Below are 72,089 nucleotides of genomic sequence, written 5' to 3'. Positions count from 1 at the left end.
TGAGACACTAATGTATTATTGGTGGAGTTGTGAATTGATCCAACCATTCTGGAGAGCAATTTGGAACTATGCCCAAAGGGCTATAAAATTGTGCATACTCTTTGATCCATCAATAGCACTACTAGGTCTGTATCCCAAAAAGATTTTAAAAAGGGGGTGGGGGGAAGAACCTATTTGTACAAAAGTATTTATAGTGGTGGCTAAGAATTGGAAACTAAAGCAATGTCCATCAGTTGGGGAATGACTGAAGAAGTTGTGATATATGATTACAACGGAATATTATTTTGCTGTAAGAAATGATGAGCAGGGTGATTTCAGAAACACCTAGAAAAACTTAAATAAACTGATGCAGAGTGAAGTGAGCAGAACCAGCAGAACATTGTACTCAATAACAGCAATATTGTATGATGGACAACTGTGATTGACTTAGCTGTTCTCAGCAATACAGTGATCCAAGATTATCCCAACGGACTCATGATGAAAAAGGTTATTTGCCTCCAGAGAAAAACTGATGGCATCTGAATACAGACCAAAGCATGCTATTTTCTTCTTTCTTCCTTTCTTTCTATTTTTTGTTGAAGTTTTCTCACACAAAATTATTAATACGGAAATATTTTGCATGGTTTCACATCTGTAACTTACATCTGCTTGCTTGCCATATAGGGGATGGGGGGAGAGATAGAATTTGGAACTCAAAACTTTTTAAAAAACAAATTTTAAACACCATTTTACAGGTAGATAGAGAAAATAAACTATTATTTAAAATGATTATTGCTGAGTGTGAACAAAAGAACTTGTAGCCACCCAACTGTTGTTTTTATGCTTAAAGTGCTTGACTAATCACAGCAAGAACTGAAAATCATTCTTCGGGGATTAAGGACTGAGTATTTTGACATCCAATTACTGGTCACTCATCTTGTTTTATATGTAAAATACTCTTTGGCCTTTATCATCATTTTCGCTTGGCACTTCTTATGCCCTTATACTACATTATAAAATTTATGCTAACCTTTGCTCTTCTTAATTGCATGACTTTAATAAAGACTTTCTAAGTTCTAGGGATATGTGAGTCATTTGGGGAATACCCTTACAGATGGCAGGGCAAGTTTCCCAAAATGCTGGATTTTTAAGAATAGTAATTACCTCCCCGTACCCTGAAAATAGTGTAAATAGGCTAGCTTATCCCATATGCCACTGACTAAATAATCTGTCAACCTCTATGCTAGTTCAGCCCTATGTACGTTATTTTCTTCACTGATGGAATAAGCAAGGGGAACTGCAGGTGGTGAAAAACAATACATTTCTGACCATAGCTACAATGTGCACATGAATGAAAACTGTCAGGCCCAACAAATATTAGAAAATATGTTTTTTATAATGATTTATTTGACCAGTGCTTGAACTTTCATTTGTAGACTTTCACTGGGTTTGCACTCTTTGACAAGTATGGCTTCAAATAATATGTGTTGATAATGTAGTATATGCTCTAATTTCAACATTGTAAGAAAAATTGGTCAAATATATTTAATTATGATTTCCTTTATATGGGTGTTCTTTCTATTGGTGCATATGGAAAACTCTATATTCTTTTCCATATATCTTCATATTATCTCCAGAGAACATCTATTGAATAAAAATATAAAATATTATAAAGTCACTATGTTTTTGAATTTTTTAAAAAAAATTACAACTCTTTCCCAGTGAAATTGAATGACTTGAAAATAGCTTGCAGCATTACTTCTCCAATAAAGATTTTTAAATTTTTATTGGGGATTAAAGGATTAAAATAAGAGAATAAGCTTTTCACAATAGAATTCTTGCCTCTAGCAAGCAGGCAGGCAGGAACCTGAAGTGGGGCAGAGATAGATAAGTATACCTTTTTAGCACTTATAAAATCACAACATATAGTTGACTAATGCCATATTTGTAGAATGGACTTCAAAGATATTAAGACACCAGTTTATTTTAAGTAATATGGCATGATGCAAAGAAACATTTATTTGGGATTTCTGTTCTGCCACTTATTACTTGCATGATATTGAAAAAGTCACTTATCTCTCTGATTCTCAACTTCCTCATTTGTAGAATGATGTTAGGTTGAAAAAAAATACAACACAGCAACAATATCTAAGGTACTTATTTCCAGCTTTCTCTGTGACCGTATTTATTAATCTCTGTGATCATGTCATATTAATCAATAGCCTGAAGAAGATTCAGGACATCAAACCTAAATTATTTCAGGAATTGTCCATTTTCTTATCACAATCCCCTACTATTACCTTTTTATTGCAAAATTAATAATAAAATAGCCTTCTTTAACAGTCATCATTTTTCTAATTGGTGTATGTGTATAATGTAAAGTGATAGATAATTTTGCAGTGGCTATGACAGACACTAACATCGAAGAACTCAATGTTGATGTAATAAGTTTTTGTATCATTGAATATCCCTCCTTCTTCCCCAAATTCTGTTTAAAGTGCCTGTATGTCTTCATGTTGCATCATGCTATTCTCCCTCACTTATTTGTCTTTAAAATATCCTTTGTACTAAAAAAAGCTTTTATTCAGCAACTATTCACATTTTTCTCTCCCTCGCCCTTTCAGAGTTGGTCTGAGTTCAGCTCCACCCTCTTCACTTTCTGGGTTAGAGAGTTCTTTTATTAGGGTCATTGACTCACATCTCTCTAATGTATTCTTTTTCAGTATGGGAAAGTTTCCAAATCATTCTGGCTCCCATATCCAAAGTGCAAGAGCTGTTGGATCACAGTTGTTCTCCTATCAGTGTCTGGCACATTCAATCATTCATTTTGGCAGCTGTTGTCACTCCTATTTTTTCCCACTTGCTTTCAGGAATTTTCCCCCCATAAATGGCCATGGTAAACTTTAGAGTTTTTGCTTCCATTCAATAGTAAGGCTTTTAAAAATATGTATATTTGTAACACTGAAGGTCCAAAACCTCAAAAATAGCTTAAATATATCTTCTTTGATTTGGGCTCTAGTTTATTACACTTTAAATCAGGACAAATTGGGGAATTCACCATACTAGTTCCATTGTAAGAGCTACAAGATAATTTCTTATTGGATTTAACTTTATTTCAACTTTTTTTTGAGATAAGGGAAAAGAAAGTAACTTTCCTAAGTCAATGGAAACCATAAGATTGCATATTTCCTTCTTCTTTCACTTTATTTTTCTTAAAGGAAATCTAAAATGACAGATTGGAATGCAATAGTATAAGCAAAGTAAAGAAATTCATATTCAATAAAAATTTAAAGGAATGATATGATAGCTTACTTTATATTCAAGTCAAGAATATATAATTCAAGAAGTTTAATCACCACTCGCTGTGGTGTTTGAAATACTCTCTTACCTTGAAGCAGTAAGGTAGACTGCTTAACTTCCAGGCATGTGATTATATAGTTTTTGCAGGGAATGTTGATGTATTTAGAATTTGTTTATAAAGATTAATAGTTTAGACACCTCTAAAAGATGCTTTGAGTAAGAATTTATCTAAAAGTGTCAGACCTGAAGTCAGAGAACTATAGTTCGAATTCTGACCCTGTCACTTACTATCTGTATCATAATGAGAAAATAATTTAATCTCGCTAGATCAGTGTTCACTTTCATTTTTTCTTCAAATGAGGAGGCTGAACTGGGTAATCTCTGACATTACCATATAGTTAAATGATTAAGACTTGAGCTGGCAGAAGCTCTTTACCCTTTTCTGAAGTAGCATTTCAAAATTTTAGTATTTTGATACCTTGACATCCCTCCAAATAAAGCGTGTGTGTGTGTGTGTGTAAGGAGGGAGGTTGCATGCATATTGGGATGCTGAGAGTGTATTTCAGACACTCAGATGATAGATGAACACCATAAAAAAATCACTGTCAGGGTGATAATAGTGACTTGTCACTTTTGTCTTCAAGAAGCTATCAGTAAAGGCTTTCACTTAGCTCAGAAAAAAAATGTGTACTTGGTTCCACTTTTACACAATGATGCCCTCAATGATACACATTCCACAACTCACTGGTAAGGTGTAGCTATATTTGGCCTCTTGTTGGATGTTTATTCAAATTTCCCATGAGGCAAATCTCCAGAGCTTTTTGTGCCACATGTATCAGAAGCAAAGCATGAAGTATTCATGAAGTACAATCTTTTTTCTATTTTCTCTTGTATATTCTTTCTGAGATTCTATTTCTGCTTCCAAGGATATTATATTTGGGATTCTTGATCCTTGAGTTGGTAATGAGATGTGATGGTAACTTGTTTCCTGATTTGAGGTCTTCAATTAAAGGCTTTCTGGTCATTTTATTGCCGTGCCTTTGGGATGCACGACTTTTTCAAAATTTCCTCTACAGAAGAGCCCCTTCAGGCGTACTTTATGAATATAGCCAAACAAAACACTCTTTAGATGTACTTCAACTAACGATATGCAAAAATTTATTTTACAAAAATTATGCAAATTGGGGAGAATTCTCCCAGGTAAGGATTTTGACTCCACAGTATAAATCCACCCTGTGGATTTATAGATCACATTAATAGCACTTTGTATTTGTGTTGAAGTTCTAACTTTCTCAATGTTATTGTATTTCTGTCCTCCTATTTTGCTATCCTAACATTTCTAACAGCTATATAAAATAGGTATTTTTATTTCCTAATTAGTTATGTTTAAAAGCATCCCCAAAGATATAAGTGACTAGTTAAACACAACACATCAAAATTAATAGAAAAAGAAGTACAATCCTTAGGTCCTAGAAAAATGTTTATTGCTCTATAGCAGTGTGATACCTCCTTATGACCTCTACATAGCTGCAAGTAATAAAATGAGTTAGGGAATTTAATGCAAATTAGAACAATCAGGTATTGTACCTACTTGATTATACTTCTGGACCTTGACTTAAGCATAAGCATCCTCTCAAAGTATATTTTTCCTCTTATTTCTTCCAGCCCAATCCTGTCTTCCATACAGCTTGACAAAGTGATTAAGCTAATACTGATATCACCTTCTTTTGCTTTAGAAAAACTTTCTGAAATACCCTTCTTATCGATAACCTTTCATCTATTATAGCAAAAGAGTTTAATGAGAAATTCATGATGTCGAGATTGGATGGAGGTGGGAAAGAAATAGCTTTTGCCATCCAAAAATAGAAGAAGATAGGGTAACCATGAGATAAACAACAAATGACCTGCTTCACTCCCCTCCAGCATTTAGGGAATACTGAATTTCTCAGTTTATTTGGGAAGGGCCTACTGTGTGTATATTCCTGGTAACAGAGATGCCAGAAAGATTGACATGAAATTTTTGTCCTAAAAAGTTATGTGTAATTTCTGAATATTCCTAAATTCTACATCTTTTTCTTCTCTCCCTCACCAAGTCAACACCAGGGTCCTGCATAGTGGAGCTAATTTCTTGAAGTAGTCTCTAAAACTAGGTATGTTCTAATAATAAGCAGTAGTCCAGAAAAGAAGGAGAAAGCAAGGCACTGCTTCATGAGATCAATGATATCTGAGAACCTTTAACTAGACTGATCTATATCTTAATACCTAATTCACTGGCTAATCTTCAAAGCATTGAAGTTCAATATTCTGATATTCAAGAAGTGAGCATTTTTTTTGAAGTGGTCTTATATAGACACTAATGAAATTATTAAAAAGTAATAATGACCATAAAACCTCAATAACACCAATCTCTTAATACCAGAATTTGAAAAAAAACATAAAAAATATCCATTTTAGTTCTATATCCAGATATGAGGTTTATTGCAGTTGGGGGTTTCTATTTGGCAGAAAGAAAAAGAAAAACAGTGGACATGCATTAAAAAAAAAAGACACCTAAATCTTTTTTCCGTATTTTGTACAAACTATTCATTTAATTATAAATTCTGATATTTTTGCTCACCAACCCTGATGGATAGAATATACTGGAAATTATTTCTTTGAAAATATATATACTAGTGACTTTAGCAATGAAGGGTAACAATGATGTGTTATTATTTATCAAATAATACATAAGCCAATGTATCCATAATCTCATCAATGTGGCTCATCTCTCCATCAGAGCAGGTTACAACCCATCCATCCTTACTCATCTTGTGCTTATGCTTCCAAAAGTCCTCCATGGAATGGATTCCTTCCTCTGGGTCTTTTAATATTTCCTGGTTATTGATATTGTCATAAAGATGCAAGTTATAGAAAACAAGAGTACCTGAAGAGCTTAAACTGATTTTCACACAGAAGGAAACAGAGAAGCACATGGTTGGTTTGAACAGGCTGTAATACTTAGCAAATATGTAACTTGAAGAACTAGGGTAAAGAATAGCATCAAACATATTACAAATGTTTGAAAAAAGATCTGGGCTGGTTACATTGCAAGACTGAGAGAAATAGCAGTTGGACAGCCCAAGTTTTCCACTGTTATGCTCATATGTTAAGACAGAGTGACAAGGCCCAGAGAATATTGACTATTATTCCTCTTCACTCATTTTTCAGTCTAGTTAAATTGGCCTTCTTGCTGTTGATTATTTCCATCATTCCAACCTCTGTCTCTGTGGTTTTGCACAGGTTATTACCTTTGACCAGAATATAGTCACTTCTTACTTACCCCTCTTAGAATCCATAGTTTCCTTTAAAGCAATGATAATGATGACAATAACAAGCATTTACATAATGTTTACTACTTGCTAAGCACTGTGCTAAGCACTTTAAAATTATTATCTCATTTGATCCTCACAACAATCCTAGAAGGTAGATGCAATTATAATTTTATAAATGAGGAACTGAGGCAAACAGGGGTTAAGTGACTTGTCCAGAGTCACGCAGCTAGGAAGGGTCTGAGACCAGATTTGAATTCTGGTTTTCCTGACTCTAGACCCAGTACTCTATACACTGTGTCACCTAGCTGTCTTCAAATGCCACCTCTTCTATGAGACCTTTCCTGGTTCTCCTAGCTGCTACACCATTGCACCCTTTAGCAAATTATGTTGTGTTTATATATTTATTTGGTATATACATGTGTCTATGAATGTATGTGTGCATGTATATACATGTATATGTATGTATGTATGTATGTACAAAGAAAACACTTAGGCACTAGGAAAACTTAGATTTAAGACATCCTTCTGAGATATACTGATTGTGTGAATGAACCTGAGCAAGTCCAATAAACTCAAGGTACCCCAGGCAGAGCTCTAAGACCACAAATTTTCCAGTAAGTGCCATTCTGCACTGGCGGATACTATTTCCTTACCAATAATTCTTCATACCAGTGAAATAATAGGTCTGGTAAAGAAGAAGAAATGTATATATATACAGACATATCTCTTCTTCTTGCACATCACTTTTCTGAGTATTTTACGAATTGAAGTTTTGTGGCAACTGCAATTTGAACAAGTCAGTCAGCACCAATTTTCTAATAGCATGTGCTCGCATCACGTCCCTGTGTCACGTTTTGGTAATTATCACAATGTTTCAAACATTTTCATTATTATTGTATCTGTCACCATGATCTGTGATCAATTATCTTTGATAACTATTAATATATTAATGTACATACTGTTAATAATATATTAATATGAAACAATATTGTAATTGTTTTTGGGCACCAAAACCATGCCCACATAGGATGGCAAACTTAATTAATACATGTTGAGTATATTCTAGCTACTTCACTGACTAGGTATTTCCCCATTGCTTTACCTCTCCTATGAGACAAGATTTTTTAAAAACTTATTAATATTTTACTACGTACCAAACACCGGGGAGGCAAATACAAAATCAGAGACAGTGCCTGCTCCCAAGGAGCTTATATTCTTTTAAAAAATATTTGATATTTGATCTTTCCCAATTACATGTAAAAAAATAACATTTTTAACAGTATTTTCCCCAATTTCATGTCAAGGTATTTTTAGCATTCATTTTTACAAAATTTTGAATTACAAATTTTTCTCCTTCCCTCTCTCGCGTCCCGTCTTCTGTAAATGGTAGGCAATTTGATATAGGTGATATATGTGCTATCATGTAAAACATTTCCGTATTAATGGCAGTGGTGAAAGAAGAAACAGATCAAAAAGAGAAAAAAAGCAAAAAAAAAATTAAGTGGAAAAAATATGCTTCGATCTGCATTCAGATTCCATCAGTTCTTTATCTGAATATGGACAGCATTTTCTTTCATGAATCCTTTGTACTTCTTCTGGATCATTGTGTTGCTGAGAAGAGCTGAAACATTTAAACAGCTGAAATTTGCTGTAAAGATCATCACATGATGTTGCTGATACTGTGTGTAATGATTTCCTATTTCTTCTCATTTCACTTTGCATCAGTTCATACAAATATTTCCAGGCTTTTTTTCCCTGAAATCTGCCTGCTCATCATTTCTTCTTGCACAACAACATTCCACTACATTCACATACCACAGCTTGGTCAGCCTTTTCCCCAACTGATGGGAATCTCCTCAGTTTCTAATTTTTTGGCACCACAAAAGGGCTGCTATGAATATTTTTTGTTCAGGTAGGTCCTTTTCCATTTTATGATCTCTTTAGGATACTGGCCTAGTAGTAGTATTTCTGGATCAAAGGGTATGCCCTTTGGCCTTTGGCATAGTTCCAAATTGCTCTTCAGAATAGTTGGATCAGTTCACAACTCTACAAAGAGTGCATTACTGTTCCAATTTTTCCACATCCTCTCCAACATTTGTCATTTTCCTTCTTTGTTATATCACCCAATCTGATAGGTGTGAGGTGGTACCTCAGACTTCTTTTAATTTGCATATCTCTAATCAGAAGTAATTTGGAGCACTTCTTCAAATAGCAATAGATAGCTTTGACTTCTTCATCTGAAAACTGCCTATTCCTATCCTTTGATCACTTATCAATTGGAGAATGGCTGATACTCATAATTTTGATTCAGATCTCTCTATATTTTTTTTTAAAAAATGAGGCCTTTGTCAGACACTTGCTGTAAAGTTTGTTTCCCAGCTTTTTGTTTTCCTTCTAATTTTGGTTGCATTGGTTTTGTTTGTATAAAAGCTTTTTATTTTAATATAATCAAAATTATCTACTTTACATTTCATAATGCTCTGAATGTCTTCTTTAGTTATGAATTCTTCCATTCCCCATAGGACTGACAAATAGACGATTCCTTGTTTTACTAATTTACTTATGGTGTCACACTTTATGTCTAAATCATGCATCCATTTTGACTTTATCTTGCCATATGGTGTGAGATGTTGGTCTATACCTAGTTTGTGTTCTATTATTTTCTAATTTTCTCAGTGGTTTTTGTCAAATTGTGAGTTCTTATCCCAAAGGCTGAGGTGTTTGAGTTATCAAACCCACGTTACTATGGTCATTGAGTGCTGTGTCTTGTGTACCTAATATATTCCACTGATTCATCACTCTGTTTCTCAGCCAGTACCAGATAGCTTTGATGATGACTATTTTATTAATGTAGTTTGAAATCTGGTATTGTTAGGCCACCTTCTTTTGAATTTTTTCATTAATTACTTTGATATTCATAAGCTTTTGTTCTTCCAAATGAATTTTGCTGTTATTTTTTTCTAGCTTTATCAAATAATTTTTGGTGGCTTGATTGGTATGGCACTGAATAAGTAAATTCCTTCAGGCAGAATTGTCATTTTTATTCCCATTTATAGGCTTGGCCAACCCATGAATAATTGATATTTTCCCAGTTGTTTAGATCTGACTTTATCTGTGTGTGAAAAGTATTTTGTGATTGTGTTCATATACTTCCTGGATTTGTTTTGGCAGGTAAACTCTCAAGTATTTTATTTTGTTTACAATTATTTTAAATGGATTTTCTCTTTCTATCTCTTGCTTTAGTGTTTTCTTGGTCGTATAAAGAAATACTGATTATGTGGGCTTATCTAATATTCTGCAATTTTGCTAACATTGTTAAACATTTTAAGTAGCTTTTTAGTTGACTCTCTAGGATTTTCTAACATATCATCTGCAAAGAGTGATAATTTTGTTTCCTCATTACCTATTCTAATTCTTTTAATTTCTTTTTCTTCTCTTATTGCCATATTGCTTATTGCTATAACATTTCTAGTACAATTAAAAATTATTATAATTTAATTTAATTTTAATTATCAATAGAGGCGATAACATGCATCCTTGCTTCACCCCTGATCTCATTAGGAAGGCTTCTAGCTTGTCACCATTACACATGCTTGCCAATGATTTTAGAGAAATACTGCTTATCATTTTAAGGAACATTCCCATTTTTCCTATGCTTTCTGGGATTTTTTAAGAGGAATAGGTCCTTTCTTTTGTCAAAAGCTTTTTCTGCATCTATTGAGATAATCATATTATTTCTGTTGGTTTCATTATTGATATGGTCAATTATGTTGATAATTTTCTTAATGTTTAATCAACCCTGCATTCTTGGTATAAATCCCACCTGGTCATAGTGAATAATCCTTGTTTTCAACACCTTGCTAATGTTTTATTTAAATTTTTTGCATCAATATTCATTAGAGAAATTGGTCTATAATTTTCTTTCTCTGTTTTAGCTCTTCCTGGTTTAGATATCAACACCATATTTCTGTCATAAAAGGAGTTTGGTAGGACTCCTTTTTCACCTATTTTCCCAAGTAGTTTATATAGTATTGCAATTAATTGTTTTGAGTGTTTGGTACTGCACTTATGCTGTCCTGAGGCCCAGGGGGTACCCTCATGTCTGGTGCTGCACTGAGGGGGTGGGGTAGGGGTGCAGGGTGGTTGGCACTTCTAGAGGCTATAAAGATCTGGCAGCTTACCTGGTTCTGAGCTGGGGTGTTAGTGGTGGTGTTTGGTGTATGCTGAGGCCAGTGGCATGTTTCTGTTTTTCCTCAGGGATACACTGAAGCAAGTGATGATCTGGTCACTGCAGGCTGCCTGTTTGCTCCAGGCTGTGCTGAAGTCATTTGTTCTCACAGCTGTAGACTGCCTGTTCCCCTGCCTATGATGAGGCATATGCAGTGTCCTGGTGTTGGCATTTCCCTGTTCTACCACACTGAGACTTAAGATGTAATGCTAGTTTGTTGAGGTGAGGCTTACTGCTAGCTTGCTGGGATGCATCCTGTCATGTACTGCATTCCCTTTTTACCTGAGTGAGACAGACATTTACTGTAATTCTTCAAAGTTTCTTGGCCTCAAAGATTATTTCACCTCATCTTTTTGCTGGTTCTGTTGTTCCAGGATTTGTTTTGGGGTGCTATTTTATGGTTGTGTAGAGCTGAATATGGGAGAGTTATGAAGATGTACTGCTTACTCCACCATCTTGATTCCCAGAAGTCCCCTGAGACACAATATTAATTTTTACGTAAACTTAATTGATAAAGCAGTGGTAGGGTTTGAGAGGATTGACTCCAATTTGGAAGAAAGTTCTACTGTGGGTAAAATGTTAATAAATAGTGTTGCATGCTACAAAGAAATCTTTCATGAATATTAAAATTAATCCATGTGGCAAAATCATTGTTTTCTTATTTTAAGAAACTACTAGTCACCCCAACATTTGATAATCACCACTCTGATAAGTCAGAAGGCATCAACATCAAGGCAAAACCCTCCACCAGCAAAGAGATTACAAATCTCTGAAGGCTCAGATTATGGTTAAAAGGATTTTTTTTAAAATTATGGTATATACATTGCTTTTTTAAAAATGTAATATTATGCAAACTTAATAGACTACAGTATAATGAAAACGTAACTTTTATGTACTGCACTGGGAAACAAAAAAAAGTGTGACTCATTTTCTTGCAAAATTTGCTTTATTGTGATGGTCTTGAACTGAACCCACAAAATCTCTGAGCTATGTCTGTACATGAGTACACACTATTTCCATCAATTGAATATGAACCCCTTGAGATCACAGACAAAGAAATACTTTTTTTCTTTGCATTGTCAGTGCCCAGCACATAGCAGGCATTGGATAAATATGCTGCTTGGTTGATAGATTATAGTTACGGCTTCAAGGAACCAGCTGCTGCCATTGAGTTTTTCAAAACTGCTGATCAACTCACTATTTCTTTAAAACTTATTTAGATCAATGGTGTCAAATTCAAATAGAAATGGCATATGCTACATATTGACTTACAATACCATAAATTAATTTTATCTATATTCACATTCTATTTTATTTATTTTTTAAACATTTTGCAATTACATTCAAATTTGGTTCAAATCTACTTAGCAGTTTTCCATCATATACAGCCTACAGGTCCCAAGCTTGGCACTTCTGATCTATATCAATGTGTACAAACTATGTGTGATACTGAAATGAGCTACTGAATTGACATTTTATCACATTACCCAAAAAGTCCTATTGGGATATGAAAAAAAAATGTCATCCCCATAATGTTGAAATCTTGGTCAAAATCCTCCTGTGGTTTCCAGCTCAGATATCACTCAGACTTTCTTACTGACCTTTGAGGTTTTCCCCACAGATTTATCATAGGAATTAAGATCAAGTTAAAGTTTTGTTCCAAGGACAACACGTCTTGAGGGATCTCTAGGGAGTGGCCATGTGGTACTGTTGTCACTCTCTTTCTTTCTTGCTCAAATCACTATTGGCTTCAGTGTTCTGTTCGTTATACCACACCCCAGCACATCTGTCAAGGTGGGTATTTTTGCACTTTTTGAATATAATAAGCTCATTTCCCTATCTGATACAAACTTAGCCTGTAGTAATCATGTCAAAAGCAAGATAAAGAATTTATCTTTTTTTTTTTTTTTTTTTGCTGCTAACCATAGTTAGCACTAGTTTCAAACTACATGTGCTGGGTCATATTACCCACGAAGTATTCTTGATGAAAGGTTTTGCTATATCATGCTTTGGGGGCTTAACTCTTAGTTGTAGTAACTACTTGAACTTGGGTAATTAATTTAACCCCTCTGAGCTTCAGTTTCATCATCTCTAAAACAGGAACAGTTCTCTACTTTCCTCACAGTGTGGTTGTGATAATGAATGGTAATAGATGTGAAAGAGGCTTTTAAATGAGTTAAATCTCATGTACTGATACTATCAATAATGAATTGAGAGACAGCCAAAGTAGTTAAAGATACGCTCATAGTCAGGAATAGCTAGTTTTAAGTCCTGTTTCTGACATATACTGACTGCTTCACCATGGCCATATCATGTTACCTCTTGTTGCCATAGGCAACCCTCTAAAATTATAAGCTGTAGAATATGTGCTTGTCTGTGTTGTCAGAGGGAGATATACTCTAGGAGTTCCATATACCAGTGGATCACAGGACAAAGGGTTTCAGCTAGGGCATGCAGGGGATAAAGTACAAATCTGTAGTTAGGAAGACCTGAGTTCAAAGCCAGTCTCAGACACTTAATAGTTTTGTAAACTTGAGGTAGTTGCTTCACTTCTAACTTAGTTTCCTGATCTGTAAAATGGAGATAATAATAGCACATATCTCTCAAAGTTATTGTGAGAATCAAATGAAATAATATTTATAACACACTTAGTGTAGTTCCTTGCACATGGTAAGCATTATATGAATTCTAGTTGTTAATAATAATAATAATGTTTAGAAAAGGGTAACATAGAGACTATTTTATATAACCCTCTCATGTTAAAGCCGAGGAAATTTAAGTGACTTTCCCAAAGTCAAAGAAGTCAGGGTTCAGGGATAGAATGGAGATGATACAATCTATCACCTACCAGTGGTTCAAAAGGGCTTTTGACTCCTTGGATAGGTAATATATATGATATCCTAAATTTACTTCTTTGAATAGAATGTGTTTAATTATTAATTTGCTTTTCAAATAACACTCCAACCAAAAAAATAAAACAATAACTTCAAATTTATTATTTCTAATTCATATTCATACATATGTTTGGTCAGCCAATCCAGTATAGGATGTATGAAACGGTACTCAAAAAAGTACCATCTAACCTTATGCCATGGAGATCTGTAACTTAGTTTCTAACTAGCTTCATGATCTTAAGTACATCCCAAGATCATTGGGCCATTGTCTGTGAAATATAGATAATGAGATCGAAAATTGTCTGTATCTGTGAATTCATTGCTGTTAGGAACTATCCTTGTGGAAACTTTCTCCAGCAATGTAGACTGACAATTAAAGAGATTTGCCTTTGGTATGAGAAGTTTACTGACTTGCCTACAGTCAGTTGGCTGAGGGCATATCTGAGGCATGACTTGAACAAAGATGATCCTGATTCCAAGGTTGGTTTACTATATAAATGTCAATTCTTATCATTACAGCTGTTCTCTGGCCATCAGTTTATGGAGTTAGTCAAGTTGACCAAATGAGTCTTCACCCTTGCCTTTATAGAGAATCAAATATTATTAAAATCTTAGAACCAGAAGGGGCTTGAGAGAGTAGGTGAAGAAACTGCACCCAGAGGAGTGATTAGTTAGTTAATAGTCATAGCCAGTTTACAATAGAATGTAGACCAGAAACCAATTCTCCTGCCTCCTAGTTCACCATTCTTCATTATACCATGTCCCTAGATAAACATTTCCAATACTGTCACAATAGATTAGTTGTAACACAATCATAAAGGATTTTATAAACATTTTCAAAATAAATAATGGGCAGGTGGAGCCAAGATGGCAGAGTGAAAGCAGTCACTTGCTTGATTTCTCCCCCAAACCATTCCAAATACCTGTAAAAAATGGTTCTAAACAAATTCTAGAGGAGCAGAACACACAAAAAGACAGAGTGAAACAGATTTATAGCCCTAGGCAACCTGGAAGGTTGATTGGAAAGGTCTATTGTGCCAGGCTGGGAGAAGAACACAGTTCAGTGTGGGTGCGCAGGCAAAAACCAGGCCTCAGTGAACCTAGAGCGGCCCTCAGAGAACTGAATCATGGGTAGCTGTGGTGGTTTCCAGACTTGTCGACCCACAAAAGCCAAAGACAACTGAGAAGGTCAGTAAGAAAAGTCTGTGACTGCAGTGAGAGAGAAGCTCAGTCCCACTCCTACTCCTGGCCCAGCCCTAGGGTGGCGGCTACTTCCATAGCTTAGCACATAGACAGAGGGGAAATTGAGTGGCTGATCAGAGGGAGACTGCAGAGATCTTTTTGCCGGTTCTGAGGCAGGATTCTCTTGCTTTTCCTGTACTTAAATCTGGGTCACAGTTCTGGGTGGCAATCCTAGGGCAAAGAGGGGCACTGGCTTGGTGGAGCTTGTAGTGGCAGTAAAGAGGTAATTCTCTTTACAGCCCCAAGGCAGAAAAGAGTGCTTGTGGTCACTCATAGACTAGACACCAGGCCAGGAAAGGACTAAACACCTCACCTTTGATTGTACTATATTGGAAGAATTGAAAATCTACAGGGTCCGAGATGTATCTCTAAAAACAGCTGCACAAAACCCTGAAGCTTGGGACAGTACATTCTCCACATTGCAAGCATGCTTCTACCTTAACAAAGAGTTTAAAACTCAAGCAATTGGCTGGGAACATGAGAAAACTGTGCAAAAAAAGTCAGACTGTAGAATCTTTCTTTGGGGACAAAGAAGATCAAAACACAACCAGAAGAAAACAACAAAGTCAAAGCTCCTATATCCAAAGCCTCCAAGAAAAATATGAATTGGTTCTAGGCCATGGAAGAACTCAAAAAGAAGTTTGAGGAGCAAATAAGAGAAGTAGAGGAAAAACTAGGAAGAGAAATGAGAGTGATACAAGAAAATCATGAAAAACAAGTCAACAGTTTCTTAAAGGAGACCTAAAAAAATACTGAAGAAAATAACACCTTAAAAATAGCCTAAAAGGGGGCAGCTAGGTGGTGCAGTGGATAGAGTACCACCCCTGGATTCAGGAGCACCTGAGTTCAAATCCGGCCTCAGACACATAACACTCAACCCCATTGCCTAGCAAATGATGAAAATTAAATTAAATTAAATTAAAAAAATAGCCTAAAAGGGACAGATGGGTAATGCAGGGGATAGAGTACCAGACCTTAAGTTAGGAGGACCTGAGTTCAAATCCAGCCTCAGACCAAAACTTGACACTTACTAGCCATGTGACCCTAGGCAAGTTATTTACCCCTGATTGCCTAGAAATAGAAATAAAAAATGGCCTAATCCAATTGACAAAAGAGGTCCAAAAAGCCAATGAGGAGAAGAATGCTTTAAAAAGCAGAAATGTCCAAATGGAAAAGGAATTCCAAAAGCTCACTGAAGAAAATACTTACCTTAAAAATTAGAATGGAGCAATTGGAAGCTAGTGACTTTATGAGAAATCAAGACATTGTAAAACAAAACCAAAAGAATGAAAAAATGGAAGACAATGTGAAATATCTCATTAGAAATAAACAACTGACCGGGAAAATAGATCCAGGAGAGAGAATTTAAAAATTACTGGAATATCTGAAAGCCATGATTAAAAAAAAGAGCCTAGACATCACCTTTCAAGAAATTATAAAGGAAAACTGCCCTGATATTTTAGAACCAGAAGATAAAATAGAAATGGAAAGAATCCACCAATCACCTCCTGAAAGAGATTCCCAAAGGAAAACTCCTGGGAATATTGTAGCCAAATTCCAGAGTTCCCAGGTCAAGGAGAAAATATTGCAAGCAGCCAGAAAGAAACAATTCAAGTATTGTGGAAACATAATCAGGATGACACAGGATTTAGCAACTTCTACATTAAGAGACTGGAGGGCTTAGAATATGGTATTCTGGGTGGCAAAAAGATAGGATTATATTCAAGAATCACCTATCCAGCAAAACTGAGTATAACCCTTCAGAAGAAAAAAAATGGATATTTAGTGAAATAGAGGACTTTCAAGCATTCTTGATGAAAAGACCAGAGCTGAACAGAAAATTTGACTTTCAAATACAAGACTCAAGAGAAGCATAAAGAGGTAAATAGGAAAGAGAAATCATAAGGGACTTATTAAGGTTGAACTGTTTATATTACTAGATGGAAAGATGATATTTGTAACTTATGAGACCTTTGTCAGTATTAGTTGGAGGGGAAAATATGTGTATGTATGGATAGATAGATAGATAGATAGATAGATAGATAGATAGAAGGCACAGGGGGAGTTGAAGATGAGTGGGTGATATCTGGAAAATGAAGTTAAGGGGTAAGAGAGGATTATACTGGCATAAGGAGAAAAGGAGAGGTAGAATGGGGTAAATTATCTCACATAAAACAGACAAGAACAGGCTTTTACAGTGGTATGGAAGTGGGGAAAGCTGAGAAGGAATGAGTGAATCTTATTCTCACTGGGTTTAGCTTAAGGAAGGAATAACATACACACTCAATTGGAAATCTATGTTACCCTGTAGGAAAATAGGGAGGAAGGGGATAAGAGGGCAGGGGGATGATAGAAGGGAGGGCAGATTGAGGGAAGGTGTAATTAGAACCAAACACTTCTGAGGAAGGACAGAGTCAAAAGGGAGAATAGAATAAACAGAGGGTGGGATAGGATGAGGGGAAATATAGTTAGTTTTCCACAATATGACTACTATGGAAGTGTTTTGCACGATTACACATGTATAACCTGTATCAAATTGCTTGCATTCTCAATGGGGGTGGGTGGGGAGGGAGGAAGGGAGAAAATTTGAAACCCAAAGTTTTACATGCAATTGGGAAATAAGATGCAATGGGGTATAAAAATCTATCCTGCCCTACAGGAAAATAGAAGGGGAAGTGGTTAAGAGAAGTGGGGAGAGATAGAAGGGACAGCAGATTAGAGGAAAGAGCAGTCTTGGAGTGGGGGGAGGGATGAGATGGGGAGAAAATTTGGAACTCAAAATCTTGTGGAAGTGAATGTTGATAACTGAAAACAAATAAATCAATAGAGAAAAACATAATGGGTGGATGTTATTGCCCTGTGACTAGACAGAAGTCATGCTAAGGTTTTAGAACAAAAGCTACAGTTATGGTTATGCCTTCTTCTAACCTTTTTGTAGACTGCATACTACTGCTTCTATGGTATGGTCAGAAACTGGATATAATAATGCAACTGATCTGCCTAGGTTTTCCATGTAAAGTAATCCAATCAGCATCACATGGTCACTCCTTAATATTTATCATCATCATCATCATCATCGTCATCATCATCATCATCATCATCATCATTTCATTGATTATCTCACTACCATATTGAGGGCTCACTTCAGAAATATTTAGTTTACCTTAGTGTCAAAATCATATCAGAAATAATTGGGTTTGGAGAGGCTGCAAAATTCTATCCCCTTTAATAACCCTGGTACAAATTCCATGCCCAACCATTGACAAGAGAAAGTTATTTCAGAAGTGTCTTCTTACACTGGCTTAAGGACATAAGGCGTAATGCTGTTGCAGCTGTTCTATAGCACTGGCACAGATGTCAAATTTGTTACTGTCTTTACTCTCCTCTTCCTACCATTTTTCTTATAGGAAGAAGCTAGAAGTGAGGTTTAAGAGATGATGGCTCCTATGGCCGAATTAAGGGAAACATCATGATGGCTTCAGCCCTCCAGGAAAGTAACAGTGAAAGGAAGCAGGCTATGCAAAGGAGATTCATAAAGATAATATACAATCTATTAACATTTTTTAATTGTTATAAAAAATAGGGCAGGCTCAAAAAACAATCTCTCTGATGGCTCTTGCCTCCCATTTTTCTGAAAGAGTATAAATCAAATCTCCATTCATCTCCACTATTCCCCAACACATCAATGAGTCAGTCATTCAATAAGCATTGATAAAGCAACTACTAAGCAAGAGGAACCATGCTAAGCATTGCAGACTCTGCTCTCAAGGAGCTAACAGTCTAATGGGGTGGGGGGGGTAACATGCAAATTGATACACGGAATAAATTGAAAATAATCACATAAGGAATGCATTAGAATTAGTGGGGATTGGGAAAGGCTTCCTCTAGAAGACAGAATTTGAGCTGATACTTGAAAGCCAAAGAAGCCAGGAAACTGAGAAAGGAGAGTACTCCAGGAATTGGAGATAGCCAGTGAAAATGTCTTGAATTGGAAGTTGGAGTTTCTTGTTTGAGGAACAGAAAGAAGGCCAATAACACTGGATCTCAGAGTATGTAAATATAAGGATGCTATCCTTTTAAATTCATAGCAGGGTGTTAAAGAGTCATTTATGAAAGCAGTCTCAATTGTATTACTTTCCTCTCAATTTTAGCACAGAATTTATTAATCATCTTGTCTGTCTTCATCTCTGCCCACCTCACACCTGAGTTCAAATCTGGACTTGGATATATTCTGTGCCATGTCAGTTGTGGTTCTTGCTACCATTCTCTTTTCCTCTTTATCTATGCATGCCCTCTCAAGCCATCAAGAAACAACAGTTCAGCATTTCATTACCTGTCAACTAAGTGTTTTACATTGTACATATTTTCAGATTTTTTTCAATTGATCAGATATTCTGATTTTTTCTTTTCTATGTCTCTTTTTAAGATCGATACAGCAAAGGCCCTCATACCAATGAAATCAGAAGGTCAGTTCCTATCCCTACATATAATGTCACCCAATCTGATTAAAGGAATGGAAAAGTTTGGCACTTTGAAGTTTTAGAGACTGAGACTTCCATCTGTATTTGTAGCTGTTAGGTACTTTGTCTGCCAATACAGATTTTCAACTTTTCTGTAACTTGCAGTCCTAGAGGGTTGCCCAGAGGACCAAGAGTACTAGTGACTTGCTGAGAATGACACAGAAAATATGTGGTGAGTGCAGCTCCTCTCCATCCACTACTGTCAAGCTGCCTCGAGATGTTTAGATAAATATAGTAATTATAGAGCTACTATGATCTTAAAGGTACTCGTCCCCTACAGGAAATTTGTGCAAGTATCAGACCAAAATCAATGAAGGTGGCTTTTCCTCTGAATCCCCATGAATTCAAAAGGGCAGATTTTTTGGGGGGGTGAAAATAGATTGTAAGCAAATTGAGAAGAATGGCTCTTTCGCCTCTTTTCATATTCCACCCCCCATCACAGTATTTGGCACCTAGAAGGTACTTAACAAATATTTATTGATTGAAAGTAGATGACCTTGAGGATATCTTATCCTTGGCCATGGTAGCACTACCAGCTATAGGACTCATGCCTAGCAGGGGTGTGTTGATAAATGTTTAACAATGAGATCTCAAAAATGTATGCATGACAGGTTTGAGTTTAATTTTGCATTATTAAAATTTTCTCCTTCACTTCCTCTTATCTATATAATTAAAAAAATAATCAAACCCTTATTTCTAGTGTTTGATGATTTCTAATTAATCAATAGACTCTGATCTAGGCAGCTGCCAGAATTGACTGGAATCAAATGGTTCAATTTTCAGAGAGGAGGCCTAAGGATTTCCTACCACACACATCAGAAACTTAGTCAATGAACATTTAGTAAGCACCTATACTGAAAGCTGGTCGTAGGCATCAAAGGGTCCCTGCCATGAGAGTTAACAGTCTGATGGAGGACAATAATAAATAAAAAGAAGCTGAAAGTGGGGAGGAGTATCCAAAGGTGGGAAAGATACATAATCTGAGTAAGTGTATGCTATAGAGTTGCATTCATCTTGCAGGATGTTGAGTCTCTGGAGATCATGAAATCCAGAATAACAGCCAGTAAGAAATGACCAGTTGAATGTCCTGGGGGCCCTCCTTAAAGCATGGAGGATCTGTGAGTAGCTCACCAATGTGCACCCTTCACATTCTGGAACTAGAGGGGAGAGAGGACTCACAGGGGCAGGAGGTCCTGAGGAGGTGGGAGTTTCAGAGCTGATTTTATCCTGAAGAGCTATGAGTTTCTAGAAAGGCTGATGCTCTGATAACAAGCATACAAGCAGCATGCTCAGAGAAGAAGCAGTGGAAGAGAGTGGGTAGTGCCTACTTAAGGGAAACAGCCAGTCCATTCTTACTGTGCCCTCTAGAGGTGAAATTCTTGGCTCTGTGGAAGGATATTGGAGCTGAAAAGCTTACCAAGAATGTAGGTTTGGATTTCGCTCATTGAATCGTGTGCTTGCTACTTATGTGACCCTGAGCAAATTGCTTGAGCCTCAGTTCTCTCACTTATAAAATGGGGATTATATAGTTACTTCACAGAGTGGTGAGGTACAAATGACAAGGTCGTGTATGTCAATTTACAAACTTGATGGAACTATGTAGTTATGAACAGATTTTTTTAAATAAATTGAAACAATAATAGCAACAACCTTACCCTAGTCATTTTTAAAATCAATGTGTTGTTTTTAAATGACAACAGAAAACAAAGACAATGAAACTTTAATCCATGAGATGATGAAAGTTCTGAAATTATTCGGTCCTCAGAATGTTGTTTTAACCAATGTTTGTTGTGGTGGTATACATTTGATAAATTTGTGTTATAATAGATATGAAATTGAGATTAATTTAAAATCATTAAAAAAATAAAGGAGCTCAAAGGGAATAGAAAAAATGAAATAGACTCTGACCCCTATTAGCTTACATTTTATTGAGGTTAAAAGAATAGATAATCTTTTTTGAGAAAGAGGTTTTCACATACTCATAAAAGGCAATAAAAAGTATAAAACATACACACACAAATATAAACATATGACATAATTGTACATGTATACACAAATATGAGTGTTATATATCCATATAACAAGTGGTTCATAGAATTCCAGAATATTAGCTTGGAAAGAGAATCCAAAACATTCAGTTATGGATTATTTGGATTAGCTCAGGATGTAGTTTTTAATACTATCTCCCAAATGCCTAGAACTGCCCTTTCAATTTAGCAACCTATCTTCTGGTGATCATTAAGAAGGTAGCAAGTTTTATGTGGAGTGGATACTGAGCTTAAGTTAAACAACTATTCCTTAGAAAATTGTTTAAAAAGATCTGTCAATGTTAAAGCAAGGGAAAAGTCTTGATTTGGAGTTTTTAGAATAGTAATGCTACATTGAGAATTACTTTATCAGTTAAAAACACATTAATAAATTAGCTATTGATTTTTTATTCAACAAAATTGTTTTCAAGTTGAAAAATAAGAAATAATCTCTGTTCTCTTTCCATCATAACATAGACATGTGGAGTTCAAACCAATTTTGATTATCCAGCTTTGATTAAAGCAACATTCTGAGGACTGACTCAACTATTTTAAACTATTTAAAACTTTCTTCTTAAGTGGTATAGATTTATTTACTTTCGTTTTCCCCTTTTCTTTTAGAAAAGATAATTTACTACAAATCAGCCCAGAGTGAGTTAATAAAAAAAACCTTGGAAATTATACTAAATAAAGTAAATGATGACAAAACGTGTATAACACCACCAGCACCAGTAAAGTGTTCATCTCCTCTAAATGAGTAACTTTCCAGTTAAAGGAGAAAACATTTCTTAGGGTTTCTCTTAGTTGCCAGATAATTATACTTATGGCTTATTTGAGCACAGTTGCTTCCAAGTTTATGAGACACAAAAGGGAAATGTCTCAGGAATCTTGTGATATGCAACTTACTCAGCAGGGAAAACTAAAATCTCCTGCAGGAGTCAGCAGGGCCTTTCTTGTCATCATGCCTTCAGGCAAATGGAGAGGAAGGACTCAATACTGGCATTAATCACTGTGTGACTACTCCATGGCAAGAATTTTGGCACCAATGAAACACAAAGCAATAACAGACGGTTGCCATAATAAACCCTCAGATCTTGACAGGATTGATTATGTAGGCTGAAGCTGCCAACAGGAGAACTTGTCACTTACCAAGGGGAACAGCCGCATGTCAATCACTGTCCCCTGTCTGGAGGTTTTAAATCCAACAGCTTCAATGCAGGCAGGAGCTCAATAGCATTGAATTTCAAAGTGACAACAACTAGACCTTTAGCACAAGCTGAGAGGAAAGAAGGGAAAGTATAATAATTCCCCATATCCTTCCTTTACTTCAAAATAAAAATAATATTTTATAAAACATTGTAAATCAATTTTAGAGTAGCATAATAACATATTGAGTTGTTTTTTTTAATTTGATTCTCTGACATATGAGTTTGAAGTCCAACAGTTATAAATCTTGAATTCAAATTTCTTCAAGTATACAGTTAAGAGAGAGAACTTTTCCTCTCACTACATACATTCTGTATATTCTAAACTCCTGACCCATATGGCTAGAGTTTTTGTGTTGGTAGCATTCCACACAGAGTCATAAGATTATATGATCATAGGATGGCCCTTATTTTGGCCAAAGTATTTGAACTGTTCCTTTTATTTTTTTTTCCTTTAAAAATAATAGAAATAAGGTTTTTTAAAAATATTGCCTGCCCCATGTGTGAACAGTTTGGTTGACAAAGGGTAGAGAAAGAGAACTTTTACGTAAATAAGAAATAAATAAACTTAGAAGGATGAAAATCTTGCTTCTTTCTTTGGTAAATAATGTGGTGGTTGAAAATGGGAGGAAAATAATTGGTTTAATTGAAAATCCTAAAAATCTATGGACATCTTGGTCGCACAATAAATATAGTACCAGGCCTAGAGTCAGGAAGACTCTTCTTTTTGGGTTCAAATCAGAACTCAGAGACTTACTAGCTGTGTAACCCTGCGCAAGTCACTTAACCCTGTTTGCCTCAGTTTCCTCATCTGTAAAATGAGCTAGAGAAGGAAATAATAAATCACTGTAGTTTCTTGGCCAAGAAAACTCCAAATGGGGTCATGAAGAGGGACATGACTGAAAAAATGAACAACAAATCTATGCAAAGAAACAGTTTTCAGACAAGCTATGAGCAAATTGAATGACAAAAGGTACAGACTATCATATGTGACATAAATAATAAAAAAGCTTGAAAATGATAAATGTTGGAGAATATGTGGGAAAATTAGAACATTGATGCATTGTTGGTGGAGTTGTGAACTGATCCAACAATTTTGGAGAACATTTTGGAACCATGCCCAAAGGGCTATAAAAATGTGCATACCCTTTGATCCAGCAACACCACTGCTAGGACTGTGTATCCCAAAGAGATCATACAAATGGGAAAAAGACCCACATGTAGAAAAATATTTATAGCAGCTCTTTTTGTGGTGGCAAAGAATTAGAAATTGACGGGATGCCCATCAATTGGGGAATGGCTGAACAAGTTGTGGTATTTGTATGTAATGGAATACTATTGTGCTATAAGAAATGATGAGCAGGCAGACTTTGGATAGGCCTGGAGGAACTTGTGTAGATTGATGCTGGATGAGATGAGCAGAACCAGGAGAACGTTGTACACAGTAACAGCCATGTTGTGTGATGACTAACTTTGACAGACTTAGCTCTTCTCAGCAACGTAAGGATCTAAGACATCTCCAAAGGTTTCATGCTGGAAAATGCTATCCACATCCAGAGAAAGAACTATGGAGCCTGATTGCAAATTGAAATATATTATTTGCTCTTTTATTTTCTTCTGTTTTGCTCTGCTCCTTCTTTCTTATGGTTCCTCCTATTGGTTCTAATTTCTCTTTACTACATGACTAAAGTGAAAATATGTTTAATAGGAATCTATATTGAGAGCATAAATCAGATTAGATGCTATCTTGGGAAGGGAGACGGGGAGGGAGGGGGAGAAAATTTAAAACTCAAAAGCTTATGGAAGCGAATGTTGAAAACAAAAAATAAATTAATAAAAACAAGTTAGAAAAAGAACATTTATGTGCTGATAACATGAAATGCAAGGATGATGAGACAGGCAGCAAAGACACAGTATTGAAAAAGATCATTTTAAATACTGGGGAATCACTGAGGTTACAAAAGGATTGGTATCCTTTAGCTTTTTTGCATGTAACTATTTAAAGTTTAAGATGTTAATATTCACAAAATGAAATGACTGTTGAGAGAATATAGAATGAGTGCTCACTGATAAGTGAGTTATTCCATAACAGGAGGTTCTGATTTGAATCATTCAAAGTGCATGAATAACCTGACTAGGGTGGAGCAGGAGAGTGAAGAATAAACAGAGGGAAGAGAAAAACAGTGTAGAGCTCTGTAAGAAATCAGATGCTGTAGCTAGTTGACAAGAAGGTTTCAGCTGCAAGATACCTGATTGGAAGAAAATAGGCTGAAGCTCATTGGAAGAGAGTTTACATTTCAGCTATTGAGCTTCAGAACATTCTAGAGTTTGAGAGTATTGAAGCCTCTTAGATGTGTCTCTCTGGGGAAAAACAGATTTTAAAGGTGCTTTGCTGTATAAGAAAAGATGGAGATCTAAGCAGATAATATCTAACTGTGATGGTTAAAAGCTGTCTGTGCTTGTCTGCTTTGTCCAGGGAAGGTCACTTAAAGAATTTTGCTATGGGCTGTGCTCTGTTTTCTACAAGCTGATTGAGTGGTCAATAACCTAAGAACTCACTAGGTTTGTCTGCTTTGCCTAGAGAGAGCCAGACTAATCGAATTTGCTGGCTTAAGGGGAACTTTTAGTTAAGTCAATAGCTCAACACAAGGGACCCCTTTAAGAACGATTTTGACTTAAATGAGAGTGTAACTACTTCCTCAGGTTGAGAATAGAAGCTTATCTGTTCAGCAGGAGTGTGCTGAGGATAAGAGCAGTTAGCACAGAAGCAGATTTTTGTGCTCTAAAAGTACTAATGATGTCAAGTCCTACAATCTACAGTAGTGAGATACTATGAGCACATGTATTTTTCTCACTAATTTATTTCCTTGTCAAGTTTCTATAAGTGTATGTGCTCTTCCCTTAAATGCATTGGTTCCAAAGTCTGACGAAGGTTTATGTGTGTACTTCAATATGTCAATAAGGGAACAAGCCTCCCCTTGGGTATAATAGATGACAGGCTCTTTACCACTTGGATACAGGTGTCAGGTCCCAAAGCACAGTTCCTAGTCCTGGTCAGCAGCCCATGAGCTAAGGGGAGGTACTAGTGACCCAGGCTCAGCTTATTGCCCATCAAACTAGTCCAGTTAGATTCTGATGGGAAGGGACAACTCAGACATTGTAGAAGCAATTAGTGTTACATTGTATTTACAATTACCAGAAACCAATGTTGAAGGTAAGATCTAGAGGCTAGGGATCCAAGCAGCAAACTCTACAGGAAGGAATAACAAATGGAAGAGAAAAAAGATATGGGGGTCCCAATCAAGGAATTAGGCAACATCTGCAGGAATGAAGATCAGGCCCCCAGGCATCAGTCAAGGGTGGGAGATAATCATGCTGTGAAGGGACAGGTAATGACTGCTCAATAAACTAGTAATTTGAGTGGAATTTTTGTAAGGTTCTTCAGGGAATCCTCCCCCCCCCATATATCTGCATGGTGTTGAAATTTGTTTCCAAGTGCTGAGTAAATGAAGATCTGTCCATTGTTCTGATCTTGGCCATGTCAATGATAATGCTAAATAAAACAAAACAAAATTTAAAAAAAAAGCAGGACAGGAGATAGTCATCTATCAGGATGCATAATCAAACAAAACAAGGCTGGGGAGAGAATGGTCAGCAAGTCATCTAGTAAGTTTCCATAGCAAATTAAAATTGTGTCACAACTTAAAATATGGACCCCATGACATAAGAAATATTAAAAGACTACACAGTAATGTATGTTTCTATTACATTCAATATATTTATCATTTCTGGATTTGTCTTACATGCTTGAGTATGGTATAATTTTTTTATTGCTTTTGACTTATTGTTTAAAAATTATTATGTTTAAGTGCTGATTGTGATTTTATTTGGGGCAACTGCTTTGTAAAAATAGAATAACACTTTCCAGGGTTCAAAATATGTAGTGGTGAGTAGAGAGATGTAGTTTACTACAACAGGATCACCCCCAGCACTGATAGAATTTGAGTATAGATGCTTGATGGTTGTCTTCTGTGAACCTAAACATGTTAATGTGAAGGCAAGAAGTGAAGGCTAAGCCAGACTAGGGTATGAGTCTGGGCTTACTTACTATCACATGCAGGTGTTTATCTTAAAGAGAATAATGTTTTAATTGCAAAATTAATACTCATCAATAAGCACAAACCTTCCCATATACAAAGAAGAACATAAATGATTTTATATTAAATCCTGTTTTCTCTACAATTTATTTATTGAGTGCCTGAAAAATAAAGCACTCTGTGATAATAGCCTTGGAAACTACCAATTGTGAATAAAATCCAGTCCTTGACCTCACAGAAATTATAATCTAGTAGGAAAGACAAAACATGCTTGACAATGGTGACTTTAACAAAATGTAGAATCATATGAATCCCAGATGAAAAACAATAAACTGCTATAGAAGGCCAGAGGAAGAGTGGTCACTCTCCAATGAGCTCATCTGGAAGAGGGAAGGCTTCATGAAGGAGCAAATATTTCAACTGAATCTAGAATGAATGCTGACAGCTAGATGTGGGTTGATTGAAAGAGGCAAATGCGTGAAGGTGAAAAATGAACAGGCACTTGAAAGGATAGAAAACATTCCCTTTTAACTAAAACATAGAATACCTTTAAGGCAATGGTTAAGGTAGGGGTGGGAGGCTGGAGAGGAGGTATTTAGTTAGCATGCTGGATAAAGAGCCAGATTCAGAGGAAAAAAGGTTTGGTTCCAATTCTGCCTAAGATTCTTACTAAATGTATACTGATAGGACAGTCACTTAACTTCTCTCCTCCTATTTCCTCCTATATAAAATGGGGGTAACCATAGTACCTATTGTACATGATTTATTTGAAAATCTAAATGCTAAAGAAGTATCTGTATGTTAGATATTATAATTATTGTTATTTTAAGATAGGAAAATTAGGTTAAGATGGAATTTTGGAGAATGGTTTCTCCTTGCTTCATGTCTCTTCCCATTCCAATGCATTCTCCACTAGCTTCCAAAATCATTTCCCTGAAGTGTATGTTTGACTATGTCATGATACCACCCACATCAACAAACCACAATGGCTCCTCACTGCCTTGAGTATCAAATATTGATTCCTCTGTTTGGCTATTAGGTTTCTCCATAATCCAGACCCAAACTATTGTTGCAGTCTTACTACATATTGCTCCCTTACACACACAGATCCAGCAAAATTGTCCTTCATATTGTGCTTCTTATACAACATCTTTTCCCATATCTCTGTGCTTTTTCAATGGTTGCCTTTCATTTCTGAAATGAAATTCATCCTCTTCTGGTATCATATTAGGAAATTGCTATATTGACTGATAAAAATCCTTAGTTTTCTTGAAGATGCAGCTCAGGCATAATCTACATGAAACCATCCTTTTCTCCTCCTATCCCAGTTGCTAAGGCCTTCTTCACCAAATTACTGTGTAACTTTTTGTGTACACTCATATAAATTCATATTGTCCTCCTCAACTATATTATAAGGATATTGAATGCAAAGATTGTTTCATTTTTATCCTTGTATCTTCATTGACTAGCACAAAAAGTACTTTATAAATACTTGATAAATATCGATTGATGTAATGGGCAATATGGAACCACTGGAGATTATTGAAAGTTCACATGTACTAATATGTTTTAGGGAGAGTATGCCATGATAAGTCCTGTGCTTTGTGTTGGTTAGATTGTGTTGGTTAGACTTGAAGTAAGAGGAGTAAACAGGAGGATGTTGTAACAATCTGGAGCATTAAGAGAAAACCAAAAACAGAAAGTTAAGGATGGCTGATGTTTCTAGTCTGGGCTACTGAGAGCAGTGGTATCCTTACTAGTAACAAAAAAGTCAGGATGAAAAACTGTTTAGGAAGTGAAGATGGCCAATTTGGTGTGCCAATGGGACACAGAGTGATTTCTAGTAGTTTGCAGTGTATATTTGGAATTTAGGTGAAAGTGTCTAGGTAATTTGTAATATATGGTTGGAGTTTGCAAGTGAGTTCTGGATTTGAGAGTTATCTGGATGGCAGTAAAGTTGAAGGAATAGAATAAGATTAGGTGGCAAAAGGAGAGACAATAGAACAATAAAAACAGTCAAGGTAGCATGGCACGGTCGGTAGAATAATTGATTTGGAATCACAAAGACCTAGGTTCAAAAACTGCCTCTCATACCTCATAGCTTATTACCATGGACAAATCATTTAAACTCCCTGAGCATAAAATATTCCATCTATAAAATGAGGGGATTTGCTAAATAGTCTTTAAAGTCCATTCCAGTTCTAAGTATATGATATTATGATTCTAAAAGCTGAACTGTAGGGCAAACCTTAGCAGGTGAATGGAAGAAGAAAAAGGAGAAAAGAAAAGGAAAAATCAAAGAAGTTTGAGGACGGCCAGAAAACCAATGTCATAAAAGCCAAGATACCTGCCTTATGATTTTCTGGAGGCTTTTACATCCATTATCTCAGTTAATTGTCATTCTGATCCAAGGAAAGATACAGGGTATGTATTATTGCCCCTTTACACATATGAGAAACCTGATGCTCTGATGGCCACATAACTAGTAAATAGTAGGACTTGGGCTCACAATTATGCCATCTAAGTAAAGTATCCTTTCCATGGCATTACTTTCGTTAACATAACACACATGCATGAAATTCTCCATGAATTTAATTCAATATAGAAAACAGATGTGTACTCATACACATAGAACAGAGAATTCAGAATTTCTGAAGTCTTATTCAATATCTAAGTCAGAGAATGATACTTTCATAAAGAAATGACGTGAAATACCCATGTAGAAAATGTATTGACACAACCTTAATGTGAGCTTAGTTATACAAAAATGGAACAAAAACAGTACATATTTTCTGAATGATATGTATCACAACATGTATGTTAAATTTTTCCTATAGGGGGCAGCTAGATGGCTCAGTGGATAGAGCACAAGCCTTGGACTCAGGAAGACCTGAGTTCAAATCTGGCCTCAGACATTTGACACTTAGTAGCTGTATGACCCTGGGCAAGTCATTTCACCCTGTTGCTTCACCAAAAAGTAATAAAATAATAATATCTGTTAGAATGACACTATTAAAGTAATAATAAAAATCTGACTGACAGAGGACATTTCACTGCAGCAAAAATTAAATTAAATTAAATTAAATACAAACATAATATTACTGTTAGAATAACATGGACATTTATCCTAACTGAAATATAAGATAATATGTTTTATCATTATGACTTTTATGAAGAATTGTCTGGCATTTAGGTGGCGTGCAAGAATGCTTATTTGAAGGTTATCATACGCTTTTTATGCTCGTATTTTTATTATATGGTTACACTTGGTTACCTAAATTAATATTAGACAAATTTAGAGATTAAAAGAATCTTGCTATATATGTATAATATAAATGTTCACCAATAAAATCTGTCTTGAATATGTTTATTTTCCTATTAATCATGTACATATAAATAAGAGGGTTAAGAAGACCTTATGTAAATTCAAAACTGAATATGTATGGATATATACTCTCTAATTCAATGCATTTTTTAAAAATAATATTTCTAGATTCCCAAGTTGGTCCATTTATTTGTTTTGGCACACTTTCAAAACATGGTTGGAGGAAGAAGAGGACAGCTTAAAAAAGGAAACAAACCAGCAGGCCATCACAGCCCTGCCCCCAGTAAGTCAGTTTAACAGTAGAACTTTCAGAATACACTATGAAAAAATGCGCTCAACAAACATGATATAGATACACCATCTGCTGTAGTGATAAGCAAGGTAATGTTTCTCAATATGATGACTGACATTTGGCTCTGACAGTTTGCTGTGACACTTATCAGTAGTGAGCTTTACTGCTTAGCTTTTGGGGAAAAAAACCTACAGAAAGAAAAATCTACCACATATATTTCCTTTCCTACTGTGAGTTACTCAAGCTAAAATGTTGAATATCTTGGGCATTCACAAGATAGTTAAATGTAAGGGAATTTGAAGCCCAACTTCCTCATTAGCACTTCAAAAGAGCCCGAAATACATTAACCAGACAAACCTTGGGATTGTCATTCAATCTTTTTCAGTCATGTCCAACTCTTTGGGACCCCCTTTGGGGTTTTCTTGGCAGAGAAACTGCAGTGGTTTGTCATTTCCTTCTCCAGCTCATTTTACAGATGAGTAAACTGAGTCAAACATGGTTAAGTGATTTGCTTAGGGTCACACAGCTAGTAAGTGTTTCAGGCCAGAGTTAAACTCAGGAAACTGAGTCTTTCTGACTCCAGGCCAGTATTTGACCCATTCTGCCACCTAGCCACTTACCAAATAAACAAACAGAATAGGAAAAAGGAAGAAATCTTATAAGTTTGGGAGGCAGAAACAACAGATAATTAACAAGCAAAGAGAATTTTTAAAAATACAATGAAATAAAAACTATAAGGCAAGATAAAAATTGGAGAAAAGCAAATTAAAAGAATCTTGAAATATCATCTTATAGCCATTAAGCTAACAAGTATACTGAAAGAATAGAGAAACAACATGCATGATAATCCCATGAAAGTGAATATTTGAATTAGGTCATCCCTTCTGGAAAAAAATTACTATTATGCAAGAAACATTAATAAATCATTTATACTGTTTGATTCTGATATTTCAATATTATCACAAAATTCCTCAGAGAAATATTACTACAGCATAAGTTAGGATAATTATGAAGAATTCAAAGAAACATTAGAAGTCCTGTACTAAGTGATGCAGAGTAGAGCCAAAATAAAAACACTCACAATGATTCCAATAATATAAATAAATCCAACATGGGGAGGTAACAACACTCTGATTATTGTAAGTAATGTCATTATAATGTTCACAAGTTATGTCAATAAGCATTTATTAAACACCATTTGCCAGACACTGTGCTAAGTGCTTACAATACAAAGAAAGGCAAAAACAATGTGTGCCCGCCAACTTAAGAAGCTCACTTTTTAGCAGAGAAAATGATATGCAAACAATTATACACAAACAAGATACATTCAGAATAAAGTGGAGGCAATCTCAGAGAGTAAAGTCAATATTAAAAGGGACATACCTCCTTTCTATTTATAATAGATGAACTGACAGGGTGGGAAGTATGTTCCATAAGGTGGTTTAGGTGTTTATTGGGAAATAATTTCTGTATCAAAAAAATTATCATTGAATTATTAATAATAACAAATGATAAGTTGGCATGGCTAAAAATTCTTTATAGAATTTCATCATGGAATTTTTAAAAAATCATAATGTTGTTAAAAATGAAAGTGCATGATAAGGATAATCTTTACCTTGACAAGGATTAATAAAAAATACTGCAAGATAAAGAAGAGAATGTCATTCCAGGGAATATTTATCCATTTATTTCAGCAAATATGTAGCAATTGTAAAATGAAATTAAAGAATAGCTTAGTATAGTAGAGTCAGCTTCAAAGCCACAACACCTGGCTTCAAGTCCCACATCTGACATGTACTGGTTGTGTGACCCTAGGAAAGTCACTTAATGTCTTCACTGAGATTAACCTCTGAGTTATAAGTTGTAGAGAAGGTGCTGAGCTGCATTTGAAGAGGGAGTATCCTCACCTAGGTTATTTCCTAATCACTAGTCTAGTCTTTTTCTCACCAAAAATTATACAGATATAGGAAGAAATAGTATTTGCATTTCCAGGGAGATGTAACAAGCAATGTTTGATATTTCATTTTTTGTAAGTCCAAGAAAGAGAAAATGAAGTTATAAGATTTGTTAAAAGGTACCTATAAGTTATATTATTGTGAATATGTACTGGTACATGTTTGTTTTCCTTGAATGCGTGATATGCTAGGATTTACAAATTTAAAGTGGTATATGAAGTACTTGTAAAAAGTTTATAAGATTACTATGAAAAGGTTAATAAAAAACAATATAACATTTTTAGAACAGATGCCCTCTATGCTCCCTTTTATAGAATCATGCCAAATATATCTTGAGGTTTTTTTTTTTATTTTGACATCAATTTCTAGCAAGTTTACATTTAACAATAGTTGTTTTTTACCTTGAAATCTTGTTCTGTTTGTTAAGTCTCAGCACTATTTTCATCAAAAATAAAATGCCTTCAGCATCCTTGCCTTTTGTACTTGGGAAGCCCTGTATCTGTGATAAATATTTTCCATTCTCAGCCTCTTAGTGTGAAATGTGCAAATATGTGAAGCAAGTTATGCATGGATATCAGTTGCTAATAAATGCTTTGAAATGGAGATAAAATTTGTAACAGACATTCAAAAGAGAAAAATAATGTAGACAATAAAGCCATGAAATAGACACATTTACCCAAACAAATGTGCTTTTTGGACTTAATGTTTTGAAGGTTGTGTTAGAAGTACAGATTTGTGATCCAGACATTTTCATTATCCAATACATAGCTAATATCAAGTGGATGAATGACTATAATCAGTGTTATTAATCAATCTCTACCTATGCATATTTCTTTCAAATTGATCTCATTTAAGAGACAGATTCAATTTGGAGGAGGTTTATGTTCAAACCAATTGTAGTCACCTGACTTATTGTATAAATGTATATACTCCTTGGGTAGTGGGTAGGAATTTTCAAAACATTCTATCAGTATTCAAACATAAATGAATTCATTGTAACATCATTCATGTCACAGTGTCATGATGTAACACAGGAATGTCATCCTGATAGTCCATGTGAACTAAAAAATTAACAACATATCTTGGCTTTTAAACAGGCCATATTGTGAATGATAAATGTGGCCTATATTTGGATATATCTGGGTCACTTCTAACACAATCTTCTCTATAATTAAATTAAATTAAATTTAATTTAATTAAACTTTAATATATCTCAAATGAACATGTTGATTCTTAGAATACAAATTTCAGAGTAGTAAGAATCTTAAAGATCATCTAGTCCAATCCCTACATTCTAGATATGAAAAAACTAAGACACACAGAAAGGTAAAATTGCTTGTCCATACAATAATGACAGATGCAGGTCTAGAATCCAAGTTTCCTTTCTCTTATCCCATTATTCTTTCAACTCCACCAATTTCTAATCTCCTTGGCATAGAAGTGAACCACGAAAATCATACCTTTCCCCATTACTCTTCGTTCAAGATGTATGAACACAATTGAAATTGGCAAATGAAAAATGTCCAAGAAATGTCCCAGATTTCCAACTTCTCCAAAAGTCAGCTTCACTGATATCTCATGTATAATATGTACTTTATAGTCTATAAAGTGCTTTCCTCATAACATCTTGGAGGCACATTTATCACTATACTTATTTTACAAATGAGGAAACAGAAGGTCAGAAAAGTTAAAATTATTTTTCTCATGCTTATATAGCTAACAAATAGATACTCAAAGCAGATGTTGCCTGCTCTTCAGAAAGGGTAGTGATCAGAAAAAAAATAAGGCTGAATGTGACAATAGCTTTTCAAACATAAGTAGATATATTCATGGATGTTGCAATTTTTTCATTGAAATTAGAATATAGGAAAATTGAGATAAAATAGGAAAAATATAAAGATGAACTTCCCAAAAGTGAGAGATGTTCAGACTAGCTATTAGTCATTATTGAAGATTTGGGTCTTTCTTTTGCAAGATGTTTTTAAATATGTTGTTGGTTCTCATTTATCTTTAGTTTAAGTGCAACAAATTTTAAAGGAGAGGATTGGTTCTAGATTGCTTCACAGAAATCTTTCCAGTTTGTTAGTAATAGTAATAATGATAGTAATGATAATGAAATATTATGGTTACGTAGCAATGATTGAAAGCCCTATACTTAGAGACATGTATAGTAAATAGGTATAAGAATTGTCATCAATGTACCTTATCTCAGTTGCATATCTATAAATCTAAATCTAAAACAATATCTCTATCTATAGGTGCAGCTAAGTGGTATAGTGGAGAGCATTGGTCCCAGAATTAGGCAGATCTGAGCTTAAATTCAGCCTCAGACACTAGCTGTATCATACTGGGCAAGTCATTTAACCTCTGTCTCCTGTTTCCTCAACTGTAAAATGGGGATAATACCTCCCAGGGTTATTGTGAAGATCCAGTGAGATAATAACTGTATTTAGCACAGTAGTAGGCACATAGGTGCTAAATAAATGTTTGTTTTCTCCTCTCTCTGTTACTATATCTATATTTTTAAGAAGTCATGGAGTGAGGGAGTTGGGCTTAGAAACAAACATATAGATGATCTATGCTTCTTGACATCATGGATTCAGATATATATCACTTCAGGTCATGCTTTCACACTCTATTTTCATACTCCACTCTTTCCTTAAAGCTACGTATCTTTGAGTTTTCATTGAAGTTTATTACAGTTTAAGTGAATGGAGCACGCACTTTGGAAACGTCTGCCATCAACTGCTTGTGTAGTATTTAGAAATGTAGTTGTGTCTCAGCGTGATAATTACTTAGCTCTAAAGACATGCCTAGGCTGCAGTGTTGAAAGTATCTCTGAGAGGATAAAACGTCCTTTTTTGCAGTTTACATTTTATTAACAGGCACTTATAGACACTTTTGTTTTGTAGTGTTTTCCTGGAACTCATTTAAATAAATTGGCATCACACCTGGAAGAAAAAAAAAAGTAAATGTCTGCAATTCAGCTTAAAATAGCAAGCAAAATAACATTCTCATGATTATATCAATTACATTTAATAAGTCATCATTAATACTTCCTCTTTCATTTACCACAATATCTCAGACCCTTTTGAAATGTACTTCTTTTTGCAGGTATGTGCATATAAATTTTAGCAAACTGGCTTAATTCATTCTTGAGAGGTAAATATACATGCAAAATAAAACAAATTTATTTCATCAAAGTAATTTTGTTTACCATTGAGCACTTTATGTTATACACACCCTCATTTAAATTAAAAGAAAAACTATTTTTAAAAAAAACTTGGAAAATAATTTACAATTACACAGGTCAAATTTAAAATAATAAAAAGGAATTAAAACTGAATTTGCCGTTGAATATTTTGGTATGCTAGAATCATAGCATTTTATATTTGCAGCAAGAAGGGACATTAGAAGCCAACCTCCTCATCTTATTGATGATGAACCTAAGGTCAAGGAAACTTAAAGGATTTCCCCAAGGTTACAGAGCTAATAAAAATTATAGATAGAATTTGAATTCAGATCCTTTCACTCTAAATCTAGCAATCTACACATCTGGCTATCTTAAAGTAAGAAAAGCCAGGGCCAACTCTTTCTCTGTCTTTCTGTCTTTCTCTCTGTCCTTCTTTGTTTCTCCCCTCACATAGATAGATAGATGTTGATAAATAGATCAATGAATAGATAGATGGATTGATATATCAATATCTATATCTAGATATCTATATCTATATAGAATTTATATATCTTTAGAGCTGTAGATCCATATATGCGTGTATCTATACATACATATGAATGAAGAAAAATTGGGCAATTATAATTGATTCCAAGTCCTAAACTTGAAATAGGGTACTAAGAGAATAAATTATTTGCTCATTCTCATAAAGACAGAGTTTGTATTAAGTAAGAAAATGACCCACATCTTCCTGGCCCTAGTGATAGTTGCCTATGCAGTAAACCACCTGCTTCTCTAAGTTATTATCAAAGTTAAAAATAGCATTGATATTTTAAATGCAAATTTAGTTAATACAATGGACAAAAATTTTTAAAGGGGACTTATCTTAAAATTAGATCTTTTGAAATTATCATTTTTGTGTAAAAGGAAGTTAGAATATAAACAAGTTTTTCTACAATAGGTACTGTATTTTGTCAAAGTCTTTTTCTGCATCTATTGAGATCATATGATTTCTGTTGTTGTTATTGATTATGCTGATCATTTTCCTCATATTAAACCAGCCTTGCATTCCTGGTATAAATCTCTCCTGGTCATAGTGTATTATCCTTGTAATATATTGCTGTAATCTTTTAGCTAGTGTGTTATTTAAAATTTTTTGCATCAATATTCATTAGGAAAATTGGTCTATACTTTCCTTTTTCTGTTTTGGCTCTTCCTGGTTTAAGTATAAGCATTAAATTTATGTCACAAAAGGAATTGGTAGGACTTCTTCTTTATCTGTTTTTCCAAATAGTTTATATAGTGTTGGGATTAACTGTTTGTTCACTTGTTTGTTTGTTTTTGTTTTTTAAATGTTTGGAACAATTCACTTGTGAATTCATCTGGTTCTGAGGATTTTTTCTTAGGAAGTTCACTGATGGCTTCTTCAAATTTCTTTTTTCTAAGGTTCAGTTATTAAGTGTTTTATTTCTTTTGTTGATCTAGGTAATTTATATTTTTGCAGATATTTATCCATTTCATTTAGATTGTCAAATTTATTGGCATACAACTGGGCAAAATAGCTCTTAGTAATTGTCCTAATTTCCTCTTCATTGGTGGTGAATTCACCCTTTTTGTTTTTTATACTAGGAATTTGGGTTTATTCTTTTTTTAAATTGGATTAAAAGTTATTTTGTTTTTTCCCATAAAATCAGCTTCTAATTTTACTTACTAGTTCAATGGTTTTCTTACTTTCAATGTTATTAATCTCCCCTTTCATTTTCAGGCTTTCCCATTTGGTGTTTAATTGAGGATCCTGAATTTGTTCTTTATTTTACTTTTTTTTTAGTTGCCTGCCCAATTCATTGATCTGCTTTTTCTTTATTTTATTGATGTAAACAATTAGAGATAAACATTTTCCCCCTAAATATGTCTTGGCTGCATCCCATAAATTTTGGCATGTTGCTTCCTTATTGTCATTTTTTAAATGAAATTATTAATTGTGACTAAGATTTGTTTTTTGATCCACTTTTTTTAGGATTATTTAATTTCCAATTAATTTTTAATCTCTTTCCATTGTTCATTACTGAAGGTAATTTTTATTGCATTATGCTCAGAAAAAGATGCATTTATGATTTCTGCTTTTCTGCATTTAATTGTGGGGTTTTTAATGTCCTAATATGTGGTCAGTTTCTGTATACGTGCCACATACTGCTGTGAGAAAGTTATATTCCTTTCTATTCCCATTCAATTTTCTCCAGAAATCTAACATATCTAACTTTTCCAAAATGTTATTCACCTCTATAACTTCTTTCTTGTTTATTTTTGGTTACATTTATCTAGTTCTTAGAAGTGAAAGTTGAGGTCCCTCACTAGTATAGTTTTATTATCTCTTTCCTCCTGTAGCTCATTCAACTTCTCCTTCAAAAATTTAGATTTTACATCATTTGGTACATGTATGTTTAGTATCGATATGAATTCATCTATAGTACCTTTAAGCAAGATATGGTTTCCTTCCTTATCTCTTCAGTTAGATTTATTTTTGCTTTTACTTTGTCTGAGATCATGATTGCTATTTCTGCTTTCTTTGCTTCAGCTGATGTACAATAGATTCTGCTTCAGCCCCTTACCTTTACCCTGTATGTATCTCTGTGCTTCAAGTATGTTCCCTGTGAACAACATATTGTAGGATTCTGATTTTTAATCCATTCTGCTATGCTCTTCCGTTTAATGGTTGAGTTCATCCCATTTACATTTATGGTTATGATAACTAAATGTGTATTTCCCTCTATGCCATTTCCCCTTGTTCATCTCTCTCTCTCTCTCTCTCTCTCTCTCTCTCTCTCTCTCTCTCTCTCTCTCTCTCTCTCTCTCTCTCTCTCCCTCTCTCTCCCTCTCTCTCTCCCTCTCTCTCTCTCTCTCTCTCTCTCTCTCCTTCCCCCCCTCACCCCCAACCATTTCCCTGACCTAAGTGTTTTACTTCTGATCACCACCTTCTCAATCTACTCTCCTTTTTATCAGTCCTTCCTCCTCCTTCTACTATCCCTGTCCCTTTTTACTTCCTTATAGGGGACGATAGATTTCTATATCCAAGTGAGTGTGTCTGTTATTCCCTCTTTGAGCCAATTTTGTTAAGAGTAAAGTTTAAGCTTTGACTGCCACCCCCACCATCTTCCCCACCATTATAGTAGATCTTTCATACCTCTTTTATATGGGATTATATACCCCATTCAATTTCCCCTCTCCTCCCAGTGAAACTTTCTTTCTTACCCTTTATTTTGTTTTCTCTTTGTTTTTGGGGGGTGTCATCCCATCAAAGTCACCTTCTATTGATACCCTCTGTCTATATATGCTCCTTCTAATTGCTCTTACAGTAATAAAATTCTTAAGAGTTGCAAATATTATCTTGCCATACAGAAATATAAACAGTTTAACCTTATAGAATTTCTTATGTTTTCTCTTTCTTGTTTCTTATTTAATGTTTTTTTATGTTTCCCTTAAGTCTTGTAATTTGGAGGTCATTTTTTTTTCAGCTCCGGTCTTTTGATTAGGGATGATTGGAAGTCCTCCATTTCAGTAAATGTACATATTTCCCTGAAGGATTATAGTTAATTTTGCTGGGTAGGTGATTCTTGGTTATAATCCTAACTCCTTTTCCTTCCAGTATATCATATTCTAAACCCTTTGGCTCTTTAAATTGAAAGCTGCTAAATCCTATGTAATCTTGACTGTAGCTCCACAACATTTGAATTGTTTTTTGGCTTCTTGCAGCACCTTCTCCTTTATCTATGAGCTCTGGAATTTGGCCATGATGTTCCTGGGAGTTTTCATTTTGGGATCTCTTTCAGATAATGATCAATGGATTCTTTCAATTTCTATTTTTGTCCTCTGGTTCTAATATATCAGTTCAGTTTTCCTGGATAATTTCTTGAAAGATGTTGTCTAGGCTTTTTTTTTTTAATCATGTCTTTCAGGTAGTCCAATAATTCTCATACTATCTCTCCTGGATCTATTTTCTGGTTGTTTTTCCAATGAAGAATTCACTTTTTTGATTTTGTTTTATTGTATCTTCATGTCTCATAGAGTCATTAGTTTCCACTTGCTCAATTCTAATTTTAAAGTAATTATTTTCTTCAGTGAGTTTTGGTACTCCCTTTCCATTTGGCCAATTCTATCTTTTAGTCAGTTATTTTCCTCAGTAAATTTTTGTATATCTTTCCCCATGCTATTGCCTCTTTTGTCATTGTTCATTTGTATTACTCATTTCTTTTCTCCCAATTTTTCTTCTTCTTCTCTAATTTGCTTTTTAAAATCCTTTTTAAGCTCTTCCAAGAATTATTTTTGGGCCTGAGGCCAAGTGATATTTTTCATTGAGGCTTCACATGTAGCAATTTTGACACTATTGTCCTTTTCTAAGTTTGTGCCTTGATCCTCCCTGTCACCATTACAATTTTCTGTAGTTCTTTTTTTTTTTTAATTCATTTTTTTCTTCCTTTTTTGTTACGGTGTTTTTATGTATGAGTTTGGCTCTGGTCCTTCATTGTCCTGAGCATTTTGTGCTGAAGCTCAGTGTCTTACTGCTGGCTTTCACTGGGCTTCAGGGCTTAGCTATTTGCTTTTACTAGAGGGAAAGTTACCCTTCTGGCTTGAACGGGAAGCAGGGTGCTCCCTGTTGGCCTCCCCTGGGTGTGAAGTTTAACTGCTGGCCTGCCCCAAGCATAGGGCCCTGCTGCTTGGTTGCTATGGAAATAAGGTACCTCTGCTGGCAGGCCCGGGGCGAGGTCTCTCTGTTGGCCAGCCCTGGGGTGGGGCTTCACTCTTGGTCAGCAGACCTCTCTGGAGAAGGGGTGGCTAGGGAAGGTCTTGCTGTGCTGAACAGATTACTCATTGCATAGGGGCCTGCTAGTTTGCAGGAAGGCAGGGACTCATTGGTGGATTGTTCTAGGCTTGGAGCCTTACTGCAGGTCCCATGTTATGAGGCTGGCTGGCTGCTGCTGCTGCTTTTGGACCTTGTTCCCCTCCATTCCCAGTGAAACAGACCTTTCCTGAAGTGCTGGTAAGCTGCTTTCTTGCTCCTAGATCTGTTCTGAGGCAGTTTTCTAGTTGTTTGGAAGGGAATTTTGGAGGGGTTCGGAGGGTTCCTTCCTCACTCCATCTTGGCACCAGAATTCCTCCTTTTTAAAATTTGTAAATGGCTATTTTATATTATTATAATTTTCAGAGACCTTTTTGATCTTCCTTCCTACTTTTTTCTTACTTTCCCATACCACTTTACAAGTGATCCTGTTCATGCTACAAAATTACACCTGGTCATGACTTAGGATTGGTAGCTATCAGGAGAAATGAGATAATGCAATTTCAATAAATCCACCTTCTAGCTTAATCTGCACATAAAATAGCAACATTTTCTAACAGAAGCAAGCTTTCATACTAATGTGGCTCACTGTGAGAAAACAGATTAAATGAATTCGGGTCACCACTGGTGGCACAGACACTCCTGTTTTTAAAACCAACTAAATGAATTCAGCTGACAATATTGGAATGACCATAATTTTTCACGAGAAAATCTAGAGATGATTTTAATAATGTTAGGTATTTATACATGAAAAAGGGTGCTGTGTAATTAAAGCAGCAATTCACCTTAATTGCAAGAAGAGGATAATTACTTGAAAATGAGCCACACAATTTAATTGGGAAAAAATAAAACCATACAGTTCTAAACAAGAAAAAAGTATTTTTGTTTTTAATTTTTTGGGCACTCCATTATATTTCATTAGAACTTCACTTCTATACTGTGATGCTCTTATCTGAAGGAGTCCAAATCTTACCAATTATTTTTGATAAATGCCCCCACAAGGTTAAGTCCTCCTAATGTAATGGAAATCAGTGCTATGATGTCTACTAACTTGGCATGAAGATATTGTAATATAAGTACTAATGAATTATGGTGGCACATTGTATTTACAGGAGAGGAATTTAAATTGCAATTATTTGCTTCCTAATAACTTTTAGAGCCTATTGAATTTAAATCACCCAGCTTGCTGTCAAAAGAAAAAAAAATACATTGAGCAAACACAAGTATCAAAAATCTGGGCAAAGTAGCGAGGAAGGAAATAACAGGAAAGCTCATGGACCTTTCCACTTATAATAATGGAAAATTGGTGGAAATTTTAAAGTATAATTGAATTCATAGTAATTATTATGGTCTGTGGATGCTATGAATGACATGAATGGTGTCCTAATCTGTTAAAATCAGTAGTCTCAAATTAAAGTTAGATTTGATCAATTAAGCTGATAATCCATTCATAGCTATATCCGTCACCTCTGAGGAAAGGATGTCACAACTACAAAGAAGAGAAATACCAGCGTTTTCAAGGGGACACAACTTATCGAAAATAAAAAGTTCTATGGGTGAGTCTCCTTCTCCTGTTTCCGCCTCCCCCACCCCACGCCCTGCAGCATGTGTATCTGTGTGTGTGTGTGTGTGTGTGTGTGTGTGTGTGTGTGTGTGTGTGTGTGTGTTGAAGGTTTGGCTAGTATTCAAAAGATTTCCATACCTCTGACCTCCAGATCCAAATGCTTTAAGTAAAAACCATCTCAGTAAGCCAGGAATGGTGTTATACTGTAGACGGAATAGCTATAAAATACAGCATGCAGTAAACCAATAGTAAACAGGTTTTTCAATTCCATCAATCCCCACCCCCAACTCCATTCCCAAAGTAAGACTGTTCCCTTCATTTTCATAACCAAATGCTGTAGGGATGTATCCCAAAGGACCACTTGGAATTTAGTGCATCTATCTTCAAAGTTGGGAGATGGCATATCTGCAGCAGTGTGTGCTGTAAAAGTACCTTTAATAGCCAATAAAAGTGGCAAGAGTCATTGCTTGCTACCTGATAGCTGGTAGCTTTTCAAATTACAGAATTCATTCGTCATGCTCCACTTAACATATCTATAACATTGCAACAAGAGATGCCATCGTCAAGCAGCTATTTTAACGAGTAAAAGAGCAAATGATAAAGTAAGAGGTAATAGAATGGAAAAATGAAAGAATTATGCCAAGACTTTCATGGTGAGTGGCGGGGGGAGAGAGGACAGGGTTAGATGAGCACAGAGGAAAGGCACAACAATCAACAAAGACTTTTTTTTCTTACCAGGCTTTGATTAGAAAAATAATTGTAAAGGAAAAGAAGATATAAACAACTAATATGATACATTTAAAATTATAACTTAGTATATGTTGCATACTTAAAATCTTTACCGGTCATGGAAGAGAGTTTCATCAGTTTTGTCAATTTGGGTTTGAGTAGAAGACGATGTGGATTGATTAGAATCTTTCATTAGACTTGTATAAATGTCAAGAAATGTTAAAACAACAACCACTTGAAGTAAATCAGACTTATTGAAATTAAATCATATCTACGTCTAATGCCATTGATTCGTTAATTCATTCAAAAGTAATTTATTGAGAACAAGTACATGTCTTCAATCCGTTTGTGACTATAGTGATGAATACATGGTTTTCATAGCATGATGTCTGCCCTTAAAAGTGTAAATGTAGTTATTTGGCCCCAGATAAAAGATTTTTGACATGTAACTATGGGACTGCTAAAAGAAAATTGGAGAGTCAGGAGATCAGGGTTCTACCCCTAGCCCTAACTTTACAAGTCACGAGCTGCATGACAATTGCAAGTTTCTTAACCTTTATGGCTTTCCTCTTCTGTAAAATTAGAAAGTTGGATTAGAAGATTTTAAGCCCATTTTCAAGTCATTCTCTGATTTATCACTCTTTAACATTTCACCCAGCATCCCCTGAGAGGTGGCATAGCACAAAGGACAGGGTGCTTTGAATTCAGGAAGACATGGGTTCAATCCTGCCTCGGATAACTGCCAGCTATGTGAACCAGGGCAAATCACTTACTCTTCTCTCAATCTTAGTTTCTTCATCTGTAAAAATGGGGTGGGGTTGCATTTGAAGGCCTCAAAGTTCCCTTCTAGCTATAAATCTAGAATTTGATGATCCCTTGACCATCTTAAAGTTCAGTGGGATTCTTTGAAAGGTTGAGGCAATGACAAATGATACCTGAAAGTGGTATAAAAGTGACACATAAGCAGATTAGATAAAGTTTAACTAGACTACAAAATATGGTGTGGGGGGTGGAGGGGGGTGAATTAAGAGGAGTGAGTAGGGGCAGCTAGGCAGCGCAGTGGATAGAACACTGGCCCTGAAGTCAGGAGGACCTGAGTTCAAATCCGGCCTTGAGACTTGCTAGCTGTGTGACCCTGGGCAAGTTACCTAACCCCAATTGCCTTTAAAAAAAAGGAGTGAGTAGACTACAAGCTAAATACAAGTTAATAGTATGGCATGATAGCCATGACAGCATACCATGATTCTCAAAGGATTTGTGTTTTGTTTTTGTTTTTAACATTATATAGAAATCTTTCCACCTCTATCAGCCATAGCCTCTCTATTAGTGAAAATAATAACAGCTAGACAACATACAGTTCTATAAATCTTGCAGTTATTTAGATCAATAAATAAATTAATAAACATTTATTAAACACCTACAATATGCCAGGGACTGTACTTGCTAGCTACTGTACTGTAAGATGAACCAGTGTCACTAGACTGAAGAGTGTGTGTCAGGAAGTAAGGTGTCAGAAGACTGGAAAGGTGTGAAGGAGCTAGTTTACATAGGGCTTTGAATGCCAAACAGAGGATTTTTCATTTGTTCCCAGAAACAACAGGAAGCCACTGGAGATAATTGACTAAGGCTGTCTGTGAGGCCTGCATTTTAGCAAAATCACTTTGGTGGCTGAATAGAGTGGGGAGAGCCCTGAAGCAGGCAGACCACCCCTAGCAGGCTATTTCAGTAATCCGGGAATGAAGTGGTAAGAGCCTATGTTAGAATGATGGCAGTATCAGAAGAAAGGAGAGGGTGGAAATGAGAGATGTTGCAAAGCTAAAATCAAACAGACATGGCAACAGTTTAAATATGGGAGGGTGAGAGATAGTGAGGAATCCAGGATAACTCCTAGATTGTAAAAGGTGGAGCAGGGGGGTTTAAGTGAAACAGAGATAAACCTGATGGGTTCACCAGGTGAAATAGTAGAGATGGAGGACAAAGCCAAGGATAGAACTTCGAGAGACACTTGTGTTTAGAAGGCTTGACCTGGAGGAGGATCCAGCAAAAGAGATAGAGAAAGAAAGGTAGGAGGAAAACCAGGAAAGCATGGTGTCCTGAAAAACTAGAATGAGAAAAATGAGAGAGAGAGAGAGTATCAAGGAGAGGAGAGTGATCAATAGTGTCAAAGGATGCGGAAAGGTCATATATTATCTCATTTGATCCTCAAATCAACCCTGTGAGGTAGGTGCTATTATTATATCCATCATACAGAGGAGGAAACAGAGTTTAAGCAACTTGTCCATTGTCAAGTCACACTGCTACTACGTGTCAGGGTTAAGAATTGAAACCTGTTCTCCCTGACTCCAAGCCCAGTACTTTTTATACTACATTAGAATGATACTTAAAGCAATGTAGGATATAGTATATGAAGCTGTATAAGTCTATTCTAGTTCATGCTTAAAGCCTTTTTATTTTTAATTTATCCCAAAGGCCAGAACTAAAGGAACAACAGATGGAGGCTAGAGAGGTACACTTAGGCTTAAGGAAAACACAATAACTATCTTGATTCCCACCACCTGAAGGCCAGTTGCATTATATTTAACCTCACCCCTGAATTTTCTGATCCCCTTAATGGGGTCTTGGGGTGGTTAGGCTCTCTGCCATTGGCTCTGGTCCCCATCAATAGCATTCCCTCAAATGCGGGAGGTCATTTGCACCCCAATTCCATTTAGCTACTCAGCCTTCGGATTTGGACTTTTCAGTTCAAAGGCATAACAGCAAATAGTCTCTCCCCTCCCCCCTAGAAAAAGAAACTCCCACACTACTTCATACTGTGGAGAAGGGGTTTAGTTTCTCAATTTAGTTCAAATCCTACATAGCACAACGCCAAGTTCCAAGTCCAAACCTTTCTTGGACTCAAGTCTCAGGCACCGTGACCTCTCAGATCTTGCCTGTCATCACTGGTTACAATGTTCCACCTTGAATCCTGATGCCATGGGTTTTCGTCGTGTCTCAAACTCCTAGGTCTAGTGGAGATTACTGACTTCACATAGAACTGAGGGACAAAAGGAACAGATCAAAAACAGAAACACCTCAAACCCATTTCTCAGGGTCATGGTTTCCAAAAGGTGAGAAGTAAAGGGAAGGAATCCTTTCTCCCCTTTCAGTTCTGGTCATGGTATATTGCTAAGAGTTAATCTTTACTCTCACTGTATGCTGACTGGGAAAAGAGAGCAGGAAAAAGAGCAAGATTATCCCAGTCTGAGAGTTCTGAAGTCACAGCTTGCTCCGGCTAAAAGCTTAAAGGAAACTGTTCTCATCTATGTAGTAGGGGAATGCAGAACGTCTCTTAGAAGGAGAATGCCTAGATCAGTGCTAAACAAAAGTTGAATGGATTGCCTTTGGAGTTAGAGAGCTCTCCTTTACTAGGATGCCATCAAGCAAGACTGACCGTCAAGGATTTTATATAGGGGATTTCCATTCATGTTGAGTAAATTCCATTCATGGCTAAAACGGCTTCTGAGATCTTGTGAAGTAATATACATATTTCTGTTTCTTTAATAATAATTTACAAAGTGATTAAATGTATTTTTAAATACTGTGTAGGTTTAAATATACTAAAGTTTATTATTTGTTTATTTTATTTAATCTATTTTTCTCTCCTACCCTCCATTATCTACTCTTTTTCTAATCCATCATTTAAGGACATATTCTATGGATAGACCATTACACCTATTCCCAGAGATATCCTTATCCATATACAGAACAAATAATTGCCATACATGGTATGATTTCATAGGCTTTGGAAAGGATGTTCTGCTGCTGATCCCTAAGGTACCCCTCTATGCCCTTAATTCCATTAACAGGAGATAAAGGCTTTCATTCCACAATTAGAAGTGAGGCTTAAAATTCAAATGCTCCTGGGAAAGATAATGTTTATTTCAGTTTCAGTAAGGTGGCAATGATTGATAGCAGATCCTTTCCTGACGGTTGGTTTTGATAGAAGAATAGGAGAGAGTTTATGAAAGAAGTCATAGCTATTTGAAAAGTAGAGAGAATAGGTGCAATCATTGAAGAGTTGGGACAGAAGTATTTGATATATTTTGCATGTTTGCCTATACCTAATCCTGCCCATTCCAACGCCATTGAGTCAATTGGACTACAAACTTGTGCTTTAACTTGTAATATAAGCTCTAAGTCAACAATCTTCTCTTTTCATGATGCATTCACATGATTATCACTAATACCTGCTACTAATGCTGAGTTTTTAAAAGTTTGTTGCCTTTTTCAAGAAATTATCACTGTCACCTCTTTATGTAAACATTTTCCTCCCATGTTATTGTAATTATCACTTAAACATTTAATATGTGAAAACTGAAGTCATTACTTGGAAAATATGAATATTAGTTTTTTTTCCAGTTTAATAAGCTAGCTTCTGTAACTACCATTATTTTTCTTTAAAATTTCTGTTCTATCTTGGAACTTTTTAATATCTATAGAGGAAGCTCCACCTACTGATTACAGATGTGCTGAACTTGCTATTTTTTCAATTATTCTTCTTGTGAAAAAAAATGACATTTTTGTTTCTTCTTCCTTAAGTCTTTTGTATCTGTCTTAAGAAATCTATGTGGTTTCAATTTAATGAATCAAAGAAAAGAAAGAATTGTTGAGATTATTTTCATCAATGATAGTCTAATTTGGCCATACTCAGAATATAATTTTTTTTGTTCCTTTAACTTACTGTCATGCACTGAAAAATTTTGCTTTATAACAAAAATATCTTTTGTCTTTTGGCATATTTCAGGCTAGTCCTGTAAGACAGATAAAATAAATACATAATGTACACAGAATTTCATGTAGCTGGGGTACCTTTTATAACCAAAAACATACATTGACCCCAATATCCAACAACCAAAAGAAAAAGATCTCGTAGTCATTCTTACTTATATTGTTGAAACAGTCAAAGTTAATCTGTCTGCAATACAATACACAATGAAACATCTCACTTGGTTTAAAGGAAATAAAATACACTGCCTCATCTTTTCTTAATTTAGAATTTTAATGGATTTCCAAATATTATCTTTTCTTAGCCCTAAATTAGGAAAGTAGAATTCATACAGATCAATTGCCTCATCACAAAATTTTAAAAGTATAATCTTATTTTTACATTAAAAAAAGAATAAAGAATTACATTGTCATCTTGTTTTGCTTTCCTTCAGGATGATGAACTTGAGACACAATGATGTGGCATAGAAAGAGAAAGAGCCAGCATTAAAGCCAATGCTAAGTCAGGCCATCATAGGCCAGGAATGTTAGTAAATGTTTAACAACTGACTCTTCAAAAGCAGGTTAATCTGTATTGTCAGAATTTTCTCTAACACTTTCTTAAGTCTATACCAGGGGTGAGGAACCTACAGTCTCAAGGCCACATGTGGCCCTCTAGGTCCTCAAGTGCTGCCCTTTGACTGAATCCAGACTTCATTAAAAAGATTTGCTCTGTCAAGTTTAGATTCAGTCAAAGGGCAGCCTTGAGGCCCCAAGCTCCCCACCCCTGATCTAGACTATCAACATAGCAATAGGTCAACTCCTGATTTGTAGATTGCTGAAATTTTAATAATTCATTCCCTAGTCAATATGTGCTAACTCCAGCGTACTCAAGGTTATAAGACACAAGGCCATTCTTCAAGGTATTTAGTATATCTTTCTACTAAAAAATAACAAGTGAATCTATTAAAAACTAAATCAATATATAGACATAGATATATTCATGTGTCCATACATCTTAATATATGTATACATATATTTACATAGACACATATATATTCAAATACATATATTCTTGTTCTTCCTGTTTAGAAGCACTTTCTATATATTGCCAAAACTTGTTTCAAAGGGAGAAAGGAGAAAGAAAAACATAAATATTATGCTTCCAGGAGCCAAGATGGGGGAATAAAAAGCTCTCCCCGCCCCCCCCCACCCCATATCAACCTCTGAAAGCCCAGAAAATATTGCCACAGGAAAAACCCTGGAACAGCTGAACCAGAAGAAATGCTGGTGCAGCAGTCCAGTAGCCCAGGTAGCTTGAGGGATTAACGGGAAAGGCCCCTCTTGCCCTGGGGGAAAGGGAGCAGTACAGAATAGGAGGCATCCCAGCAAGATAGTGAAAAGCCCCATCTCAGCATACCAGGAAGAGATCCTGAAACCCAGGTGGTGGAGCAGGCAAACACCAACACCTGGACCCCTGAGTGCCTCATTGAGGGCGGAACTGGTGGAAACCAGCTCAGAAAACCACCAGGTACCTCAGCATTCTACAGCAGTCTCCCAGTGCCTCGGCAAAACTCTGTGAAGGGCTCCAAGGGGCCCCAGCAGGATACTTTGATGTAATGATAAAAAAAAAATTTAATCAAGTGGGTTAAATGGATCCAAGTAAGTGGATTAATCTGATCTGAGAAAATATACTGAGAGAAAAGGAAAGGAGGAAGCAAACAAGTGTAAATTACATTAATTACAGGAAAAGACACAAAAACCTATTACAGCAGAGGGAAAGACGGGAGGGAATGAGCATTGTTTGACCCTTACTCTCATCAGATTTGGCTCAAGAAGGGAGTAACATAATCATTTAGGTATAGAACTCCTATGGTCTGATGCAGAGAAGTGAACAGAAGCAAGAGAACATTGTACAAAATAACAGCCATGTTGTGCGATGGCTAATATTGATAAACTTAACCCTTCTCATCAATACAAGGATCTGAGACATCTCCAAAGGCCTTGTGATGGAAAATTCTATCCACAAAGAAGAAAGAACTATGGAGTTTGAATGCAAATCAAAGCATACTATTTGCTATTTTTTATCTTCTGTTGTATTTTATTTCCTCTTTCTGGTAGTTCCTCCTATTGGTTCTAATTCTGACTTTCAACATCATTAATATGAAAATATGCTTAATAGGAATGTATATGTATAGGCTATATCAGATTGCTTGCTATCTTGGGGAGGGAGGTGGGGAGGGAAAGAGAGAAAAAAACTTATGAAAGTGATTGGATTGTTGAGAATTCAAAATAAATTAATTTTAAAAAACTTGTATCAATGAAAAAAATTACAGAAAATGCAGTTTTAGGGCAGTAAATAGGCAGCTTATTTTTTTAAGGCAATTGGGGTTATGTGACTTGCCCAGGGTCACACAGCTAGTAAGTGTTATATGTCTGAGGTCTTATTTGAACTCAGGTCCTCCTGACTTCAGGGCTGGTACTCTATCCACTGTGCCACCTAGCTGCCCCCACAAATAGGCAACTTATTCAATATTAGTATCATTATTTTAATAACAACAGCACCAACAGAATAAATAGCTCAAATTCAATAGCATTTTGTTTATAAAGCAATTTCCTATATAACATCACTGCTGTAGGTAGGTAATGCCAACATTGTTGTCCTGGTTTTTATTGATGAGAAAACAAATTCACAGAAATAAAGAGACTTAATTAAGATTGTGCTGCTATTAAATGACAGACCTCAAAATCTAGTTCTTCTACCTCCTAGTTCTGTACTCATTGTACTTTACCAGCTTATCTCTTTCCTTTTGTCTAATTTGAGAATGATCTCTAAATTTAAATGCAATGACTGCTATTTCTAAGTTTAGTCACTTCTAATAAGTTATGCAGGCAAAATATTAATGCTATCATCCATCCTGAAAGAAAATAGGACTATTTAATTAATTGCAAACATCTGCCCTATTCTTCAAAAGACATAAGGGCAGAAGAGTTACAGTACAGAGTTATGCCTTTACAATATCATATTTTAATGATGCATTTTAATGCCTATATCTTCCTGTGGCATACAGAGGTAATAAATTTATTTTTAAGGAAAAAGGTAGTAATCCTTTAATGCTAAAATCTGGACACAGTGCATTGAGTAAGAGTTATTATATAGCATAAATTGTTGTGGTTTTAGGGTACACAAGAGGATAGAGTAATTAAAAATTCATAAACAATCATAGAGACTCCTTTGCAAATATATTAAACACTTATTATTCTAGCTCACTGTGACCTGAATAAAGCATCAAAAAATTACCCATCTTAAGTATTTACTAATACTTTTTGACATGTATTTAATTGATTTGAAACTTATAGGCTCTCATTTTGGGGAAGCTCCATCCCCAAATTTCTTCATTCATACTGTAGTCAATCTATAGATGTCACAATTTCACAGAATTATACAAATTCTTGAACACTGAATTTGGAGTTAAAAAAATCCCATGTTTGAATCCCAATTCTGTAGCTTATTACCTACATGACCTTGATGAAGTCACTTAACCTCTCTAGTCTTCATTTTCTTAGTCTGTAAAATAAGGATTATTGCAAATGAATTTTAAAAATGTGAAGTCTTTTGGAAGAAAGTGAAGACTTTAGAGACACAAGTAGATTTACCTCAATGATTATGATGGAAGGCAAAGACTTCAGATGAGAAAGACAGATGTTTCAGGTGAAGTACTAGTTAAGGAAATAGTTTATAAAAATAATCTGGGGGGCAGCTAGGTGGCACAGTGGATAGAGCACTGGACCTGGATTCAGGAGGACCTGAGTTCAAATCCAGCTTCAGACACAGAACACTTATTAGCTATTTGACCCTGGGCAACCCCAATTGCCAAAAAAAAAAATAGTCTGTTGATTTTTGAATTGACTTAAAATATAGGAATAAGCTCTTTTTCAGGGATTCACTGACCAATGGCTGGTAAAATAGGCATTTGCCCAGTGTCTTGAAAATCTAAGCTAAAGTTCTTCAAGATTAAAAAAAAGAAGAAAAGAGAATAAGGAAGGTAGAGATACATAGATACACAAATGATAGATAGAAAAATGGTAGATCCACCAAGATAGAAGTCATAGAGAACACATACAAGAAAAGGATATAATAATTGAGACACCAAGCTTTTCATGAGAGACAAAATTTCCAAAAAGGAACAATAAAATCTATAGCCTAAGATATACAAAATCATAAAATTATGAGTAATGTAAACTGGAAGTCCCAATACAAGGAGGCAAATTGAAATCTGAAGATATCACTCTAAGTTTCAGTGAAGTGAGACTTGCCTGGAAGTGATTTTAGAAGAGTATTTCTTTTGGGTAGTAAGAAATAAGAGGGCAGGCTCCCCTGTAATGTCAGCAGTGTATGGCTCTATTACCAACTAAATGTTTTAAACTAGTAGAGGCTTATTCTTCATCTTACAGTCTTGAAGATTTCCTTTAGGGCACTTAAGACCTAAGTGACTTATCTAGGGTCACACAGCCAGTATGTATCTGAATCAGGACTAGAAATGAGGTCTTCTTTGTGAGGCCACCTCTTGTTTTCACTATGACATCTACTTCCATCTACCATGTACCTGTTAATAGAAAAATTTTCTCCCTCCTTAGAATGTAAGCTTCTTGAAGTTCATAGCTATTTTTGCTTTTGCTTCTCTGCACTAAGCAAAGTACTTTCAGATGATTAGATTTTAATTAATACTTGTTTATTTCACACTACCCCTCAGCAGGACATGGGAAATTTAATCAAAAAGCAGTTTGCATATAAAAGGAACTAGGAGCACTGTCTACTAACCTAGAAATCATTGAATAGGGACATACCAAAAGGAGTGTTATTTGTGTTATACTTCAGTTGTTTCAGTCATGACTGACTCATCATGACCCCATTAAAAGTTTTCTTTGCAAATATACTGGAGTGGATTGCCATTTCCTTCTCCACCTCCTTTTACAGACAAGGAACTGAGACAAACAGGATTAAGTGACTTGCCCAGGGTGACAGCTAGTAAGTTCCTGAGGCCAGATTTAAACTCAGGAACATAGATCCTCCTGACTTCAGGGCCCACACTCTATCCATTGCTGCCATATTCATCTATAGAAAGGGGACAATAATGGTAGCTACCCCAAAGGAAAGGGTGGTTGTGAGTTTCAAATGAGATAACATTTTTAAAGCATTTTTCATAATAACTGGAAAATATTAGATACTTAAAAAATATTTATTTCCTTCCTTCCTATGTGATTTGGAATAAATGGTTTTAGGATTACTTTTAACCTTTAAATGGTAAGATTCATTAGCCCTAAGATTCCCTCTAGTTCTAGTTCCTATGATCCTGTGACCTATAAAATCTGAAGCTTTGAAATTCTAACCACTGAACACAACTTCCTAATGTTCTATTTCTCCCACTTTTTCACTTGTACTAAGCCTATTTTTGGCATATCTCTTGCACCAGCCCTATTCCTCTGTTCCACTTGACTCCTTACCTAAAATCACCCACATGATTTGTCATTTTAATCATTTGTTAGCTACCATCTGAAATTCCTAGTCAACCCCATCTGAATATTTTCCTATTCTATCTATACATGTAAATACTCATTCCATAGTTACATCTGTCATTCTTTTCCTTTCTATTGCTATATGGCTGCTATCCCTGGACAAAGAAGTAAATTAATGATGCACAGTTTCAGTTGGAGCCTAGATGACCTTTGGTATGTTTTCCACTATACCTTGCTTGTCTATCTATATCATTCCCAAATGAGAAGTGTTCCAACTACCAACCTCCTTCTGTCATATTTTTGGAGTACATGTTTTTATTAGACTCATTTTCCTATCATATTGCTGTTCTAAACACCTATTTTTAAACCCCCAAAAGATGAAGGGAACCTCTTCTTCTCTAACCCCTGTCCTAACTCATTTCACTGCCTCTACAGTTGTCCCAGGGTTACAAAACTAGAAGCTACATGGCTTCCAGTTCATTTGCACAACTTGACAAAAGTACTAATTATTCAAACAACCAGTGGTCTTCTACGTGAAGTTCTGTGGGTGCAGATTGAAACAAGGAGCCAGGAAGAAAGAAGCCCAGGGAGAGGGTCTGTGAATGAGAGTCCCACAGAGAGGGTAAATAAATCATAAGAGGGTGGAAGATCCAGACTAATTAGGACCAGACCATAACAAGGAACAAAGGAATAGATTTATCCAACATACAAAACTGGGCAATAAATGTTTCTGCACAGGCTACCACAAATTCAGTAAATATGAATATTACTCTAATTGGTATGAGTGCCACAGTTAGAATTCTTATAAGTCAAGCATTGTCTACAATGCCTAGATGCCTTGATACCAAATCTTATGTCTAATAGGAATATTTATTTCTGAATAAAGGAAATATTTTTAATTCACAGAAGTTTCTAACACCCCTAGATTATCTTTCTTAAATGCCTGCTTATTTTTTTTTTTAATTTTAAGACCTTCATTGAATGTAGAATAGCTTATCAGGTGATTTCAGAATAAGAAGGAGATTTGCTAATGTAGATTACTTTCAATATGCAATATGTTGCTAATATTAGATTGTGAACTAATCTCTTCTCTGGTGCAGATAACATCCCATTCAATCCCTCCCCATAATATGTAGTTCTTGTCCACATTTTCTCCAAATACTTGATAAATTATATCCATTTTGTACCATTTCATTGACTTTTGAATTATTGGCAAATTTAATTCTTTAGAGATCATAGTCATGTGAACAATGCTTATAGAATTAGCACTGCAAAGAATCCAAGAGGCCCCATCATCTTATTTTAATGATGAGTAATGGAGACTGTGATGCCTTAAGTGACATGTTCAAGGTAAGAAGTAGCTGAGCTGATATCAGTAGCAGATAAGGTGGGCATTTTCTTAAGCCTCTTTAATTTTCAAATATATCATATTTCCAGAAAACAAAATGTGAGGGCAGATTTCCTAATTTGAAACTTGAGATTAAAAGTTAAGAGAGGGGCTTTCCTTGCCACAGGTAATTCTGTTACTCACAATTTTCATGTCAGCCCAGCCACAACTAGAAATGGATTAGTAAAGATTAATCAATAGCATTTACAATGAGATTTGTTCACTTAACATATCACAGGCTGCCCCCCTGCCATGTTGGGGGAGGGAGATTTGTATTTAATGAGTTGTCTATAACTATTCCTACCTATATGCATCTCTAGGCTTGTAAGCCTCTGACACAATGGTCCAGTCATGAGTAGTCAAGGAGTGTATAAAATCCTCCATTTGGTCATTTTACTCATCACTACCAGCAACAAATGCTGACCAACTTGCCACCAACAGGCACGCAGGCATTGCATGCCTGAGAGTAATAGCACCTGCCTCCCATAACCAGCAGCCTCACTTCTAGTCCATCTCTTATGGTCATCATGTAGGAAAGCAAAATCAGTGGAGAATACTACTAGCTGCCACAAACCTACTAACTGCCCACAAACTGTCAAAGGTTAAGTGAGATAGTTTAGCTGAAACATGACACCCTGAGAGATAGGAGTCAGCATGAGCCAAGCAAATCAAAACACCACCTACATATGGACTGCCACCTCTCCTCAAATTCTAATGGAGACAGTCTAGGGCCCTGAATCTAAAAGCCTTGAGAAAGCAATGCTTCCAGCCAAGTGCTCTCAGACATCATATGGTAGGCAATGCCTGTGGAGATACAGCCTGACAACTGTTTCTGGAGATGCTATGGTTGTAGAAACTATCTCTTCCCACAAAAATCTTTGGAGCTGTCAAATAAATCAACATCACAAACTCATGTGATTTTTTTTTTAGTAAATGATAGTAAAAAGAGTCATTATATCTGCTTTACCACTGAAACCTAATGATTATGGGATCTTTCCATTTGACTTGCTGCTGAAAACCTCCCTGACTAAAATACAAATTCTTCAAGAATGGGGAATGTCTTACTCTTCAATTTGTACTCCTGGAGTTAGCACAGAGTTTTATACATAGTAGTGCTTAATTAGTGCTTTATTGATTCATTAATAATTTTCATGACCCTTCATACAACATGAGCATCACTGAGGAAATGGTGACCCCTGAAACTCAGTCTCCTAAAATTAATGGGCCTACGTCAAGACTCACAAGAGTCCTGCTTAGCCTCTAACCTACCAATGTCATCACTGGGGAAAAGGAATACAAACATATATCACTTAGACATTTTCTGTGTGGGCAAGGTGGAGAGGAAAGCTAAAACAATTCTCTAAGCGATAAAGGAAAACAATATAAACACATTTTTCTTAACCATTTGAGCACTTCAGAGAAAAATAATCATGTTAATTATCCTGATAATTGCTTCTGCTCTCTGTTTCCCTTTGTATGCATCAACAGAGCCAAAAATTCCCAGTAGATTTCAGGGGAATTTAACAAAAAAAAAAAATGCTGAGTCAAAAATTAGATATGTTACCTATCTAGGTAAACTTCTTCAGCAGCATTTTCTGAAGTCTTTTAGATTCTGATTACACATGGACCTTATCTTTTGTCTGGCTAGGTTAAATTTAACTGAAATTTTTACTTAGAATTTCTATGTTAGGTTTTAACTTACTCCAGGGAAAATATATTATCATTACAATATTCAATCAATCAACATTTATTGTATGTCTTCAAGGTAAATGAACAAGATAAATTCCAGAGAGAATTTCTAATTTTCAAAAATTGAACACTTTGAAGGAAGAAAAATGATTGTATAGCAGCATTGTGGTACTGTATGGAAAGCACAGATAGATAAGTCATTAAAATTATTTTCCAGTGTGCTTTCCCTTTATTTAATTATAGAATCTGTTCAAGAAATGAAAAGTGGTGTTGTTGACATCAGTAATCAGTCATTCAGGGAAGTAGCCACCCACAACCTCCTCATCTCTCTCAAGTTAGACCTATACTGACTTGCTACTCAATTTCAAAGAAATGTTACCCCAGCTAGAAATAACACGCGTAATCATATACAGATTTTGTATTCATGTATATGTGTAGATTATGCCTATTTTCTCATTTAATTTGACAGTTGCATTCCCTTAGTTTGCTGCTAAAGCTGATTTTTCTCTGCTTCCTCACTAATGATCAAAATAAGAGACTGAGATAAAACCAAGAATAGAAAAGAAGTCAAATAACAAAAGAAGTGAGTTAGTCTTTACTTCATCCATACAGAAATGTCCCGAACTTATGGAGAACATAAACCTTGAGACCAAATAAGGTAATTTTTAGCATATATATGTTTCATTTTGGGTTAAAAGAATGTCTCCTTCTGTAACAAAGCTGCTGAACTGATATTCCTAAAACACAAGTGTGACTATGCCATGACTTTTCTCAACAAACTTCATTGATTGTCTTCTATCTCTTAGATAAAATACAAACTCTTCTGCTTAGCACTTACCTAGCTGTCAGGCTGGTTCTGTAGTTGTCCTCAGCAGCAGAGTCATTGAATAACTCAGAGCCACAGGCATTGTTCTTGTTGTTGTTGTTTTAACCCATCTCTAAAATGGAAATAACACCCCTTACATCAATCAGCCTGCTTGGAAACTTCCAGAATCAGAGATTGGACTACCCCTTGAGTTTTCTTATTCCATTTTTTTGTGAGGCAATTGAGGATAAGGGATTTGCCCAGGGTCACACAACTAGTAAGTATCAGGTGTCTGAAGCTGGATTTAAACTCAGGTCCTACTGACTCCAGGGCCGGTGCTCTATCCACTGTATCACCTACCTGTCCCTCTCATTCCATTTCTAATCAGTTTCAATTTTTAAAATGCTTTTTCCTTAGCTTGATATACAATATACTGTCTTTTGTTCCTAGTATTCCAAACAGAAAGAAGTATCCAAACAAAAAGTCTTCACTTTCATCTATAAGAAAACTTTTCACATATTTGAAAAAATGTTACTGTGTTTCTTTTAAGTCTTCCCATTTGATTTTTGTCAATAGCTTTTATAAACTGTGGCACCTAACACTGAATACAATACTCTAACATCTGAACTGGGCAAAGAACAATAAAGCTATGAACTGCTTTTTTTCTGAATTCTATAATTAATGTTAATTCTCTCTAAGATCCCATTAATTTTGTTGCTTCCGTGTTACATGATTGACTCATTCTGAACTTGGAGTTCTCTAAAATCTCTTCCTTCCTTCCTTTGAACTTTGTTTTTGGCCACATCTCCCATTACAATTGCATGTAATGTAATGTAAAATGTAATTATATTTGACTCATTTTTTCTGCCTGATAAGATCCTTTGGATCCCAGCTTTGCAATAGAAAATTTTTTTTCTGGATCTCCCATGTTATATCATTTGAAAGTTTTATAATCATTCTTTTCATTTAAGCCATTAAGAAAAATTTCTAACACAATATGGCCAAACATTTGGTCCAACAGCACTCTCTTAGAGAATTACCTCTACTATAATATCAGTTTAGTAAGCATGGATTTTGATTCCATTCAGTCAACAAGATCTGAATTCATTCAATTGTGTTATTATCCAGCTCACATCTTTTCTATAAGGCTATCATGAGAGACCCTGTCAAATGCCTTACTGAAGTCTAGCTATATTATATCTTGGAATTCTACCTATCTACTAGTGTAGTGACCCTGTCAAAAATGGAAATGAGTTTTGTCTAGTGTGACTTTTTTCTGAATCTGAATCTGAACTGACTCACAAACTTGCCCTGCAATAATACACACAACATTTTTTTCTTCTAATAATTCAACAGCCTGTATATTGAAGGATTCATGTTCTTCTCTCTTTTGTATGTCAGGGTGCTTATCTACCATCTCTTCCTTGGTTTCTCCTCCATATTCCACAACACTTTATGAATGATAATAAGCAATGCTATATCTACAAGTTCCTTCAGTACTAAAAGATACAATTAATTAAAACCAAGTGACTTAAATAAATGTGGATTGCTAGTTGCCTTTTTTTTCTTTAACGTGTCTTCTTTTATCTTGGGTTTATTTTATTCCCTCCATACTTTTTTGTTCTGCTTTTGTTATGGTGATATTGATTCTCCTGAATAGAAAGTACAGAAGCAAATAGGACCTGAATGGTACTACATCGTATTTTGTCATGTGTAACCATCATCTGATTCATCTACCTGATCTGTATCCTTTTTGTCTCTAATATAAGGTCAAAAGTCCTTTTTGCTATTCTTAGTATTTATTACATCAACCAACTAATAAAAACATTTATTTTCTACCTAACATGTCTCAGGCACTGTGCTAGTAACTCAGGACACAAAGACAAAAACTAAAAAGTCCCTGTTATCGATGAGCTTACATTGGGTTACTACTGGGTTATTACAGATGCCTCTCCTCATGCTTGCCATTAGTATTCCTGACTCTGCTCTTAAAAACGTGTGCTACCAATTTGTATTTGTCCTTGGTTGTATATCTTCACATAACTTTTGTAGTCACATCTGTCACTTTAGGTGCTTTCTACTTGTTTTATAGTTGGATTTTTTCCATGACTGTCCAGTCAGAATTAGTCTCTTGAGGGTTTCTCACACCTTTTCAGTTTATTGTCCTTGACAGTATCAGATGATGTGATCACACCCCTCTTTAACCAAAAAACTTCTGCCCATTGTGCCTGGTTACATCCTTTTCAGCCAAGGCAGTAAATCAGTGAACAAGTATTTAGTACATGCCTACAATGTGCTAGGCACTATAGATTAGTATAAGAATAATTAACAGCTATCATGTTCCCTCTAGGTCTTCTTTTTTTTCAGTTCCTTCAACTGATTCTCAAATGAATGAGTTCTAAGTGTCCTCTATACTCCTGGTTATCTCTTTATGCTCAGGGCTCCTTAACCTTTTTTTTTTTTGTGCCATGGAAGCCTTTTGTTTGATGAAGTCTATGGAAACATTCATAGAATAATGTTGTAAAGGTATAAAATAAAATATACAGGATTCTAGAAAACTGTCAAATCGTATCTCTTGAAATATTTTACATTGCTAAATAGCAATATATGTGCTTCAATATTAATTAAATATGATCATTTTCCTAGTTTTCTTGTGAATCTTTTTGGACATGTAGTATTGTCATAGAATAGCAATAGTGGTGAGTGTAGATAATATTCTAAGGTACATGCAACACAATTCTTATTAATGGCTAAGTCAGTCACTGCTAATGATAATGCAGATTTGAGCCTACATTCATAATTGAAGGAAATGATGATTTAGGACACCAGGTTAAGAACTATTATTCTAGCTCATCACTGTTACTTCTAAAATAGAGTAGCTAAAACTGAGCATGGCATTCCAGATTTTGTCTGATTAGAATAGAATATGATGAAAGTGCCACTGTTCTTCTGCATTTCTATTCACTGAAACATCTACTTTTTTTTCTTTAGCATTATCTGATTTCTAACCAAGTTATGTCTTATCTAGTACTTCTGTAATTTCATAAAGTGTTATATGATTGAACTTCAATCTTTTTGGAGTCAGCAATACCAACAACAAAAATTGGTCATTCTGTGGATAAATACAGCAACCTAAGATAAAATGTCTTCAGGAAATCAGAATAGTATGATTACTAGAGGATACAAATATTTAGCCTAAAGTGGTCCTAAACAAGCTCAAATTTAGAATTAAATAATTCTGCTATCTGTGAGTTTATTTCTGACACTTCCTCATTTATCTTAAAAGCTAAGGGTAGGATAGAGGTAAGAAGGGAAGCTGGGTTGGAAAAGAGAAAAATATACTGTAGGAAATTGAAATACCTACTTATTTTTATTATCTACATTAGAAAAAAAACCATGTTTTTGAAAAATGTTTATTTGTATTACAGAAAAAGATGCCTATCATTCTTTCATCAATTTAATAAACTCATGCTAAATACTCTATCCACTATGCTAATGCAGGGGAAAGTTTAAAGACACTTAAGATATGGTCCCTGTGCTCACATATATCAGGAGGAACATCTCATTTTTCTGTGAAAAATACACGACTCCATTTTATTCCATTTCAATTTGTAACTGGGGCTATCGAGAGACCCATAGGATGGGAGGATTTCTGGCCACTATATTAAGAAAGTAACTTACTTTTGCAACAATAGTAATGCGACCTCAAAATAATTGAAGATATAATAAACATCTCAGTTGGGAATCTTTATCTGGAAATGCTATAAAGGTTAAAATTTTAATTGAAAGCAAAAAATATATATTAAACATATAAAATAACACCTCATGAGAAATATGTGTGTGTGTGTGTGTGTGCACGCGTGCATCTGAGGTCATATTATTTGCAACTGATTTACAAGTAATAATTATTCCTACTATAAACTTGAGTAATGTATGTCTGCTCTTTGTGTTAAAAATTTCATGTCTTTAAAATAAAATGTACTACACAATTATACGGGAAATAACAATATTTTCTCTCTTCTGCATTTTATTGGGCTCTGTGCTCCCATCAACATGAGGACCTCCACCAATTTTGTAGATATACATAATGAATTCATCCAACATACTAGGTCATATTCATGAGGGTATGAATGCTAAGCAAAGGAAGAAGAGAGGTTGCTCCATGAAAATAAATTTTGATTTATGAAATCAAAAGTAGTAAACTGTATATCTCCCTTTCCATCATCAAACAGGAAGCTGAGGGCTTGGCAAACTGGCAAGGTTGAAGCCATAGCACTTTCCCGATCTAGGTGTACATTCTGCTACATTCCATTCACTGAGTCCAATCAGTTCAACATAAATTTCTAGCTATTGAAATAAATTTTGCTTTGAGACAGTTGCAAAAATTTTTTGGTGGTAAGAGATAATGACAGTGATTTTGAGGTCAGTGAGGTGTGAGACCAAAATGTTTTGGCAAACAGTAAGTATATGGATCTAACCTCTTTCTCAGGATCCATGTAAATGTGACCTAATCACTTCCACTAGGACTATATTACCTGGATCCAAAGATGTTCTTCTGCTGGTTGCTATAGATATCTTTATGAAAGAGGAGAAAATTGGATATTTACAACTTCACAAGAGAAAAAAAAAACTGGTGCTAACCACTTTGTTCACTGTGCTCTTTGATTAAATATCTTCAAATTGAATTAATATGCTCTGGGCCTGCCTGGTAAAACCAAGAACATGGGGAGAGGGGTTCCATAAATGAAGGTGGTGAATTGTGCTGAACCAGGGGGTAATCAACTTTTCCTGGGGGCTCAGTTTGTTGGCATAATCCATTATCTCACTGCTGAGCTCTGTAAGGACCAGGTGATTCATGACTTTGCTTCTGTAGGACCTGATACCACAGTGCCTAGGCTAAAGATGCTTATTTATGTTTGTTACCTTTAAATGCAAAGGCACTTTAGAATGAGGAAAGAGCAGCAGTGATTTCCAGCCTCCTGAACCTGCTAGACCCTCAGCATCAAGGGAACTGGCCTAGGTGGAATGCAGAGCTGTGGAATGTTTATGCCACAAGTGATTTTAGATCTTCTCCAGTCTTAAACTCACAAGAATGTAGGCTTTAGCATTGTAAGAGCCAATCTAACACTTGAATTTTACAGAAGAAGGAACTGTGACCCAGAGAAAGGAAGTCACTTACCCAAGGTGCCTGGGGACTTCTTGATGAGGAAACCATTACAACTAATGTAGGTTCATATCTTCTAAATTTTAGTATTGGTTGTCTGGACATTGAGAGGTTATGTGAGTCAATCTGTGTCAGAGGTAGAGTTTGAACCCAGGTATTCTGAATCCCTGTTCCTTTCACAGTGGTGCTGCCTTTCAGATGCAGAGGGATGGATAGAAGGGCAGAATGATGTCTTCTCATGGAAGGCAATGCTCTTGGTGCTGAGGCTAATCACTTTAATTTTCCCAGAGCCATGATTTCCCCCCATTAGTCTCTTGTTGAAGCCTTGAGAGTTACTCTTTATAGAACATTTCTTCATATGTCTGGCATTTTTTGGTACTATGTCTATTACATAATCCTTCTCAATAATTTTTAAATTTTGTTGCAGAGCTTGAACCAGAGTTCCCACTGGAAATTCAAGTGAACATCATGTTTTAAAATCTAAATTCCTTGAGGAAAGGAGGATTTCTGTTGGCTAGGGTGTGGGATCAAGGAAATTATAAGGGAACAAAAGAGCCTAATTACTTTTGTTAATTGGGTCAAAGAACAGAAACTGACTCATTGATTCTAGCTTGTGGCCACATAATTGCTTTTTATGAACCCCTAGAGAAATTTGAGCAAGAAGCTAAAAGTAGCCAGGAATATTATAGGGATTTAAATAAAAAACAAAGGTTGATATCACTTGGTTCTGGTCTTTTTGCTATCTGGTTAAAAATTCAACCACTTTGGGTACCTCTGAATTCTAGACTGCTTCACCAAAAGCATTTGACCCATTTAGGGAGAATAGTCTATGGGACTAAAATGTGCAGTGCTCTGGAAATTACTGCTTTCACTCCAAGTTGGGAAGAAAAAAGAAAGAGGGAATAACAGTGTTTCTTCCACCATGGATAAACCTTGGCACATTCCCACCTTGAACTCTGAATGAGTTTAATTTGACAAGAGGTTTAGGGATTTTTAATAAAAAATATAGTAAATATTAAACCGATAATATTACATTTCTTTTTGCTCACTAAATCTCAGATTCAATGTAGGATTACATTTCCACCACAAATAATCAGATCTCTTATCCTGAGGTTCTGTTAAAACTACTTACTATAAAGTCATGTCCTAATAATAGCTAGCATTTATATAGGACATCAAAGTTTGTAAATACTACAAATATTTCATTTGATTTTCATATCCACCCTGGGAGGAAGGCTCTATTATTATCTCCATTTTACAGATGAGGAAACTAAGGCAGAGGTTATTATTTTCAATGGTTACATAGTTAATGTCTGAAGCAGGATTCAAATTCAGGCTTTCCTGACTCCTCCAAATCTAGGGTTCTACATGGCCACTGGGCCATGTAGCTTCTACATTGAATCACTTAGAGCAGGTCTTCTTAACTTAGAGTAAATAGATAGAGGGTCAGGGATTTCGTGAATGCATATGAATGCACATGTATCTTTTTTTCAATATAATTTGTTCATTTTTATAATTGTATGTATTTTATTTTATGTACTTATTATTCTGAGAAGGAGTCTGAAGGCTTCATCAGATTGCCAAAGGGATGGGGGACACTAAAGTTCCTAATAGGATGCCTAGTGTTATTTCTTTAGTACAGGAATCCCTTCTACATATTAGCAATGGGTGCCTGGACCATCACTAGTTATTTTGACTTATGTCTTGCCACTGGACTCTGATGAGTCTTGAGGAGACATTAAGTCTGACGACTTTGCACAGCTCTGCCTCACTTAAATCCAATTCACTTGCAAGTCAAGCGATCAGCTTCCTCATATCATTGGTCCTCTTTGAGAAGGAAGGACAAACAGGAGTTCTGCTTCTGGGAGCCAAGATGGTGGAGTTAAAAGTAAGTCACTCTTATCCAACCATATTAACCTCTGAAAGCCCAGAAAATATCCCCCCAGGAAAAACTCTGGAATAGCTGATCCAGAAGAAATATGGGGTACAATAGTCCAGTCGCCCAGGTAGCTTGAGGCATTAATGGGAAAGGCTCCTCTTGCCCTGGGGAAAGGGGAGCAGTACAAAATGGGAGGCATCCCAGCTAGCTAGTGAAAAGCCCCACCTCAGCATACCAGGAGGAGATCCTGAAATCCAGGTGGTGGAATAAGCAAACACCAACACCTGGACCCCAAAGTGCCTCAATGAAAGCAGGGGAACTGGTGGAAACCTGCTCAGAAAATCACCAGGTGCCTCAGCATTCTACAGCAGTCTCCCAGTATCTCAGCAAAGCTCTGTGAAGTGTTCCAAGGGGGCCCAGGTGGATAAACATCCTGCAACATCTATCTGAAAGGAGCTGAAGAAAGCAAAAGGAAAGGAAAAGCAAGCGACATCCAGGAGCCAGACTACCCAATACTACCCCTAGAGTTCCAGTGTTGCTGATTCCAGCCCAACAGCAGGTAAACTGCCAGAACCCTACAGCCCCCAACTGCCAACATCGGAGGCCCCACCACACAAAGCCACTGACCAGGCCCTAGGCTCCCAACACAAGATGCTTGGGTCAGTGCCCTCTGCTCCTTAGCAGAAAAGCTCAATCTCTTTAAGGTCAGGTAATAAGCAAATACCATAAGCAAAAAGAAAGGTATGATAGATTCATATTACAACAACAGTGAAGATCAAGGCAGAAATTCTGAAGAGGACAACACTGTCAACAAACCCACATCTGGAACCTCAAAAGGGAGTATGAACTGGTCTGAAGCCCAAAAAGCCTTCTTAGAAGAGCTCAAGAAGGATTTTAAAAGTCAAATGAGAGAGGTAGAATTAAAAATGGGAAAAGAGAGGTATGCAAGAGAGAGTCAATAGCTTGGAAAAGGAAGGACAAAAATTAACTGTAGAAAACAAGTCCTTAAAGAATACAATTGGCCAACTGGAAAAAAAGTACACTGAAGAAAACAAGTCCCTAAAAATACAGTTGGCTAAATGACAAAGGAGCTACAAAATCTAATAGAAGAAAACAATTTGCTGAAAATTAGAATTGGACAAATGGAAGCTACTGACTCTATGAGAGAAGAAGAATCAGTCAAACAGAAACAAAAGAATGAAAAAAAAATGTATGAAAATATAAAATACCTCATCTCTAAAACAACTGACCTGGAAAATCAATCCAGGACAGACAACTTAAAAATTATTGATCTACCTGAAAATCACAATGAAAAACAGAGCCTGGACAGTATTTTTCAGGATATCATAAAGGAAAACTGCCCTGAGATCCTAGAACCGTAGAGTAAAATAACCATAGAAAGAATCCACCTGTAAGAGATCCCAAATTGAAAATGCCAAGGAAAATATCAGCCAAATTCTGAAGTTACCAGGTTGAAGAGAAAATACTGCAAGCAGCCAGAAAGAAACAATTTAAATATCATGGAACCACAGTCAAGATTACTCAGGACTTTGCAACTTCTACATAAAAGACAGTAGGGTGTGGAATATGATATTCCATAAGGCAAAGAAGCTTGGATTACAACCAAGGATCAACTATCTAGTGAAAATGAATATGATTTTTCAGGGGAGGAGATGGATATTCAACAAAACAAGGGACTTTCAAACCTTCCTGATAAAATGATGAGAGCTCAACAGAAAATTTTGTCTTCAAATACAAGACTCAAGAGAGACATTAAAAGCTGTTTACATCTCTACAAGGGAAGATGACACTTGTAACTCTTGAGAACTGTATGGTTATTACACCATGTTAAAGGGGTATACATAAAGGGGGTGGGTATAAGTTGACTTTGACAGAATGTTAAAAAGAATCTAATCAAGTGGGTTAAATGGATCCAAGTAAATGGATTAATCTGATCTAATTAAGAAAATGTACTGAGAGAAAAGGAAAGGAGGAGGCAGACAAGGGTAAATTATATTACAGGAAAAGGCCCAAAAAACAATTATAGCAGAGAGAAACAAGGGAGGGAGATGAGCACTGTTTGAACCTTACTGTCATCAGATTTGGTTCAAGAAGGGAATAACATAATCAATTAGGTACAGAAATCTAATTTGCCCTATAGACAGTAGGAGGGGAAAAGGGAAAGAAAAGAGAGGGGGGATAGAAGGGAGGGAAGAAGTAGTAAGGTTAAAGAGGAAGAAATGGGAGGGGGCTAATAGAAAGAAGGCTGGACTGAGGGAGACGGTGGTCAAAAGCAAAACACTAGTGAAGAGGTAAAAAGAGAAAGGAGAAAGAAAAGCATAAATCTGTGGAAAAGGATGGAGAGAAAGACATAGATAGTAATCATAACTGTGAATGTGAATGGAACGAACTCTCCCATAAAACAGAAGTGGATAGCAGAATGGATTAAAAAAACAATCCTGCAATATGTTGATTACAAGAAACACATTTGAAATAGAGGGACACACACAGAGTAAAGGTAAAAGGCTGGAACAGAATATATTATGCCTCAGCTGAAGTGAAAAAACAGGGGTCACAATCCTGATCTCAGAAAAAGCAAAAGTAAAAATAGATCTTATCAAAAGAGATAAGGAAGGAAACTACATCCTGCTAAAAGGTAACATAGACAATGAAGTAATATCATTACTAAACATAAATGCACCAAATGGTAGAGCATCCAAATTCCTAAAGGAGAAGTTCAAGGAGTTACAGGAAGAAATAGACAGCAAAACTATACTAGTGGGGGACCTCAACCTCCCCCTCTCAGCACTAGATAAGTCTAACCACAAAATAAACAAGAAAGAAGTTAAGAAGATGAATAGAATATTAGAAAAGTTAGGTATGATAGAACTCTGGAGAAAATCAAATGGAGATAGAAAGGAACATACTTTTTTCACAGTGGTAAATGGCACATACATAAAAATTGACCTTGTACCAGGACATAAAAACCTCACAAGTGAATGCAGAAAGGTAGAAATATTAAATGCATCTTTTTCAGATCATGATGCAATAAAAAATATATGTAATAAAGGGCCATGGAAAGATAGACTAAAAATAATTGGAAACTAAACAATCTAATCCTAAAAAGTGATTGGGTCAAACAACAAACAACAGAAACAGTCAATAACTTCATTCAAGAGAATGACAATAATGAGACAACATACCAAAACTTATGGGATGCAGTGAAAGCAGTTCTTAGGTGAAGTTTTATCTCTAAATGCTTACATGAATAAAATAAAAAAAAAAGAGATCAATGAATTGGGCATACAATTAAAAAAACAGAAAAAGAAAAAATTAAAAATCCTCAATTAAGCACCAAATTAGAAATACTGAATACCAAAGAAGAAATTAATAAAATTAAAATTAAGAAAACTGTTGAACTAATAAATAAAGCTAAGAGCTGGTTTTATGAAAAAAAAAAAACCAATAAAATACATAAACCTTTGGTTAATTTAATTTTTAAAAAAAGAAAGAAGAAAACCAAATTACTAGTATCAAAAATAAAAAGCGAGAAGGACAAACAACAAACAGCAGCAGTTGAAGTTGCAGGGCTAAATAAATGTCGACACAATACATAAAACTTAGACTGGAGAGGGCATTTTTTTCCCTAGGCAATTGGGGTTAAGTGACTTGCCCAAGGTCAGACAGCTAGTAAGTGTCAAGTGTTTGCTCTGAGGCCATATTTGAACTTGGTCCTCCTGACTTCAGGGCCGGTGCTCTATCCACTGCACCACCTAAGTGCCCCTAGGAGAGTGCGTTTTCCCACATTTGTCCCTCCTCTCTATTTTCATGGTCATTCCACACCAATCTTGGTCCATCAATAGCTAATTGTTTATATACATTATTTTGGATGGACTATTTACAAACAATTGGGCAACTTATTTACATAAGTATAATTATTATTTTAATTTGGTAAACACCTAAAGAGGTGGAACATAGTATAGTCACATAGGCGTATGTGAAGTCCAAAGGTAGTTTGATTTGAAGCCACTGCCTGGAACCCACTGCCTGGAATTTATAGTCTTATAAATTAAGCAACAAGGTGTTAAATTGCCTGGGACTCTCAAATATGCCCTGAGAAGGTTCTTCTCAGATACGCAGCCCTGGTCACTCCAGCTTCACTTTTTAGTGTGCTCTCCTTACATACATCAAGACAGTACAGATAATGGAGGAGGGAGGTGGGATAGGACACAGACTCACCAAAAGTGTGCAAATATCCTGGCTAACCCTTCATCTTACTGAGGAATAACAGAACAGTGCTACTGAAGAAATAACAATGGAGTTAGAGTCAGAACCCATTCTTGAATCCTAGATTTCCTCTTTAAAACTTCTTGGATGTTGGATTGGGACTTGAGACAAGAAGGGGCAAATCCTCATATCTATTCCTGAGAAACTCTGAAGTTTGCACACAACCAAATAATGAAAATAATCCAATAAGAAAACCAGTGACTATGTAGCATAGTGGATAGATTGCTGGACCTGAAGACTCATCTTCCTGAATTCAACTCTTGTCTCAGACACTGATGAACTGGGTGATATAGGGTAAGTTGCTTAAGCTTGTTTGCCTGAATTTCCTCATCTGCAAAATGAACTAAAGAAGGAAAAGGCAAGCAACTTCAGCATCTTTGTCCAAAAAGCCCCAAAAGGGGTCACAAAGAATTGGACATGATTTAAAAAAAAAATAAGACATTTAATTATTTTTAGTTTTCAACATTCACTCATAAGATTTTGAATTCTAAACTTTCCCCTTCTTTCCTTCCACCCTCCCCAAGACAGCATGCAATCTAATATAGGCTATACATGTACAATCATGTTAAACATATTTCCACATTAACCATATCATGAAAGAAGAATCAGAACAAAAGGGGAAAGCCAAGAGAAAGAAAATTCAAAAACAAAAAGTGAGAAAAGAGTATGCTTTGATCTGCATTCAGACTCCATAGTTGTATCTGTGAATATGGACAGCATTCTCCATCATGATTCTTTTGGAATTGTCTTAGATGATTGCATTGCTGAGAAGAGCTAAGTTTAACAAAGTTATTTATCACAGAGTGTTGCTGTTACTGTGTGCAGTGTTCTCCTGGTTCTGCTCACCTCACTCAACATCAGTTCATGTAAGCCTTTCCAAGTTTTTTCTGAAATCTGCCTGCTCATCATTTTTTATGAAACAATATTATTCCATTACATTCACGTACCACAACTTGTTCAGTCATTCCCCAATTGATGGGCATCCCCTCAATTTCCAATTCTTGACCACCAAAAAAAGAAAAAAGAGCTGCTATAAATATTTTTATACGAGTCCGTCCTTTTCCCATTCTTATGATTTCTTTGGGATACAGACCTAACTGGGTCCAAGTGTATGCACAGTTTTATAACCTTTGGGCATAGTTCCAAATTGTTCTCCAGAATGGTTGGATCAGCTCACAACTCCATGAACAATGCATTAGTCTTCCAATTTTCCCACATCTTCTCCAAATGTTTATAATTTTTCTGTTTTGTCACATTAGCCAATCTGATAGATGTGATGGGGTACCTCAGAGTTGTTTTAATTTGCATTTCTCTAATCAATAATGATTTAAAGCATTTTATATGACTATATATAGCTTTAATTTCTTCATCTGAAAACTGTCCATTCATATTATTTGATCATTTATCAGTAATTGTATTTTTCAAGGAATTGTTTTCTTCAGTCAATTTTTGTCCTTCCTTTCAAAGTTGTTGACTCTCTCTTGCATACCTTTTTTTTTAAATTTTTCTTCCACCTCTCTTATTTGACTTCTAAATCTTTCTTGATCTCTTCCAAGAGGCTTTTTGAGCTTGAGACCAATTCATATTCCTCTTTGATGTTTTGGATGCAGGTATATTGACAATGTTGTCTTCTTCTGAGTTTGTGTTTTGATCTTCCCTGTCATCATAGTAATTCTCTACGGTCAATGTCCATTTTTGCTTTTTGCTCATCTTGTTTGCTTATTTCTTGGCTTTTAAAGTTAAGTTCCCCTGCTGGAGCACAGGGAGCACTGTTTCGAGCTTCTTGTGCTGGAGACCAGTGGCCTGGTCAATGGCTTTGTGTTCTAGGACTTTAGGGTACTGGCAGACTGAGGCTGTAAGGGTCTGGCAGCTTACCTGGTGTTGAACTGCGATCCTAGTGGTAGTGTCCAGAAGGTAAGTTTTAATTTTTTGTTTGTTTGTTTTTATTTTGTTTTGTTTTTGCATTTCCCTGGGGCTACACTGAAGCACACAGACATCCAGTTACTGGGGGATTCCTGCCTGCCTAGGACTGCACTGAAGCATGTGGTGGTTCTTTGAGCTGCAGTCTGCTGGCTCCCCTGGCTCTCCTGAGGTATGTGTGGGGTTCTGTTGTTGGCATTTGTCTGCTCCACCACACTGGGGCTCAGAATCTCTGCATGGTTTGCTGATGTGGGGCTTGCTGCTGGCGTGCTGGGATGCTCTGTCCTGGAATGTGGTCCCCTTTTACTCAAGTGAAATGGACATTTCTTGGCGATTCTTCAAGTTTCCTGGGATAAAAGACTGCTCTACCCCATCTTTCTGCTGGTTCCACTGTTCAAGGATTTTTCCTGGAGTGCTATTTTCTGGTTTTTCAAAGGACAATATGGGAGAGTGACTGTAATCCACCATCTTGGCTCATGGAATTAGAATTGGACGTGTTTGAAATGACTGAACAATATCATGTAAGTGTATGTATACACAGAAATATATATGGCATGGAAGTGACTGTAGTAAAGATAGATTATGAAGGACAAGTCAAGAAGCTGCTAGAATTAATGGACACCTCTCAGCTTCTTGCAAGTAACATATTGGTATTATTTTATAACATATTCATGCCTCTTTTCATTTGCTTTTCATTGATCAGTAATTTTGATTCATTAATGTGGGTATGCCATGATTTTCTTTTAGGGAGAAACTTAGGATAAAAAGCACTACATAATTTACCAAACACTATTCATTTCCCCTATATTCCTCTTACTCAGTTCTGGGTCTAGTCATTCTACATGTTCATCTATATTCCATCCAAAAAGTACATATAGATAGGTCAAATCTTTGAACTTTACATCCAAATTTATATCATAATCTGGACAATAGGCCTCCTTCATCAACTTAAGGTTTTTTTTTTAAATGTGGATAATTAAGCCAAACTCTTTTGAGTAATTGTGCATCTCATTTAGGACTATCAGCAATATTCTGTAGCTTGGTACAGTTAACTTCATGACATAGACAGAAACATCTGGAGAACATAACCAATGATATGGAGTATCTCTTGCATGTCACCTCTGCTAGATCTCCTCAACAACAGTGCCAAACATATTTCTTAGTTACGTGTTTCCCACTATTATACCTTACTTGATATTAATTATCAAAGGAAAGATGTCATGAAACAAAATCTCAGTGGAGAACACACACATATATATATATATATATATATATATATATATATATATATATATATATATATATTATATATATATATATATAAATATATAATATATATATATAATATATATATATTATATATACCTACATATGTGTATGTTTATGTATGTATATATACACATACATACATGTATATACATGCATGCATATATGTGTTTATACAAACATATGTATGTATATGTGTATAATAATTTCATTATTGTAGGGGATTCTCAATAATTATACTCTTAGAACAATGATTCTTAAATTGTTTTGAGTCATAGACTCCATTGGCAGTCTGATTATGCCTATAGTCCCTTTCTAAGGATATAATTGTTTCTAAATGCATAAAATATATGAAACAATCAAGAAAACAAAGTATACCAAAATGTTACAAAATTATTTTTGTTATATATAAGCAGTAACTAATAGTTTTAAATTTCACAGATGTCATGTTAAGAATCCTTGTCTTAAAGTTTCAAATCAGGTATTCCAGACTCTTAGAAAATTCTCTAGCCACTCTGCTACAAATATTAATAGGTATGATATGCAACATTTCATGTTAAAGCATCAGATTTACAAATCATTGTTCTATGTAATTTCTGAGAAATCAGGCTATTACAGATCATTTCAGGAAAATGACAACGTTTGGATGGAGCTATAATTCACATAGATTATTTGTCCTGCCTAGAACCCCCTCTTCTTTCATCTTTGCCTACTAAAATCCATCTCTATTTTTAAAAGCCATATTATGTGTTAGCTTC

The 72,089-nt window shown here is 35.6% G+C and overlaps 1 long non-coding RNA gene across 1 annotated transcript; it reads left to right on the top strand.

The window, feature by feature from the left end:
- The first annotated feature begins 40,352 nt into the window (after window positions 1–40,352).
- On the top strand, window positions 40,353–71,310 carry LOC144454073 (uncharacterized). The gene is made up of 3 exons (XR_002327045.2): window positions 40,353–40,582; window positions 41,836–41,937; window positions 70,132–71,310. It is a non-coding gene; the product is annotated as an uncharacterized LOC144454073 (long non-coding RNA).
- The last annotated feature ends 779 nt before the right edge of the window (window positions 71,311–72,089 follow it).

The sequence above is a fragment of the Phascolarctos cinereus genome, unplaced genomic scaffold (genome assembly GCF_003287225.1).
Source record: "Phascolarctos cinereus isolate Bilbo 61053 unplaced genomic scaffold, phaCin_HiC Scaffold_9;HRSCAF=440, whole genome shotgun sequence".
Classification (NCBI taxonomy): Eukaryota; Metazoa; Chordata; class Mammalia; order Diprotodontia; family Phascolarctidae; genus Phascolarctos; species Phascolarctos cinereus.
The sequence above is the reverse complement of the archived record's forward strand: the minus strand, read 5'-3'. Positions and strand labels throughout refer to the sequence as shown.